The sequence below is a fragment of the Heterocephalus glaber genome, unplaced genomic scaffold (assembly GCF_053883595.1).
Source record: "Heterocephalus glaber isolate CG9 unplaced genomic scaffold, H.glaber_assembly_v1.0 deba00001577, whole genome shotgun sequence".
Classification (NCBI taxonomy): domain Eukaryota; kingdom Metazoa; phylum Chordata; class Mammalia; order Rodentia; family Bathyergidae; genus Heterocephalus; species Heterocephalus glaber.
The window spans coordinates 13,611,941-13,684,029 of NW_028258358.1; the positions used below are offsets into that span (position 1 = coordinate 13,611,941).

The 72,089-nt window shown below is 37.0% G+C and overlaps 1 protein-coding gene across 1 annotated transcript; it reads right to left on the minus strand.

Moving 5' to 3' along the window:
• Positions 1–16,021: 16,021 nt before the first annotated feature.
• On the minus strand, positions 16,022–48,015 carry Ednrb (endothelin receptor type B). The gene is made up of 8 exons (XM_004845222.4): positions 47,880–48,015; positions 46,588–47,122; positions 23,272–23,384; positions 22,937–23,141; positions 21,439–21,588; positions 20,921–21,054; positions 20,324–20,432; positions 16,022–18,671 (listed from the first exon to the last, which is right to left on the minus strand). The coding sequence occupies exons 2-8, from the start codon at positions 47,071–47,073 to the stop codon at positions 18,537–18,539; spliced, it is 1,332 nt and encodes a 443-aa protein (XP_004845279.1). The 5' UTR covers positions 47,074–47,122; positions 47,880–48,015; the 3' UTR covers positions 16,022–18,536.
• Positions 48,016–72,089: the final 24,074 nt, after the last annotated feature.

The window sequence follows — 72,089 nt, forward strand, 5'->3', positions numbered from 1 at the left end:
TAAGTGAAGCGAGCATGGTAGCACATGCCTATAATGCCGGCATTTTGGGAGGTGGAAGCAAGAGGATTGTCAGTTCAAGTCCAGCCTAGGCAATTTAGCAATGTAGCAAAACCCTGTCTTTAAATTTGAAGATCAGATTGGGGATGTAGCTCAGTGCAAAAGACTTGGGTTCAATCCATCCATAAATAAGTAAAGTAAGTAATAAAAACAAAAATAAATAATTTCCACCACAGTGAGATTTTGTATTGTGACTCATCAACTTTGTAGATGAAAATTTGTAAATTGTAAGTTATAACTCCTTTGTCCCTCATTTAGTTCATCTGCAAAAGGAGAGTAATTCTTGTACTAATTGACAATGTTGTTTTAAAAATTAAATGAAACCATGCTTGCGTAGGGCTTTGTACAACTCCTGGTGTATGCTAACCACTCAACAAACCCTAGCTATTTTTGTGGACAGCATTGTTGTTGCTTTCATCACCACCACCATCTCCATCATCATCATCATCATCATCCCTGCAGTGAAATACAAAGGTTTCTTAGGTTTGCAACACAAAAGATAAACAGGATACCTTCATCAGGAATACTATAATTTCTAAGGTATTAGAAGGCTATGGCAGGGAGAGAAACATTTATCATTAAAAAATAATTGTATTATGAAATAAATTTCAAAAATCACATAGATATTGAAGTTGCAATATGAGACATCAAAGAGGTTTGTGCTTGGAAAATTTCCTACATCTGTGCAACTTCTTGTTAAGTCTCAAAACCCTGAAGGTCACACATCCTCTCTTCTTAGCCATCAGTGGAATTTTTTGGGAAAATTTGGGAAGTGTCACAGTACAGCAAGACTCTGGGGTCAATTGTGCCTTAAATCCTTTCTCTGGAAGAGCTATACATCTCTGAAATTCCCACTGGGACAGCACTGGTCAGTGGTGGTAATGTTGACACAGTTCTTCAGGACTCAAGAAACAGCTGAAGAACGTGGTCATGGATGAAAAGTCATGTACATCATCAAGAACCATTGCATGGAAACAGCTGCAGATGCTGTCTTCCTAAGAACAGCTGAAAGATGTATCTTGGTTTTTATTTTTTCCCCATTCCCTGCCCTCCCTTCACTCCCTCTACCCTTCCCTATTTACAAAGACTGCTTCCATTTTTTCCTTTTCTCATAATTTTTCCTTTCCCTTCTTTCCTTTCCCCTTCCCCTCTGATTTCCCCATCCCTTTCAACTTTTTCTTCCTATTTCAAATTATCAATTATTCATTTAATCATTATTTACACTTTCAGTTTCTCACACTAGAGAAACTATTTGGTATTTACACATGTGTGTCCTATTTATTTCACTTAAGAGGATGGCCTCAATTTGCATCCATTTAGCTATAAATGTCTCTAGTTTCTCATTCTTTATGGCTGAGTAGTACTCCATTTTATAAACAAAGCCATATCTTCTTTATCCAGTTTCCAGTTGATGGGCACTTGGGCTGTTTCCAAGCTTTAGCTATTACAAACTGTGCTGTTATAAACATGGGTGCACATATATTGGTGTGGTATGATTCTTTTAATTCTTTTGGGAAGATACCCAGCAGGGGAATAGCTGGGTCAAATGGGAGCTCTAATCCTAGTTCTTTGAGGTATCTCCATACTGATTTCCACAGTGGTTGCACCAGTCTGCACTCCCACCAACAATGGAGAAGGGTTTTTTTTCTCCCCACATCCCTGCCAGCATTTGTTATTGGTTGATTTCTTGATAGCAGCCATTCTTTTTGGGGTGAGGTGGAATCTCGGTGTTGTTTTCATCTGCATCTCTCGAATGACCAGTGATGTTGAACATTTTTTCATATGCTTATTTGCTGCTTTTACTTCTTTGCCTGAGAAATTTCCGTTCATTTTGGATGCCCATTTTTGAAATGGGCACAGGGAATGGGGAAAGCATAAGAACCAAGATACACCATGTACAGGTACAAGCACCCAATGATAAATGTAAATGTATTGTATACTTAAAATGTACCAATAAATTAAGCAAAAAAAATAAAATAAAATGGGCATTTACTATTTACTGCCAGAACAACCCAGTTTCAAACTAAGATAAAAAAGAAAAACCAAGAGAATACTGTTTCACTTGATCCACTCCACTGATAAAGCTAACAGGCTAAACACATTTTACATGGCTAAAGGCTAGACATAATCTGGACATATGAGTAGTCATGCTGCCCTACACTCACAGTTCCTGTGTATTCCATACTAGTCTTTTGGTCCTTGAAAATGAAAAGAGATTATTTATATATGTAGTCTTGTTGTAATAATATTCAGGGCATTATTTGACTCTAACCTATATAATTTCAAACCATATCTAAACAACCAAATGTAGCAGGGTTCAGTTTTTTCTGTTGTAGGACCTGTGTGATTTATGTGACAGGGAGACTGATATTCTGCTTACTTTACTGACAGTGGATTCAAGAGCCTCTAAAAACTCCGATGAAATACAACTCTGAAAATGCAAAATACTCCAAAAACAACAACAACAAAAGACAGCTGAAAGAACCACCAAGCCCTGGTTCTGGCCTCAAATAACTTCAAACCTGTTGGCTAGAGCTGCCATGGGAAGCAGTAGATAGGGTTAATCCTAACAGATGGTCCTTCCTGGACTCTGCTCATCTCTCTGTTACTTCATATGAGTCACTGGAAGGTGGAAGTGTGTATGTGTTCATGTGCTGAGAAGGAGCTAAGGAAAAGTTAAAATTAGATTGGAATTTGTGGGAAGTGTTGCTTTCCCTTCATCATCAAGGAGAGGGACTAATGGTGTTGCTTGGGAATTTCAGATGAAAACAGGCAAAATGTTGGTGTTCAAGGCAAGAGGTCTCATGAGGAAGAACCTGGAGATGCTCATTGATGTTTGGATTAGTTATTTATATTTTCTCTCAACTCTGAGATACATGGCACCTCTATCAGATGATGGATGAGATTGAATTCTGAATTCAGTGGAGCAAGTATTCTATATTGATTTAAAGGGCAGCAATATTGGGTGGATGTTAAATGTAATGCTTTATTTGCAATCCATGGGAAGATTTATTTCTGCTGTGCTTGGGTAAAAGTAGAGCTTACAGGTGGAGCTAGGATTTTCATCAGGGTTTTATAATTTTCAAGCACTTGTACTCATGCATGATATAGTTTATAACACTGAAGTAGTAGGAACCTGTGCAAGGACTCATGTCTTTCCTTGGAGCTCTTTCATTCTAACTAGTTGACATTTTAGTTACTTAAGGTTGTCATCATATGAATTATAGGACTAGGTGTTATAGAAGAACATGTGAATATTCCATTTGAATTTTTCCACTTATTTTTCTGTTATGGTTTAGATCAAGAATGACCCCCCCGCCCCCAACTCTCATGTTCTCAGAGGTGGGGTTTTGGAATGTGATTGGATCATGAGTGTAGTAGGTCTAAATGTGATGTTAGGAGGAGAAGCCTGGTTGGAAGAGGCGGGTCTCTGGGGCATGACCTACAAAGTTGTATCTCTTTCCCTAGCTCTCTCCTCTCTCTGATTCCTGGCTGCTATGGTTTGAGTTGCTTTCTTCCTCTGCCACGTGGCTCTTCCTTGGAGTCAGCCGACAATGGACTGAAACCTCTAAAAACCATGAGTCCAAATAAAGTTCTCCTCCTTTACCTCATGGGTGTTGGGTATTTTGTCCCAGGAACAGGAAAGTGACTAAGACAATTTCCAATAAAGAGTCTAGTACTGAAGAGAGAAAAACATGTTTTTTAAAAAATAAAAAATAGTTATATGAACTGCATTAAAGTTTTATAATTTTTCTAAACCTGAACTGAAAGGAAATTAAAGTTCACAAAAATGCCATGGAGACAAATTCTGATTTTTATGGAGCTTTTCTGTTTTAGCGCCAAAGAATCTGAGTAATATTCTGAGAATTGTGATGAGTGTCTAAAATGAAACAGGTAAATGATTTTGGCTCAAGGATACTTACGATGACTAGACAAAATATAAACATCTATACCCTAAGGCTTAAAGTGTGGATCTCTTAATATGAAATACATAAGCCTAACGATTTTATCCAAAATCAGAATACACTTAAACTTGATAGGAAGAGGACAAAAATCACTTCACAGTGAAATGGATATAGCAAGGACACTTGTCTTTACCCATCTTCAGCAGCATGTCTTAGTGCTTCAGCCTGCCATCTCTTCAGCTATCATTCCTCTTTTGCCTTTATATTTAGTATAGTCTAGCAGCTTGCAACTTTCTTTGAATGAAGGCTGCTCTGACACCCTAATCATGCTGAGTAATAGAATATAGATTCTTAAATCAGTGATACTTATATTTATTTTTCAGATCATCCTAAAGGTTTTTTCTCTATTTTATAAAAAGCAAAATTTTATAACAAAATAATAAAACAATAACAATAGTTAATACATGTGTATTCTTATCCTCAAAATAGTCACTCAGATTGCAACACATAACCATAAAGATTCTTACAAAAAAGAAACAAACAGATAATAACAAAAAATTTCTTCTTTTCTTTCAAAATTTCTTTTTAATGAACTAAGATAAACTAGTAGTATAAATGAAACAAACTAGCATATATATTGAAGTATTTTTGAAACAACAGAATGTGTAATTCGGGGAAGTATTTGAACTTCTCCCTACGTTTTATTTATTTATTTACCTCTCTCTTCTCTCTCTTTCTCTCCATACATATATACATATATATATATATATATATTTTTTTTTTTTTTTTCTAACTGTTTTTGGTACCAGGGATTGAACTCAGGACCTTGCGCTTGCGAGGCAGGTGCCAGAATCACTGAGCTAAATCCCCAGCCCTCTCTCTCTCTCTCTTTCTCTCTCTCTCTCTCTATTTTTTTTCTAGTTTTCTGAGGAATCACCATGCTGATTTCCACAGTGATTGTACTAGTTTTTATTCCCACCAACAGTGTAGAGGAGTTCCTTTTTCTCCTATATCCTACCCAGCATTTGTTATTACTAGATTTTTTTTGAGAGTAGCCAATCTTTCTGGGGTAAGATGGTATCTCTGTGTAGTTTTAATTTGTATTTCTCTGATGGCCAGTGAGGATCAGCATTTTTTCATGTATTTACTGGCCGTTTGCACCTCTTCTTCTGAGAAGTGTCTGTATTCATTTTGCTGTCCATTTTTTTGATTGAGGGAAATCTAATTTTTTTAGTTCTTTATATATTCTAGATATTAGTCCTCTGTCTGTGGAATAGCTGGAAACATTTTTTTCCCATTCTGTAGATTGTCTCTTTACTCTTTTGGTTGCTTCTTTGTGCAAAAAAACCAAAAGAAGAGTGTGATATGATCCCACTTGTTGATTCTTGGTGTTATTTCTGGAGGCATTGGTGTTCTGTTTAGAAAGTCCTTATCTATGCCTGTATCTTCAAGAGTTTTTATCTATTTTATTTTTTATCAGATTGTTTGTGTTTTAACATTTATATCTTTGATCCATCTTGATTTTAGTTTAGTATATGATGAGCTATATAGGTCTAAACTCAATCTTCTGCATGTGGATAAACAGTTTTATCAGCGCCTCTTACTAAAGAGTCTGTCTTTCCTCCAGTGTATTTTTTTGGCTCCTTTGTGAAAGACTGGGCATTGAAATCTATCACTGCATGTGACAAGTTGACAAATTTCCATTAATAAATGTGTATGGGGTGGACTTAAAGTCATGATGTTGTAAATGCTGGCTCATATTTACATGCAGTTAAATATAATTTAAAATGAAGTTTAAGATGCTTTTCTTTTTCAAAATATGTGTTTACATTCATACCTTTTTTGTGGGGTGTATAGTTGCCTTGTTTATATTTTCATTCAGAATGTTGTAAAGCTTTGTAGGAATTGTTCTCTTACAAATATTGGAGATGCATAATCTCAAGGATACATATATGAGTTCCCATTTTGCAATTGATTTTAGATTATTTAGGATTTTTCCCCTACGTTACTTAGTGCCTTGTAAATATGTACTATATGTGTTTGTCAGCTCTTTGTTGCTGTGACCAAATACCTGTGAAAACAAATAAGAAAGGGTTTATTTTGGCTCATGGTTTCAGAGGTTTCAGTTAATGGTTAGCTGGTTCCATTGCTTTTAGACTCATAACAAGTCAAAAACATCATGGAGGAAGAGTATGAAGGAGGAAAGTAGCTCACCTCCTCGCAGCCAGGAAGTAGAAAGAGAAAGAGTCAGAGAGGAAAGCACCAGGGACTGGCAGAGTCCCAGTGGTTACACTCTCGTAATCCATTCCTTTCAACTAAGTCCTACTCCTGTTTCCATCACTTCCCAATATTGCCATCAAATTTTATGATCCAATTAAATCTATAGGCTCCACCTCTGAAAGTCATTGCATTGTATATCAAATCTTTAATACATGAGTCTTTTTTATTTTTTCTCTAATACTGGGGATTGAACCCAGAGGCACTCTACCACTGAGCTACATCCCCCAGGACTTTCTCTTTTTTGTTGTTTTTCATTCTTTTAAAATTTTAGGACAGGGTCTCAACAAGTTTCCCAGGTTGGCCTTGAATTTGTAATCTTCCTGCCTCAGCCTCTGAGCAGCTGGGATTACAGGCATGTGCCACTGTGCCCTACAAGATTTCTTATTTTCTGATACTGAAAAATTACATGCTGTATTAGCATGGTAGTTGGCTCATAACGAATTATTTACATTCATAGAGAAGATAAAGGTCTAGTTTTAGTTTTTAATTATTTAAAAGGGTTTTTGATACATTCATACTTCTAAATGATCAGTTTCTTCAGTTTACATACATTGTTGTGGACTGTCTCAAATTTTATATGGAAATAAAGTTTGTGTAGGAAAAATACCCATGTCTTTTTCAGGGTGCATGCCAAACATACTGGAATTATAGCAAGTTTTTGATAACAGTTGGCTCAGTCCTAGTAAAGCTGTGATGTTTGTGCAAATAAACTAAAAACATAAAAGAATAAATTTTTTTTTAAGGTTTGTAGTACTCAAAATAGCTTTTAGTTATCCAGGCTGTGTTGAAGTACCTTATTTTAGGATTTACTCTCTGTCAACTAGATAAACCTATCTGGGCTAATGAATTGTATTCTTCTTATTTAACAGTGGTACCCTTTACCAAGGAAATTCTGGAGGCAGTAACTATATTCAGGAGTGTTATCCATCTCCCTTTCCCTGCCTTCAATCTCTAGTACTTTGCAAAACTAGGGAAGAGGATATTTCAAGAGTAGGAGGCTGTGGAGATTTAAGTAATCTCCACAGACTGTTTTTCTCTCAGAAACTTTATTTGATGATTTAGTTGAATGGGTCTTCAGAGGTCCATAGCAATCCAAATGAATTTTATCTAGTGAATAAATTTTATCTAGTAAATCCAATACCTGTTTGAATGAGTTTTAGTATCTTTCATTTCTACTAGCTCTTTTTTGCTCTCTGAGAGGCTTTCCATCCAGTATCTCAACTTGAATCTTCTAGTCACTGGTAATGTTGGGAAGCTAATCTAAAAATACTTAAGAACAATTTAGTTGTGATTACAACAAATGAATCATTGAAGGCAGGACACACTTCTGATAGACATCTTACTGTCTATATGCTTTGTCTGTTGAATCTCCTGCAAAGTGAGCCATCTGAAAAGCTGACCTCTGAGAGAGGAAAATGATAACTATCTCCCAGACAAACATGAGAAGAGAATAAACAACACATTCCTCTTCACTAAAGTACGTCATACAGCTGATTTGTTGTATGTAAGAGTTTACCAAAGAAAATCTGGAACCACTAAATGCTACTTGCTCAACCAGCACCCTCTAACCATAACATCCAGCTCTTTGGAAATAGGAGGGAAGCAGGATGGGGAATATTTTTAATTATCCAAAGTCCCTCTAAATAGCTGGCACACCAGTCAATCATGAAGGATATCAGTGCTGTTTGTAATTTTGCAACTCAGTTTTACATTTTATAAGTGTGAAAAAGCTGTGCTTCCAATTGTATTAAAGAAAAGATACCTGGGCTACCACGATATCAGTGACTTTTCATTTGTCAAAAGTCTTCTAGGATATACCAAAAAATCCTGGGAGAATAATGACTATATTTTTTAAAAAGAAAAAAAGAAGAGTGCAGATTTTGGCTCTTTGTCAGAGTCAGTTTTGTGATTACTTGTCCCTTTGTCTGAGAATAAATGAACATGGACAAATGTTTTAGAGAGATCCGGTAGCTATATCAGACTTGAAATAAAATGAAAACCAGATACTTCCAAGCCAGTTAGACTGACTTCATACAGTATTTAGCACGTGAGAAGTTTTGCCAAGTATATTCCAATGTCCTGGAGATATAAGGACCTGTGTGAGTATCTCCTCCCTTAGCCATCAAACATCCACTTTTTGTTTTGTATGATTTAAAGATCCTTCTGATGGTGTATAACACCTTGACATTTGGATGGAAGAAAGGCTGAACTCTGTTCTAAACAGCTCTAAAGGAGAACAGGCCAATAGGGGAGGCCAAGCATGAGTTCCTCTAGGTGGCAGGGCTACAGTAAACTGGACTTCTAGGAGGCAATATGACAAAGGGATGAGGTTACCTAGGGCTCTGGGTGGCCTGTGGATTGGCTAATTTGAATATTTGAAGGATCCAGGGCAAAAGGATTGTTCCTAATTGTCTGTTACTTGGCCCTGAAACAATTAGGACTGTGCTGTGTAAACCGGATAAGGGGAGTGGTTGGAGTATGATCTTAATCCAGCCTTTAGTCAGGGCCTGGAAATAGGTCAAGACAGTATTAAAAACAAAGGGATGAGTGGAAAGACTTGCTACTATTAAAAAAGCTGTAGGATATGTCTAATTCCTGGCAGGACCAAATTCCCATCTACATGGAGCTATGCAACTGTTCTACAGGGTGCACAATAAAAGAATAAGGTATTAAAGTTACCTTGGACTGTGGTTGAAAAATTCTGCACATGGAATCTTTTTTTCCCTTTTTTTGGCAATGCTAGGGATCAAACCCAGAGTCTCATGTGTGTTAGGCAAGAGCTCTACCACTGAGTTTAGTGTCCAGCTCACAGGGAATCATGTAATAGGATAACATTTGCTTTTCCCAGAGTAAGTTTATTTAACCTGTTCTGGGTCACTGGTAGTATTCTGAAACTTTTGCATGCTATATCTATCCCTCTCTACAGGCTTTACAAATTCCTTGTGAATACTTACTTCTATTCTAAAAAAAACGAGCATTGAGACATAATTTATGCACCATAAAATTTATCTCATTTAAGTACAGTGCAATTTTTAGGAAATTGACAATTTTGCAACCATTGCTAGTCCATTTTTTTAAGCATTCACATCACCCCAGGAAAATACAAATGTCCATTTGCCATCAGTTCCCTTTCCCAGTCCCAGCTAAGTAGGCATTAATCTACTTTTTGTCTTCATAGATTTGTTTTTTCTGGACATTTAATGTAAATAGAACTATAGAGTAAGATCATGATTTTGTATCTGGTTTTGACTTAGTACAATGTTTTAGGATCATCCATGATGTAGCATTTATCAGTACTTATTCCCTTTCATTGATGAATAGAATTTCACTGTGTGGATATATTATATTCTGTTTATCTATTCACCAATTGATGGATATTTGAATTGTTTCTAGTTTCAGGATATGTGAGTAAAGCTACCATGAATATTTTTTACAAGTCCTTGTGTGAACATATGTTTTCATTTCTCTTAGGTAGATAAGGAATGTAATAACTTGGTCATATTATATATGTATGTGCAACTTTTTAAAAAATCACTAATCTGTTTTCCAAAGTGGTTATACCATTTTACATTTATGACCATTAATTGTGATATGTGAACTTGATAGGATTAAGAAATACCTTACATTTGAGTGTGAGGAGTGGGTCATGGAGGTGTAACTTTGTGTATATAAAGACTCTGTCACTCTTTCCCCACTCTGCTTCCTGGTTACCACGAAATAAGTAGCTTTGTTCTGCCATGCTCTTCCACTTTGAGATGGTTATGCTTTGAAGCCAGCCATGTATGGGCTGAATTCCTTGCAACCTTGAGCCAAATTAAACCTCTTCTCCTTTATGTTGTGGGTGTTGAGTATTGTGTGCCAGTGACAGGACAGTCGACTAATACAATATTCCTTCTAGCAATATATAAAAGTTCTAATTTCTCTACACCTTCAGCAACACTTATTATTGTCTGTCTTTTTGACTATAGCCATTCTAGAGGTATGTGTGAATGTTTACTTCTTAGTGTTGACTTGATAGTGTGTTTGCAATATATTGTGAAGCCACACTCCTTAAGCTTTGTTTTCTCTAAAGGCTATTTTCTCCTCCCAAGATGCCTTGGAGCATCTTTTGGAGACTCTAGAGCATCAGATCATTATTATTACTGGCAGGTAAAATAAGAATAAGAAGTGATCTGTAAATTGGTAAATAAGTAAATTGGTAAAAGCAAATAAAACTTGTTGAGATTAGAGAAAAAGAGAAACAGAAAATGTGATTAAACCAAGGATTTTTACATATGTTGGTAAATTGGTCCAGAAATTAGGAGCAGAGAATTCAAATCATTTTTAAAATGCACATTTGTCAATAAAATATATATTCAAATTGAGTGTATTTCAATTTTATAAATTTGTAATAAGAAATGTTCTTACCTTATAAATATACCTTATAAAGGTGTCATTAGTTCTTTAAATTACAGAAAAGACGGATTTAGGTAGAGATTAAGATCTTATTCCTAAATGTTGCTTTTCATTACAGAAATACTTTACTTTTTGGATATGAAGTAGCTTAGAATAGCAGTAAGAAAATAAATATTTTTTCAGTAGGAATTTTTAAAGTGGACATTTTGCAATCTTCATGAGATGAATATAGTCATGTGTTCTTGTTCATGTGAAAAGCATTGTCATGAAAGACAATAACTTGTTCCAGTTTCTGACTCTTTGTTATCTCAGATTATACAAAGATATATATATACCTAATGGTCATTTATCCATAAACCAATGTGTAAAATACAAAGAAACAGGAAGATTCTTTTTCGTCATTTTACATTTATTTGATTCACCTGAAAATGTAGATTTTTCTCCTTTAAGCAATTAAGTACCCAGGTTTGAAAGTAAAGCTAAAAAGACTTCATTTCTACAGACACTATGAGTCTTCGGTGATTTGGCGTGGGAGCACAACACTGTTTTGAGTGCCAAAAATGAGCCTCCTCTCGGTGTAGTCAATAAGAACAAGAATTTCTAGTGGTACAGTTAGTGTGAGATTATTAGTGTGATATTTTTCATGAGATTTGGATGCAGATATGTTCTTATGCAAGCATAAGTTTGAAACTTCACTGCTTACCTCAAAACGGAGGGTTCCAATCTGAATTAATGGAGAGAAGAGAACATTAGCTACTTAGTATACATTAGAGGCTTTACAGGATTTTCCAGGGGCCTGGTATATAGCTCAACAGTGAAGCACCTGTCTGGCAAGTGCGAGGCCCTGAGTTTGATTCTAGACACCCCCCCAAAAAACCCCCAATTTTCCAAAAAGAGACTTTAAAAAAAATTAATTATATCGGTACATTTAAGGTATGCAATATAATGACACTAATCATTGGAAATTTGCACCTTTACATAATCCATCTTGGTTCTTATTTTTTCTCCCTTCCCCTGCCCTCCCTTCAACCCCTCCACCTCTCCATATCTATAAAGACTTTGTTTCTATTTTTTCATTTTCTCATATTAATTCCATTCCCTTCTTTCTTTTCCCCTAGCCCTCCCACTTCCCCTTCCCCCTTGCACCTTTTCTTCCTTTTTCACATTATCTATGATACCTATTAGTCCTTATTTACACTTGCAGTTTCTCACACCAGAGAAACTATTCGGTATTTACACAAGTGTGTCCTGTTTATTTCACTTAAGAGGATGGCCTCAATGTGCATCCATTTAGCTATAAATGTCTCTAGTTTCTTGTTCTTTATTGGTGAGACTTTTTAATTTAGAAAAACAGATTGAGAAACATGATGCAATCTGTTAGATAAAAGAGGCTTCTACTAGGGGAAAGGAAGGGACTTCATTTTCTGATCCAGTGTTGGCCGTTAAAAATGTTTATGGGGTTGGAGGTGGGGAGTGTTTACGTGTGTGTGTGTGTGTGTGTGTGTGTGTGTGTGTATGTGTATTAGGTTAGAGGTGTGATGGGATGTGTGGTGAGAAAAAATTCACTCATTGTTCAACTTACAAGTAACACAGTTTAAAACATCTAACTATGTGTAGGCCTTGCCTGTAAATCAGTTCATAGCTTTATGAAATCAGCTTGTTCATATTTACAAATGGAAGAGAAGGGATTGATTTCATACCGGCTCTTCTGCTCATTTTCACACTATATATTTGTTAGCAATCTTTGTTTTTTGTTTTTTTTGTTTTTTGTTTTTGGTACCAGGGGTTGAGCTTGGGACCTTCTGATTGCCAGGCAGGCAGTGGCACTATTGAGCTAAATCCCCAGCCCTGAACACTTTTATCTTATCATTCTTGCGATTTTCCTAAGCAGTTCTGGTACTCCTCTTTTATGAGTATCTTTAGTTGCACTGTCCCGTCTGCCTTGATGCCCTGTATTTGTTCAAAATGTTTACCTGCTAGGGTCTTTTTGACTTTGGGGAAGAGCCAGAAGTTGCATAGTGCCAAATGTGGGTGAATAAGGTGATCGAGGACACAGCATAATGTTTCCATGAGCCTGCCTTTCCTGTGGATGGCATTCAGCAGTAGCATTCACTAGATTTTGGATCACACCTTGTAAAGAGGCTCATGAAAGTGGATTTCCAGAACTACTTCAGAAAGTAGCAAAAATGATGGGATAAGTGTCTTTTAAGCAAAAGTGAGTTTTTGAGTGAGATTAATGGCACTATGTCTTTTATTGAATCCAATTTTAAAATTTAAACATTCACTGTATATTTTAATCATATCGCATATGTCTCCTAAGTCACAACTGTCCCCTCTTTCCCAAGAATGACAACCATTTCTACAGTTTCCTTGCTTTTCTTCATTTTTATCAACTACATATCACTCCTTCAAAATATAGCTTGTTTTTGCCAGATTTTGCATTTCATATTAATGGACTCATACTACAGTGAAGTATGTGGGTGATTTCTCCCAGGAGATATTTGACACTATCTGGAAATATTTTGGTTTCCACAACTTGGCAGCATGCTACTAGTGTCTAATGGGTAGAGTCCAGGAATGCTGCTAAACGTCTCGCAGTGTACAGAACACTGTAGATGATAAACAGATTTCTGGACCAAAATTTCAATAATGCTGAGGTTGAGTAACCTGTTGTAAAGAATTCTATTTTATAGCTGTACCAAAAAATTTAGTTATTTAAATTTTTTCTATTAAAATTTGTGTTGATTCCATTTTTTAACTGATATAAACCATGCTTCTATGAACATCCTGGCATTTGTATCCTCGGCACAGCAGTGTCTCTACAAGTGGAATTTTTTGGTCCTAGGATAATCATGTTTTTATCTTTCCTAGATTAACCTCCAAGTGTTTTAAAGTGGGTATTAAACTTTTACTATAGAAACTTAAGGTTTAGATTTCTTACCTGGTAACCACCAAACACACTTTTCTTCCAATTTATTTGTATCACAGTTTTGGTTAAAATAACCTTTTTTACAGGGTAAATTTGGTTATATCCAAAACACATATGTATATGTTTCTACACAAGAAAGAATTTGGATTAACAATCATCTACTTACATTTTTTTTGCTTGCTTGTCTAAAGATATAAACTCCTAAAAATGTATCATACTCACCAAGCAATCTCTCTATTCTATTTTTTTTCTTGATCTTTTCCTAACTGAACTGATTGCTTTGAGACAGACTAAGAGTAACCCCCCCCCCCCCCCCCACTTGGGAATAGCATTTGACTTTTTCCTGTGTTGGATTCACCTGTTTCCTGTATTTTTAAATTTCCTTCCTTAGTTTGCTGAAGCACACTTTGGTAAAGTCCACATTCTACTTCTCCTCAATTTTGACCTTTGAAACTTCTATTGTGCTTTATTTCTTCTAACATATTTTCAGTTTCCAAATGCAGTTTCTTGATCCCTGAATGCTTCTTTTGTTCATTAATACCCTAGTTTTGCTTCTTATTTCTTACTTACTGCTCTGGGAAAAGTAATTATAGTCGTCCTTTATTTTCCTTTGTTCCATGTACTTTTTCTGCTTTCTCAGTCTAGTTTTTTCTTTCTTTTTCTTTTTTTATGTTTGTTTCAGGTTCTGTCTTTCCTAAAATGTCTACTAGCATTTTTCTACTCAGAAACGTGGTGCTCAGAGGCAACTTGGAAATTCTGTGTATGTGGGCAGAATGAAGCAGGCACACTATCCATTTTGGTGAGAAAACCTGCTTACCTTCACTGTTGTTTTTTTGGTGTATGTTTGGGGGTGAGGGTTGGTTATTTTCTTAGAACAGAACCTTCATTCTCTTGCCTGGACGTGTTGAGATGAGAGCTGGAAATCTCACTATGAGACAGGTCTTTGCTTAGTCTTTGATTCCAGGACATGGCCACATTTTCATCTTGTGCTTCCCTTGCTGTGGCCAAACCCAGGATCCAGAGATAATCTGATACAACCTCAATGAAAGAAAATAAGCCACCCCTCTTAGCTGACTAGCAGCAATCACCAGTTACACAGGGCTGCTCTGAAAGCTAAGGTCTGGTCTGTTACACTTTTAATCAAGTATTTTGATTTTGTCTTCACTTCTGTCTCTTGACTTCAAAGGTACCAGCTGTCTCTAATTCCTGAATGTATTCTAAACTGTGAAACATGGTGGACCTTAATAGAGAAAGCAGAAATCTGAGTAAGTTCTCTTTTATCTGTGTCTTTTTTATAGTCTCAATTTTGTTCATATTTCCAGTTGGCTGATATCTTTCATCCCTCTCCTTGTAGGTTTATATCTTTTAATATTTCTGCCATTTTAATGAAGTTTTATCAGGACAATAGAAATGTTTGATCTACTGTATTTATAGAGGCCTATTCTTTACTGCTAAGGTGATAATGATCTTATAAGACATATTTATATTATTGAATGACGAGTTAAAAAATGTTTTGTAATGAACACACACATACTATGCATGCATATACACAAACTGCTCTAGACAATGCCCTAGTGTTTTGCAAGTTGCTGTTTCCAAAGATCACTTTTAGATATCCATTGTACTCAAATTCTTATTCTACTCTTTTTTTGTTTTTCAGTACTAGGGATTGGATCTAGGGACATTACTGAGCTACATCCTCAGCCCTTTTTATTTTTTATTTTGAGATAGTGTCTTGCTAAATTGGCCTGGCTGGCCTTCAACTTGTGGTTCTTCTGCTTATTCTTTTGTGTACCATTACCCTTGACTTTCATGACATTGGTCTTCCTTGTTAGTTGCAGATTCTTCTGAATTCTCTTCTCTGTCTTATTCTTCTTGCATTTGTGATTCCCAATATTTTATTCCCTCTCTCTTCTTTTTCTTTTTTTCTATTCTTTCTGTCTTTGAGGATTTCTCTTGGATTTTTTTTGAATATTTATACATAGTGGGATGTCTTGGGTAGCTCCCAATTATAAATAAGAAATTCATTTGTTACCTATATCCCATATGTACACACCTGTAGGTTAATTTTGTGTAATATTTTTAGTGCTTTTGAGTTTTGACTGCAACCTGTCACATGAGGTCAAGTATGGAATTTTCCTCTTATGGAATTGTATCAGTGTTCAAGAAGTTGTGAATTTTAGAGCATTTCAGATTTCTTGATTAGAAATGCTCAACCTGTAATAATTTCGTGCCACTTAGTACATAGTAAACAATAAAAGGCTCATGAACTGAAATGAGAAATTCCCAAATCTCATTTCAACCTTTCACCTTTGACTGTGGTACAGTAATGATTAGTGAAATGCTCCAAAAACAGGCAACCAGAGAAACAAAGACTTAGAGCTCACTGGAAACTACCAAACATATGATCAGACTTAGGAGGCTGAATGTCTGTATAAGAACAACAGAGTCCAAAGACCAGAAATGTGGTATTTTAATTTAACAACTTTCATATCCCCTTGATCATTATAAATTTAACATAATGTCTACTTATAACATCTGAATTTCTTTTAAATACTTAATCAAGATTTGATAATGTGTTAGTGCCTTCATAGAGAAAGATAAGCTGGGTTTTAAAAAACTATTTATTTTTTGTTTACCTAATAAGGAAACAACAACTACAGTAGTTGCCACTTTACGTGACCACAGAAAAACAAAATATATGATTATTTTTACATGGTTATATTACATTTTATAAGGTTAGCTACAGCATACCCCATGTTTTGTTATAAACTATATTACTTTGGCCATATGTGAACTATCAAATACTAAGCAGTGCTTTTTATACCCATGTAAGTAGTGAGTAACAAAGGAGAAAACAGATCAACATCACTTATAAATCTTATGAGCCATAATATCCATGTTAATGCTGTTTTATTGATATATTAAACAATTCTTTATATTAGGGAATATGTTTTAAAGTTGAATGATAACACGTTTTTTATCTTGGCTTTAGGTATGTAAAAAAAATGTTTGTTTCTAACCACTCTTTATCAGCATGTTAACATTCTGAATCAACTTTTTAATATTTTTGAAGTAGCTTTTTAAAAACGCTACTAAATACATTTTCATTACAAATAGTACATGAATACTTTTTGCATGCAATCTTAAAATTCGGCAAGATATTACAGACCGTGATTCTGCCATGGAGAAGGAAAGAGATTAGGATGTAAATGAAGAGGGTTTAGAATATAAAAACTCAGTACATGATAATAATGTAAAACTTAAATAGGAACAAAGATATATTCACAAATTGTGAAAACATTAGTGATCCAAAGTTAATTTAAAATTAAATGTCTGAAATGACTTCTATGATGACAGGCATTTGAAAAAGAAATTGGGAAGAAATGAATAAATAAGAGTGTGGGTGATTTGTAAATAGAATCGTTGTGACATACGAATTAATTGTTGTTCTTTTTGGCCATATGGTTGGGTTTTGGTTTACTGTAGCATCACATTAGATTCTGGCAGAAAGCAACATTCCTGCTTATTTCCAACATGTGGCCTGGCTTACTAAAAGGAAAAAAACCCCCTGAAAATTCTGTTATATTTTAAGCCAGAGTTAAAGCTCTTGGGCCCAATTTGTTCCTAAAGTCAGTCTGAGAACACTGCACTGTATTTTGCTGGAACAGAATCAGGACTTTTGCATTGCTGTGACGGGGCAATGACGAACTCTGGGCTAAGAATGGCAATCTGTCCCCATGGGTTTCCCCCTACCCCACCTCATTTCCTCTCTCTTCTGGTTTCTCTTGTACATACTTTCACACACATTTCTTCCCAAGTCAACCTAAGGCACTTTGCTGAGGAGATTAAAGTTAGGTAAGCATGCACAAAGTAAAGAGATTTTTCATCGTCCTAAGAAGCAATTTTGCCTCTAGTTGATAGAAAAACATGTGTCCAGATACCTTTCTGTTGGTTATTTACAAAAATGATATAAAAATTAGTAATAAGCCTCATAGATTGCTATTAAATTGCCTAATTTGGGTAATTTGAAAAATAGTATTTTAACTATAATATTATACTAATGTTAGAGACCATGGGAGAGAGAGGATGCTCCTTGCTCTTTTGCCATGTGAAGACTGCACCAGGCAATTCACATTTTGTCCTTTATGGGGTCTCTTGGTTGTAAAGCTATGAACGTGGGGGCCTGCCCTTCGTTTAATCATCTATGTGTAGTATATGTAGCGAAGTATTTACAGGTAACAGAACTAAACAAATAGATTTTAAACTACAAAAGTGAAAGAAGAATAATATTTTAATAGTCCCCCAAAACTGTAGACAGTGTAGATACTTTCTTTGCAAAGTGTGTGAATGGGACAGTTCAAAGAAGTCTTGTGATAGCAATTCAAACCTTCTCTGTTTCTTTGATCTTATCTGAATGCAGAGTGTAATGATTTTCATAAACAGCCTTGATTTCTCTTTCTGACATTTTTTCTTGATCGTTTCAATGTTTTTAATGTGCAAAAATTAACTGGCTGAATTGCTCTTACACTTTGCACCTAATTACACTCTGACCATTGACATAGCTCTGTTTGTAAAAAATTGTTTCTTGGAGGATTTTTAAAATTTCATGTTTTCTTTATACAGATTCACATGATTTAAGAATAAACCTCTTCAACAGGAATTCTGAGTGAGCTCATTTTTAATGTAAGTGGTGTGTGAATAAACTGGAAGCTATTGAGACCTATGCTGAAGTGCTAACTGTAAAAAAATTAAGTGCTTTCACAAGAGGCTTTCTTAATTCTCATTTCTCACGCTGTACACAGACCATAAAACGTCAGGTGGAATTACGAGTGTTAAAATGATCCCTCTTACATTTTTATGTGGTTTTGTGCAAACATAGTTTTTTGTTTTGTTTTGGCAAATGTATCATTTTGTTGTAATGACTTCTCTCCAATTAAGAAAATGGAATTAAGTGAATATTCCTTCTTTCAAGATGAGCTGTATTTATTACTGGAACGGAAGTTGTCATATCCGTGATCATTAGCTTTGAACTTTAAGCACGACTGCTTTTCCTCCAAGGACTGTTTTTCTTCAAATGACTGGCACCAGCAACATAGGCATGACTGTACAGAACAAAGCAACTCGTTACACGTCTACATTAGTCACACAGTCACCACTCTTCCTGCTCTCTAGGGCTATTTCTTTGCAAGATTAGGAGCTCGTGGCCCTTTTCTTTCCTCATACTCTTATTTTTCCCTGCAAGAAGATTTAATTACATTAGTGGTATATGATAATTTGTTCACTAGAAATACAGAGAATAATTAATATTTCTTACCAAGAGAAATACACTCTTGATTCTTGATATTTACTCTTGATTACTTGATGAACACTCTTAATAGTTGGTAAATACAGATTTTAAAAACGTTTTGTCTGGCAAATGGAAATATTACTGCATACATGACTGTACATGTGCATGTGTTTACGAGTGTGTGGCTAGTTTGTTTCAATGAGGTTGTAGTCTATGTATTCATAACCTGCTTTCTCTCACTTGATTGTGCCATAAACATCCGTCCATGTCAATGAATTCACTATTACTTTGCTGTTTTCTTCAGCCACACATTTTTCTCACATGCCTTTTCAATATTGTTACACAATAAGGTTATGAAGTTTGCAAGTGTCCCAGTTGTATTCATTCAGTTTATTCCTTTGGATTTTTTTTTTTAATCCAAAACTTTGTTCATTTTGTTTGTTTTCTGAGAAATTACATGTACCAGAAAATAGGAGGTTCATGATTTTCTGTTCTATAAAATAAGGAAGTTGACCTTGATAGAAGTTCTCTTCTAGCCCTAAAATCTGAGTAATTAGTGGCCAATGAATTTTGTAGACTGTCTTAATGTACACAAAGAGTCCAAGTTTTTGGACTGTTTTTCCAATAATGAGACAGGAATAATGGCTTCTCCCACATACAGGGAAGACGTATTTTACTTATGTTGGATTGTTGAAGGAGCTAATGAGTGGATGGATGGATGAATGTTTCAATGTGAGCAGCTAAATAAAGAGTGATTAAACATATTCTGTATGCAACAGTATATTTGTTACATACTGAAGGTGGAAAAGAAGAGGTAGATCTTGATTCAAATTTCATTGTTTGATTTGCTGTTTTCATAAGCCATGTGAGAAAGGGACTGACTTATTATAATATAAATTATGGTCAAACAGTCTAAAATCTCCCAGAATAGAGAAACAGTGCATTAGAATAATCGTATATAATTTTTATTTTATTACACGACATCCTTCATACATCAATGCATATAATTTTTATTAATTTACTGAGCAATTCCATGAGTATAACTGATTGGCTGAAGCAGCGGGGCATGGCTGGCTAAGATGTATGGGCAAAATTCAGCTATTATGATTTATAAGCCAGTCATATTTTAAAAATCAACCATAATATAAAGCAAGGGAAATCTAAAAAGCAATTTACTAGATCTCTTCAGATAGAAATATTAATGGTTTTGAAGGGTTTTACTTGATGTCAAATTACTGAGTTTTTTTCCCTGTCTTTGCTGGAGATTGAATTCCAAACCTTCCCACTGACCTGTACACCTAGCCTTGTTTTTCTTTTATAGTTTGAGACAGGGTCTCCCTAAGTTGATAAGTTACCCAGGCTGGGCTCCAACTTGCCATCCTCCTGCCTTAGCTTCTCAGAGTGCTGGGATTATCACCACATCCATCTAGCTACCAAGAGTTTTTTTACATTAGAATATTCTCTTACCTTAAAGCAGTTTTTAAATCTTTTGCTCACCAAATACAGAGCAATTGGATTAATGCAGGAATTCAAGGAGGCCATGTTGATACCGATGTAGTCCATTACCAACAAAAAGCTGCAACCAAATAAAAAGCCCAAAATAAGTTTGTGAAAAATTTGATGCTCTCAGCATGTGTTCATTGCAGACTTCTGTGTTTTTGTGAAGAAAATAAAAAATAGCCTTGCCCAGTGTTCTGAAATCATCATTAGTTTGCTAGTGGTGATCTGTGTCTCTCATTCTCTGTCAACTTCCCCGTTCTCCCTCCCTGGCCCAACTCTTCCTTTTAAATTAAAATCTCTTTGGAAGTCCTGAGGCTGAGTGGAAAGAAAGCATTTACAATTACAAAGGAGAATCAGCCACGCTATTTTCAGTCTTGCCACTTGCTCATTGCTGAGGCAGAGATTTTTTCTCTAAAATCGAAGTGAAGGTAAAATCGGAAAGTCTTAGTTGGTCCTTAAGAGTTAGAAAAGTGACACTAGCTTTTCCTATGAAAGGGACCAATGGAAACATTCCTGAGTGATATTTATTTACCAAAGGATTGATTGCTATTCTACTTTTCTTACCTCAAAAGATCACATCTATTGGGATCATTCTGATCATAAAGAGTGAGCTTCAAAATCCTGCTGAGGTGAAGGGGAAGCCAACAGAGTGCAAAAACAAGGACCAGGCAAAATACTGTTTTGGCCACTTCTCGTCTCTGAAATAGAAACATAGGCAGACCCTTGAAAGCAACTTCTTTATATTAAGAGTATACACCTTCCTAAACAGAAAATTTAATATTATTTACACAAACTAGTGACATTTGTAAAAACACAGGACAAAGAGTTTTCAATTAAATACTTAACGTAAGTTAGAACTAAAAGGAGTATGGATTCATCTGTTAAAAGTTGTTTCTCTCTAGATCCTTTTAGATGATGTAGAATATTTCTAAGTAGACAATGTAAAAATATTCTTTAGGATTCAAAAATACAAAAAGAAAATAAATATTCCCTATGTATAGTTTTAGTTATTATCAATCATAATTTTCATCTTCATAATCATAATTGTAACCTTGAGCCATCTATTCTTTGGATCTTCTTACCTGCTTTAAGTGATCATTTAAAGCTATCTGCATGCCACTCTTCTTTCTCAACATCTCACAGGTCATCAGAGTATAAAAAAATGCAGTGATGGCCAAGGGCAAGCAGAAATAGAAGCTGAAGAGCCACCAGTCTTTAGCTGTCTTGTAAAACTGTGAAGGAGAAATGATTGTTATAGTTAATACTCCTTTGTAAAAAAAAAATCTTACATACAAAATGTTCAGTTTAAAAAAATATTCACACTGCCTGCCTTGGAAGTGCAAGGTCCTGAGTTTGATGCCTGGTACCAAAAAAGAAAAAAAAAATTCACCAAGGAACAGCTATCTTCTAAAGGAGAGCCTCTTTAAGAAATACTATGTACAATCTTTCAGGCCACATCTACTAAACAAATAATTAAATATAACAAACTTTCCTAAAAAGCATTTCCAATTCTTTGTGTTGGCATAATATACTTATTCATTGGGCAAAACTGTAAGTATTGGTGATTTAATACTTTTGTCTCCAGATAAAGAAGTTATCTTTAGTATCTTCTTTCTGTGAAACACCACATCTGAATATATAAAGATATCCTAGTGTTTAGGTGAGGCTTTCATTTTCAGTAACTCTGTTTAGTGGGAAAAACAGATATGAAAAAGTCTATACTCACTATTTAGGTCAGTAACATATAAATATAAGCCATCAATTAAAAAATCAAAGTCCTTACGACTTATGCCTTTTCTCTTACTCTGTTTCTGCTCTGTATATGTTACTATATGTTGGAGAATAATTTATATAAATTATGGAGTACTTCCCCTGTTTTTACTAATAATAACATTCTCAATTTTGTATTAATGTCTTTCTTTATTCTTTTACCTACACAGTTCATGAAATTTTATATAGTCTTCTTGTACATAAAAGAGAAAATAATCCTTGGTGATTGGCCAGCTCCCCTTGTATTGAGTTCTTTTAACCTATTCCGTCGAAAAGAGCCTTTTACATTTAGGTTCTGTCTTGTGTGGACCTAATGTCATAGTTCTTTTTCTGATTAAACATTCTTTAATAAATTACCAAGATGAAAAGTATTTTGCAAAAGCAGCCTTTCCTTTAGATCCAAGATAGGGGGTCAGGCTTGCCATACAGAATCCACACATATCAGGTGTCTTCTATACGAACATTTGCAGAACCATCTCTTCATCTGATGACTGCTGTATGGTCTGATACAGAGCATATGGGAGTGGTCAGTTCTTACGGCTTTGGGTAGAAAAGCCATAAATTCCCATTAATTCTCATGTGAACTTGGTTTATTTGTGTTCTTGAGATCCAAAGTGTTCTTGGAGAAGTAGTGACCTGATTCTTGCTACTTGGGTCTTTAGGCAAGGTTAGCCCTACAGTCCTGGGACCCACATTCTTAATTTATGCCAAGGATACAAATCAATAGCTTTCTAAGGATGGGGGTCAGAGAAAAGTAGCTAAATGTTTGTAAGGTAAGGGCAGAGAAGAGAAGATAAAAGTAAAATTTACCTGCATAAAGGCTGTTTTCTGAACAGGGTGAAGCATGCAGATTCGTAGGTGACTTCCTTTGTAGTTCATGGTAATCATATCAAAACCTATGGCTTCAGGGACAGCCAGAACCACAGAGATCACCCAAATTAAAACAATTTCTACCGCTGTCCATTTTGGAACTCCAATTCCTTTAATTCGACTCCAAGAAGCAACGGCTCGATATCTGAAGATGAAAATAGATTTTCAAGATGCTGGACCTTGGCTTTATTGAACTATGTAGTTTAGTTTCTATAGAACATAACAAACAGTAGTATAGTGTTTAAGATCTACCTGGCTTAAAAACGAATTCTTACCTGTCGATACTCAGAGCACACAGACTCAGCACAGTGATTCCCACGGAGGCCTTCTGTATGAAGGGCATCAGCTTACACATCTCAACTCCAAATGGCCAGTCTTCTGCCAGCAGCTGCAAGAGGGGACAGAGAGCTCTGTGAGGGAGGCATTCATAAGAAGCCCTCTGACATATGCAGTAAGAGTTGGTAAGTGCTATGGATAGAAAGGAAAGTGGAGTAGGGTAAGAGAGATGGGAGGGCCTCACTGGTTACAGAATTTAATAATATGATCCAAATAGGTCACATTGAAAAGAGAATATTTGAGCAGAGTCATTAACAAGAGGAGTAGGATAACAAGTTCCGGGTTCTTATTCTTTTTCTCATGGACTACTGCCCCTTTGAAAAGCGCTAGTGTTCAAATTATGCAACAGGAGAGTGCATGGGGAGTAATAAAAATGCAATTTATGAGAATTCATTGTTCATATACACTAGCCGAGTCAGGATCTCCTGTGTGGGTATAACTGTGGCCAGTTGCTTAAGGTCCTCTCTGAAAATTGATGCATATGTCATAGAGTCCCAAAGCTCAGGTCATGGCCAAATCAAAATGTAAGTTACTGAAAACCAGATAATAAATATACTCAGCTAAGGCGACTAAGGGCACCCACCCATAAAACAGTACTCTATTTAAGAAGAGTATGTGCATTCATACACTTGTTGTTAGACGTAGACAATTTACTTAACTGAACAGTGAATCAGCCAGAGTAGCCACACTGTTCCTTGAACACATTAGGCACATCCCTGCTTTAGTTATCTGTTCCAGCTTTTATTCTGGAAGGCTCTTTCACCACAGAGCTGCTTGGCTAACTCTCTCACCTTTTTAGGTCCTGGTCAAATCTTCTCTTTTCAATATGGTCTATTTGGGTCATATTATTAGATACCATAACCAGTCAGGCCTTCCCATTTCCCTAATCCTACTCCACTTTCATTTTTATCCATAGCACTTACCAACTCTTACTGCATATGTCATAACTTTTACTTACTTGTTTGTTTAGGCTTTGCTACCTTGAGCCCTACAGTATAAGACAGAATATGAGTTCCTAAGTTACCTAGAGTAGTGCCTGACACGTAGCAGATGCTTGATAAAAATTCATGCTTCTAAAATACATAGACACAAGCAATACAATGAACAAAAACACATACTTCTTGCTATTATATATATAAGTATCTCACTTTATCTGATGCAGACTATGCAACTATCCATTACTAAATGTGGTTGTTTTCTTTCTTAGGACCAGTGGGTGTACCCCATACTGGTAAATGAATCACTTTAGGTAAACATCTGGACCAAATGTTTATGAGGTTTTGAAAATGAAGACAAATATTTCAAATCTATGTTTTTTTTCAAAACATGTTTAAAAAATAACCTTCCAAAAGTGAAAACTATTTTGAAACACAATTGGGTGTTTCTGTCCTTTAGTAACAAAGACTCAATTTAGTTTGTCAAGCTGTGCTGATTGTTCTATAACTAGAATGGAACCAAGGGCTAAAATGTGTGTCTCATTGTGGATGTGACTTGAAAACAAACACAGTGTCAATTTCATTTTTAAATCAGACATGAACATTTACACCGAAATGCAGGACAAATGTGGGCTGACTTTCACATATGTGTTTCACGTAAGACCCTGGAAGCCTACAAGGCCAGGCAGACTGACACAGAACAGTAAAGGGAGGCAGGTGGAAGTGAGTCCTTGGTGTCAGGAAGATAATGGTGGGGCTGATAGTAATCTCTGTGTGAAAAGAACCGGTGCTAAGAAACATCACATAATTTTTGCTACTGGACGTCGAATATAAAAATACCTTGATTTTTCAAAAGAATCAAAATGTTGTAATTTTGATACAAAATCTCACCATTTAAAAAAAAACTGCCAACTAATTAATACTTTAAAAAATATTGTCATACAATGTTGTATTAACAAAATGGAGTTCTGGATTAATGAATTCATTCATAACTCTGCTTGATAATTCATTCAAAATACTTATTGAGTATTTACCACACTCCAAAGACCATGTGGAGTCCAGGGTACATTTCAGTGAACAATGCAAACCATCTACTTGTATGGAACTTATCGTAAGATCTCTCTAAGAAGATGAAATTTAAGTGGCAATGTGACTGAAATAAAAGAATAAGACATACAAAGGACATGTTAAGTGGAGAAAAGAGCAAGTTCAAAGGCCCTGAAGTTAAAAACAAAAAACGAGAACAACCTAGCCTGTTAGAGTGGAGGCAGAGATAACCAGAAGACAATCAAGGCCTGGAATGGAGTGAGCCAGGCTAAGTATATAGGAGATGAGGCTGAATAGAGGAGGAGTTTAAATGCTTTTTTAAAGGGAATCCATTGCAAGGTTCTAAGTAGGAAAACAGAATGATACATTTTACCCTATTAAAAGGTCACTCAGGCTGCTCAGTATAGAATAGTACATGTGGTCAAGAAAAAAAGGCATTTCTGAGAACTACATGACGCTCTTGTAAAAAAGCCACCCATCCCCGAAATGAAATTAATAAAATGTTTTGTCTTGTAAGAGGCTTGGATTATTCTCCCTCCCTAGTTAATTTTGCACACAAAGCATGTTCTTTCCTTTGGTCAAGCTAGGCAGATCTTGAACATGTGCTCCCTGTTGTTGTTCCTCTAAGTGTCACTTATCATTGTTAACCTCGGTATGCTTGTTGTGGAACAATTAGCTAAAGGTGTCACAAAGTGATCTTCAAGCTTGATTTGCAGAACTGTACATCGCTCAATGGTCTGGTAGCATCAGTAAGTCTGAAAAACTTGATTTTATCAAAACTTGTGAAACGATCAGTTTAGCCCCTGGACTTTCCTTCTGTACCCTTTTCCCTCATTTACAATTTTGCTTGCTGGGGGAAGCTGGCTTTGAGTTCTTGTTCTTTTTCCCTCTTAACTGATACTGTCTTAATTAAGCTTTCTCTACTCCAAGCACTGATGTTTGATGTTTGGTAAACACCAATGCTGCCCATTGGGCACATGATTTTGATTTGAGGGGTCTGTAACAAGGTTTGCTAAGTCAGCAAAGTGCTTGTGGTAGATACCTTGATATCAAGTTAGGCTTCTAGGGCACTGTTTGCTCTGGGGATGTCTCTGGATTATCTTCATAGATGGCATTGGCCACCCTTGGTACAAAACCACTTGGAGAAGAGAAACTTCTAAACTTTGGTTCATCCCTCCCTCCCTCCCTCCTTCCTGCCCTCTCTCCTTTTCTTCCTCTTTCCATTTCTTCCTTCCTCCCTTCCTTCTTTCCTTCCTCTTTCCCTCCCTTATTCTCTCCAGCCATCCCTCTCACCTCTTTTTGTGGTGCTGGGATTTCACTCAGACCCTTGTGCATGCTAGGCACGTGCTCTATTACATACATACATACATACATCTGGCCCTATGTTTCAATTTGAACCAATTGGGTGAACTCAGTTATGACATTCAATTGGAGAATTCTCTTTCTATTTGTATTCAGTGTTTTGGGTTCCATTGCAGGGATCCCTTGGATCAGTTTGACAGAGTGAGGAAAGGGGAAGAGTGAGGGGAAGTGTATGGATTTCTTGAACCTTATCTTTTTGTTGTTCTTCCTGTGGAATCAGTTAATTTAGTGTGCTATATTTTGTATGTCTCTGTGTCATGGGCAACTTCACTTTGCTTTCAGAGTACAGCTAATTGTGGTGTATCCTTCAAATTAGACTTTCAGTTATGAATCTATGAAAAGGTAGCAAATGATCTTTTGTCCTGTTGTTTGGCTTCGGTATGTTTTTGACGTGGGACAAAAATGGCCAAAGAATAGAAACCTAAGTTATCATATCATTTAGCAATTAAAATTATTTTAGTGAGAAGGCAAATGGAAAAACTGTATGTTACTTTACCAAAATGAACATGATCAGCACAAATGGATTATCATGGTCCAGCAGGCAAAAAACCTAAGCTTGTCCTCCATAATATATAATGGGAGAAAGATGGAGAAATAACGTTAAAAGCTCTAAATCCACAAACGGATCTGCCATCAGGAGCTCCTCAACCTGTGGTGGCAGCCACTCTACTCCTTAAGGAGAGGAAGAAAATCATTCAGAAGGGGGATGGAAAATCATTTGTTAAAGAAGAAATGCCTAGAATAGTCTCCCCCTCCCCTACTGATCAGAGTACCCAGTTTGGCAAGCATGCCTCTAATGCCTAGGTAGGGCAACGTCTGTTTTGCTGTGTTTCCATTGGAGGACTGAAGGTGAATGACAACCAGCTGGAGTAATTTGGATACATTCTCATTTCTTTACTTCTGACTAATTTAATTGGAAAAAATAATACTCCTTCATATCAAGAAAATTCTTCCCACATGGAAAATTTATTTGCCTCCATTTTTCTTCCTATCACTCTTTTCGGCTGGTATTTGGGCTCCCATGAACATTATGCTGATGGCTGGAGAACCTTGAATAGTTCTTGAGAAAGCAAGAGAAGAAGTCCAAAGATTCCATCTAGCACATCCAATGAATGCTGCTGGATCAGAGGCAATCATACCAGTCTCCATAATGCAACCTATTTCAGATGTAAATAATGGTAGATTACCCTGTGTCAAAAATTATAGGAGATGCTTATTGGTAGGACACCTAAAAGGGGGTCCCTAAATTAAAGAGAATTAACAAACTACAGGAGGTTCAATGAAAACCTCTATGGACTATCTGAGACTTTTAGAATGTAGGTTTTAGGCATATCAATATCCCAAGGCTCTAGAAAAACAAAAACAACATAATGATAAATATTTTTTTTATTGGCCAAAATGCTCCTAACATGAGAAAGAGACTTAAAATGGGAATAATGGTTTAGGAGTGTCTACTTTACAACTACTAGAAATGGGTTTTAAACTTTTTAATAACAGAGATCTAGCACAGAATTTGAAGGGACAAGAGAAAATTAAGCAACAGGATTTCCTGCTCATAGCAGCTCTCACTCAGAATCCCAGAGGGAAAAATAGAAAGGGTTATAAGAAAAATCCAAAGAAGGTAAGCAAGTCATCCCCCTTCAGGAAAAAAATCAATATAGTTACTGCAAGGAAGAAAGATGTTGGATTAGATTACCCAAAACAGAAGAAGCTAAAAGAGTTGAAAAAATAAAGAATGTTGCCACTGAAATGGTGGAATTAAAAGGGTAAATTTCTATGAAGAATGAAGAAGGCCAGAGGCTCCCTTTGATTCAATAAAACCTCTTACTATATCATCATAGGAGCCTCAGGTACAAATCAATGACTTTCTTATAGATATGAGAGCCACTTATTCTGTCATTAATATATATATGGCTATCTCCTCATTCAAAATACCATATAACTGTAACAGGATATCAGGTGAAGCTTTAGCCTAACCTTTCCTGTATCCTTTGGAATCCCACTTGGTGACTATATATATATATATATATATATATATATATATATATATATGCCTGATTGTCCAGTTCTTCTACTGGCTATGACTTATTTGCTCACTAAAGTAACTCAAGTAACTTTTTCCCCACACTGGTTAGAAATAGGAGTTTCATGTGAGTATACCTGCACCATCAGATGCTATTGATATAGAATAATCCACAGAGCCCTTGGAGGAACCAGAAGGCATTTTAAATTGAAAAAGTAAGAATGTGCTGAATCACCATGCCTGTCTGGGTGCTCCAAAAGGAAGGCCTTGAAATACTACATGTGACCTCATACAACATCCCTTAAAGAAGAAAGGATAAAAAGGAACACAACCACTTTGGATGGTCTTCTAATAGGACCATGCTCTTGCCCATACAATATGGCCATCCTCTTGGTGCACAAGCCTAATTCCAAAGAATACTGGTTTTTGCCAAACCCCAGAGCCTTCAATCAAAGTAGTGCAAAATGTACACCCAGTTTTTTTCCCAACTATTGTACTCTCCTGACTACCCTATCAGACGACCTATATTGGTTCAGTGTACTAGACTGAAAGGATGCCTTTTTTTTTAATCCCACTAGAAGAATGGCAGGACCCAAAGCCCATGCTAAACAACAATTTTACAGGACTGTGGTTCTGTGAGGGTTTAAAAACTTGTCTACAGTCTTTGGAAGAATACTAGCCAAAGATGTAAGGTATCTTCAACTGGAAGAAGGACCCCTCCTATAATATGTAGATAACATTTTTGTTCCAAGTAAGAACAAAGAAGCTGCAACTGAAAATGCTGTTGAGAACTTAAATTTCTTGGCTAGTAGGGAATATATAGTCTCTAAGGAAAAGCACAAATCTGCTAAGAGACTGTTGAATAGACAGTTGAATTTTCCAAGGGTATGGGAGATTTCTCCCCTAACTGGGGAGAAACTATTGACCATGCACCACCCTTACTAACTGCTGACAATTGTATGGCTTTCTGGGGATGGCCAGATTTTGCTATCTGAATTCCTAAGTTTGAGCTAAAGTCCTTTATGAAGCTCTAACAGGAGGAGACCTAGAACTCTTGCAACATACTAAAGAAAGAAAATGGGTTAATGGACAAAGGAAAACCTGCTTACCACTTCAGCTTTGGGCCTTTGCAATTTAAGAAAGTCTTTTCACATTTTGTATAAAAAGCAGGGACTGACTCTGAGGGCATTAACACAGATGGTTCTTTTCATCACCTGTGGCTTACCTTTCAAAGTAAATTAATCAAACAGCAAAGGGATGGTCTCCTTGCTTCTAGGCAGTGGTACCAACCTGTGATGTTCACCAGGAAGCTGAAACATTCACTCTGAAGCAATGCCAACCCCTCACTATGTCCTTTCACAACAGAACAAGGAGTCTATTGGCTGACTTCAGGATGGTTGGAAAGATATCAATTTTGTTAGACAACCCTAATATAAAATTACAGGCAATTTCCACTTTGAATCTTGTCACTTTGATGACACTTGACTTCAATGAGTGCCATTTACATGACTGTTTCCAGATAATTGAACAAATGTTCTGTTCAAAATTGATGGGACCTGATAAACCAACCACTGGGAAAATCAGATATGTTCATGGATGTGGTAGAAGTTTCATGGTCCAAGGACAACTGTAGGTCAGATATATCACTGTCACCTTGCAAGAAGCTGCTGAAGCAAAAGCCTACTCCCTGGCCCTCAGTATAGAATCTTAAAGTCATTGCTTCATGAGAGTGCTACAATTGGGTAAAATTATAGTGGTCAATATTTACACTGACTCCAGATGTGCATTCTCAGTGGTTCATGATCATGGGGCTATCTAGAAAGAGTTTTACTAACCTCAAGCAACATCAAATATGCTTCTGAAATTTTAGGTCTATTGCAAGCTATTAATAAGCCAAAGTAAGTAACTTCAATTTGTTGTTAGGACACAAAAGAAAAAATTGATATTGGGCAAAGGAAACTGGTTGGCTGACCAGGCCGCCAGAAAGGCCACATGAACTTTGAGGCTCATGAATGTATCCCACAAGACTTAGAAAAAGCAAGAGTAGAGGTTTGAGTCTTCTTCCACAGAGCCTCTCGTTTGGAAACTCAGTGCTAACAGCATTGACCTTGTGCCAGAATCTAAACTATTCTAAAGAACCTCTTAAAACAAGCCCACCTAAGTGCCTATTATGGTAGGACACCACCCTTTAGTGGGTCCAGAGGTATCAGGTAGGCTACAAACTACATAGATAGGCCCAACAATATGTAATCTCTGCCAAGAAACCCCTAAAGACTAAACTCTCCAACTGGGGAAGCCAGTTATGAGACTGAGGATGAAGCATTGTGAGACTGGCAAATAGTCTTTACCATGATGCCAAGGTTCCTGGAAATTTTAAATACCTGGTAGTTCAGGTAGACACTTATATTGGTGAGTTGAAGCCCATCCCTCTCATATAGGAAGAGCTTCTGAAATAATTAAAGCATTACTGAAATAAAAATTAAGTGCTGGGATAACAGGCGTGGCCACATTCAGCTTTGGAAGTGTGTTATGGCTAAAATAATTCAAGAAGTATCCAGGGTCTTATATTACATGTTTCATGAAGACTGCAATGTACAAGAAAGACAGAGAAGATGAATTCCACTTTAAAAAGAACCATCAAAATATCTTCCCTGAGGCCAGGTTGACATGGGATAAGGTATTGCCTGTTGCTTTGCTTCCAGTAAGGGTAGCGTCTAGGCAGGCTCCAATGGAGCCCATATGAATTAATGTATGGGAGTCCATTCCAGGCACTCCCACCAGAGGGAGACCTGACTCTAGGAAGAAAAATCACAATCATAGGTTATTGTAAAACCTTAAATGGGGTCCTAACTTCTGTTCATGAATTTTCTCCCAAGAGGATTCTGCCCTCCACGAATGTTTCTATCTACCTTTTTTTTTCTTTTTTGTTTTGATACTGGGGATTGAACTCGGGACCTTGCACTTTTGAGGCAGGCAGGGGAACCACTGAGCTAAATCCCCAGCCCTTCTATGTATGATTTTAAGGCTGGAAATCAATCCATTTTAAATCCTAGAAAAAGCAAAGACTTGAGAACCAATTTTCTGTCAGTGGAGCAGATCCTATGATATTCTGCCATCTCCCACTTGTCTGTTAAGCTTGTGGAATTCAGCCTTGTATACATCATACCAAGTCAAGCTCACCCCATATCCTAACTCCAAAGCCACCAAAGACTGGAGGACAAAGAATCTGATCACAGGCTATGAATTTCTCTTCAAAAAGACTGCTTCCAAGGACCAGTAGCTAAGACTATATGTGATTTCATTTGCATTATTACTGACATAATTGTGCGCCCTTAGCTACATTTTTGTCTTTACCCTAGGAACTAGTCAACGTGATTTCTATTTACATTATTGCTTTTTTGATCCTTGTAAGCCTTCTGAGACTACACTGATGGAGTTATCAAGGAAATAACCACACTCTTCCGCTTTAATCTATAGAAAACTGAATGTTTTGGATGCTCAAAGTCCATAGACCTCCTGTTCACTAGCTGCAGGCTCTTATCTTGGCTCCTAACAAATCTGACAAATGAAACACCAACCAAAAATTCAAATCCTACTGGTCACAGACACCTGGTTTGATAATATCAAGAAGGCTTGCCCTGAGATTAAAAGCTCAATTTAAAAATTTATTTGAGTTTCTATATGGTCTGAAAAGACACTTGTATGTGGGACTTTGAAGGAGACCTGTGGGCAAAGCCATGTCTGAATAGTTGGGGATTAGGATGAACCTGTCTACTTAGATATCTGTCCATGCCTCTTTCCATCTACTGGTCTCAAGAAACTAAGCACTGACTAACTCTCTAAAACTGTTTCAAGAACTAAGAGAGGGTCTTATAATTATTTATTGGCTATCAGGAAGATGGACTTTGGTACATATTTAGCAGAGTCTTCTTGCCCTGGTAAGGGTTAGGAGTCCATGAACACATGACTAGCAACTTGCCTATTATCCTGGAAATTGCAGCTAATGAAACTGTCTGAGTTATCTCTCATCAGCAAATAGAAATAGAATCCTTGGCTAGAGTAGTACTCATTAACCATAGAGCAAGGAGGGGATTGTGCTAGTAGGAAAACTTGCCGTTGTCCTTGTATTAAAGTGACTGCTGAAGTGGAGGTCACCATGAGAAGATTTGGATATGGACTTCTTGGGTTCTATAACTACCCTTAGGAGCACCAAGAAGAAATGACTTCTTTCCAGCTCCCCTCCCCAGGATATTACCTCTATATTTTCTAGGATACTCAAACTAGGAATGTCTATTTTACTGATCATATTTGTAATTTATGCTATAATTAATGTGATTCAAAATATTGCAATAAAACAGCTGCTAAAGGGGCTCAAGATGTGGTTTTATACAGCCTTTAATTTATCCCGGGAATTCATAAATATTTCAGACTTTAGGTGAGACAAGTTCTTTTCTTAACCTCCTGTATCCTACCCTTTCTAAAAAAGAAGTAGCAGGTGGGTCATCATCTCTATTCCTACAAGGCTGAGGAATGACAAAATAGATAGTGGGGATTTGTAACTAAGCCCTCATAACAAAATTGACAGTTTTCTTCTCTTGTAATTGGCTTGGACTATTCTCCCTCCCTAAAGTTAAAAAACAAAAACAAGAACAAAAACTAGAGCAGCTTCTTTCTCTCCATTAGTGACATTGACTGGTACATGAGCACATACTCCCTGTTTCCATTCCTGTATCAATTATCGCTGATAACCTTGTTATCTTTGTTACAGAAGAATGAACTAATACTTCACAGAGTGATTTATGAGTTTAATTTAAGCAATTGCTATTGCTGAATGGTCCACCAAATGTATCCTAGTATCAAGAAGTCTGGAAACTTTGATTTTATTGAAATTTATGAAACTACCAGTTTTTCCTCCTGAGGGCTCCTTCATCACTCTTTTTCCTTATAAAGCCCACTGATGTACTTGGTGGGAGAAGGCAGATTTGAGGCCTTCTCCCCTGACTTCTCTGTTGATACCTGCTTAATTAAACTTCCTATATTCCAAGTATCAGTGGTCGGTGTTTGGCATTTGCTGTATACTGGGCAAACAAATTGGGCCTTGTTGTTCACACACTTGCTGGGGTGGGGAGAAGAGGTGATGGATCACATATACTTTGAAGGTAGGGCCAGCTAGTAGAACTTACTGTTGGCTGGATATAAGATATGAATAGTTAGGACGCTCACAGAGCTTTATCATGTGAATAGTGAAGCCTTTTGCTGAGACAGGAGAAACGTGGCACCACAAGGATGAAGCAGGTTTGTACTCTAGCTGCTTTAACAGAATTATCAATTGCCCTTGGAAACATATGAATAAAGGAAAGGGAGGGGAATGGGAAAAAAAGAAGAATCAAGATATATCATGTGCAAGTACAAATTCCCTGTGATGAATATTATGTATATCTAAAATGTACCAATAAAATTAATAATAAAATAAAATAAAATGTTGCAACTGGTTAAGAGGATTCTGGTTGACCCAACGTTATTCCAACAATATTCTGTCTAATCATTCAAAAACAAAACTCACACTTATTTGCCACCTACAGTGGCAACTAAGCCTTTACACACATCATCAATTCTCAAAGCAATCCTATTAAGTAGTGCTATTGGTATCCCTGTTTTACAAATAAGAAATCAGAAGGGCTTAGAAGTTCAACTTGCTATGTTGGTTTTAAATATACCCACAAATGTTTTTAATCCTTCTATCTTCAAAAGAAAAAGCCAGTTTCTCCATCCTTGACAATGGATTGAACTTTATGATTTGATTTTAACAAACAGAAAGCGGCAAACACGATGATGTGTGATATCTGCGACAAGTTCATAAAAGGCATCGTGGCTTCCTCCATGCTCTTCTGCCATTAGTCACTGGGGGAGGCCAGATGGCCTGCAATGAGGATATTCAGGCACTTTTATGCAGAGGCCAAAGGCAAAGAATGGAGCCCTTGAGAAAACAATGAGCAAGAATTTGCCATGTTATGAGTGAGTGGATCCTCCTGCCTTCAGTGACCTGACTGCAGCCCCAGCCAGTAGCATCCTTCTGGAGCCAGAAACATTCAGCTAAGCCACTCCCAAGTTCCTGATCCATAGACAAGAGTGGGAGAGAATAAATATTTTTACTGCTTTAAGCTGCTAAATTGTAAGGTAATTTGTTCCTTCTCATTAGATAACTAGTCCATCTCTCTCTTCTCACTTCAGTAATAGATTCACATTTGAATCCAGCTGGTCTGACTCCAGAATCTATGCTTATTTTAGAAACATATAATGCCTGGCAGCTGGCCTTACAAAAAAGAATGCTTAGGATGAAATACTTCTAAACTATAGCTATGTGTCAAATAATGGTAAAATATCTAGACTCAGTGTAAAACTTTCTTCTAATCACTTGATATAATGGTTGACTTTATGTGTTTCCTTGACTGGTCTCAGGGTGCGCAGATTAAAAATTATTTGGGGAGATTTCTGTGAGATTAACATTTGAATCTGTGGACTCAGTAAATCATATTGTGTTCCTCAGTGTGGCTGGGCATCATCCATTCTGTTGAAGGTATGAATAGAACAAGGGTAGAGGCAGGAGAAATTCACTCTTTTTGCTTCTTGCCTGACTGCCTGAGCAGACATCTCATCTTATCTCATCTTCTGTGGATTTACATCCCCTCTCCTGGTTCTCAAGCCTTTGAATTTGGACTGAATTAGATTTCCTGGGTTTCTGGTTGCATTTGACAGATAGTGGGACTCCTCAGCCTCTGTAATTTTGCCTATCTATCTATCTATTTATCTAGTATCCGTCTATCATGTATCTATTTCTTCTTTAATCTATCCTTCTACTGGTTCTCTTTCTTGGAAAGCCTTGATTAATACACCTAGCTATTTCACTGTTACAATGCCCAAATGGTTGGCTATTCTTAAAATTTTTACTCTGTCTCAAACTTATTTCCAAATATGTTAATATTGGTATCATGTAACATGGCCATTATAAGACTCAAGATGAATGAGTGTCCAGGCCATTGAAGGAGAAGCAGGCTGGCCAATGAAAATGGGCTCTGCATTGAATCCAGGATATGTTTTGAGGTTGCTATTGTGTTTGGCTCAGCCTAGAAATTGGATTATTGCTCTTCATACCACTGGGAGGCCTGCAGCTTAACCTCTGACACAGGCTATCACAGGAGGCAGAGAAACATAAACTGAAAATTATAACAATGCTCTTCAAGTTCAACATAGAGATAGTGAGAAACCTAATCATAACCAAGAGATTAGAAGTTTCTAGTGTACAATTTTGAAGGGAAGGGGGTTGCAAAAGAGGAAACATTGACCTTCATCAGCTTTTCGTATTTCATGCTTTTGATTCCAAACTGGATGCTACTGGTTCTGAGAGGCTGGAGGAGTATGCACTGTCACTTTCATTAATTTACAGCAAGAAGAATAATGGTGGCAGGCCTCCATGTGCATTTCCTCTAAAAAGCTCAACCTCTGCCTTGTTCTGATCAAGAGGCTCTGTAGAGACACAGAAAAGCCTGACACTTATGCAACAGGAACCATGCCCGCTGGTGATGCTCATCTCTGTCATCTGTATGGTCTCTAGCATGACAGTTTTGGGGCAAGTTAGTGCTTGAAACTTACTGAAAATGCAAAGACATCAACTTCCTGTATACTTCAAATTAAAGTCCTGGGTACAGAAAAGCTGTGACGTGTCCCAAGAAAATCACTTCCGACCAAGATGTCATCTTCAAAATTTGGTGAGAAAATATTTATATAAACTTTTATAATCTTTGGAAATTCATTCTTTCACCATTCATTAGCAAAAGAACAATCTCCAACATCTGTAATTTCAAATCTGACAAGATATTTTTCCTTTCTGCAGAGGAAATTGATTCATTTTATTACAAGAGGAAGCAACTTTAACATTTAATCCAGGAATGACATGTTCTTTATTCCTTATTTTTAGTTTTTCATTTGGACTTTACCCTGTCAGTTAGATAAGTTAAGGTCAACATTTAAATACTGAAGACAAATCAAACATGTAATAAAAAAGTCATTCTTGGGCTGGAGTTGTAGCTCAGTGGTAGAGCACATGCTTAGAAACTCTAGATTCAATTCCCATCATGGGGTGTGGGGGCAGTATTCAGTCTCTCCAACCACAAAAAAGATGTTAGAGTTCAGTATTGATACTGGGTCATTCCACATGAATTAAACCTTTAGAGCCTGTTTAAAGTTACATTTGAATATATATTTCCTAATATTTCCCAAATATGAGCTAGTTAGCAAACACTCCTATAACTAACACTGTTTTTCACCTCACACTGTCTCATCTAACTGAATAGCTTTTGTTAGCATTGGGTCCTAGGACAATGTGGTGCTCATTTGACAAAGTGATAGCTTAGTGTTTTTCTGTACCCTTTTTTCCCTGGGGCTTACAACTGCTTCCCTAACACACTTCCTTTGGATGATAAAGGTACTAGGTTGAAAAAAAGATGTGACCATAGTGGTTACAAGGGGTATACTCAAAGATGGTCACATTTCATAACATTAGTTGGGGTGAAAGAAGAAAAGACAAGAGGATCCAAATGCACTTTTTTATGAAATTGTAAAATTATTTTTCTCTTAAATAGGTTTTAAAAAATCCTGAGAAAAGAAGTAGCATGAATGGATGGTAAATACTCTTTCCATTGTGAAAATACAAAATCTCTCCAACTGATTTACATTTTTCATTTTTTAAATTAAAAATCACTTTCTTGAGACATTAAAAGGAGGAAGGGTTGGTAGAACTTTTGGTAATACCGTGTTAATACCAAAAGGAATCAAGTCCTATAAAGTCAGGAAATGACAAAGTTAATCATCTTGCACTAGTACTGTTCACTTGTCTCATTAACCATACATGCCATTTTTTCCTGTTCCTTAAATTAAGAGTATTCAATGAACAACTGCTTATTAGCTTTAGATTATTCTCTAACATTTGGAAAGCCTACCACAGTGCCTGGCATACTGTGGTTACTCATTAAATGCTTGTTGAATTAAAATAATGAATGAACGAATGAATAAATGTATACATTTGGTCATAAGGCAAAAATTTTCTATGATAAAACATTTGTCATGAGCTTTTCAGTCTCATGCTACAAATGTGTTCTTAAAAAAATTGAGATGATTACATTTACCTTTTATATTTCCCAATTCAGATGATCAGATATCTTCTTGACACTTCGAGCCAGTATCTCAGGAATAGAGGTTGGGGATCTGCTGTATTCGTGTTGGACATCTGTCCTTCTCGGTAGGCCAGAAGACGTGAAAGACAAAAATTCATCCCCCACTCTCTTTCTCCTAGTCCAGCTTGTCAAGGAAATGACTGATGTAAAACAGATTCTCCTGTTTCTCACTATCATGAGATCCTATGAAGAGTTGTTGTTGCTGTAAGGACTGTAAATTTTGGGGAGGCAGATGCAGCAAACATGGGCATCATAAGAAACATCATTTCAGAGGGTCGTTCACCAAAGCTTGAAGAACACCCAGTCTGTTCCATCTCCTGGTGAATTGTGAACATTTCTTTCAAATGACTGGCATTACAGAAATGTTTTTCCAGTAAGAGCCAAAGAGAGAAATGATGGAGTGTATTTCACCGCTTTGGGAAAGGGTGTTTTCTGTTTTTATCTGAATTTCCTGTAGCAGATAGCTTTTTTCTGTGTGAACTAGCGTTTTAATAAGATAGGACACTCTCATTCAAGGGTTTTCACATCAGAACTCTCTTTTTCTTATTTATACTTAGGAAAAATTTATAGTAAGCTGCCGGTCAAGTGCATATAATTTTTTTTTAACATACATTGTACCCATGCCCTCAGGGACAAATGTAAATTACAAGTTCTACTCTGCACCTATCAAAATGCACTTAATCACTTAAAAGATTAGACTATATGGCTTAGAAAGATGTGAATCAAAAATAATGTCTACTTAGCCCCCAGGGGCACCATTGAAATAGATCATAATGAGAAGACTGTCTTCAGGAGGTGGGCTATGTAGCCGCCCCAGGGACACATCTTATGCACATCCACAAAACAGAGGGTGTCACAGCTCAGGAAAGAGTCCTGTAACTTACTGAAATAGAATAATGGGTTTATGATAATGGAATAAAGTTCTTATAACAAAATCTCTAAGAGAAGCAGAGATAGAAAATATTTTAAAGAATATTTCTTAGGGGAAATTGAAGTTTATCTCAAATCTATTTTCCTACCAGTATCACAGTAAAATTTATTTCTAAGTCTGTAACAGGCCAGTTACTAAATGGATTGCTACTGCCCTATTACCTGAACTTAAAAATATACACAGTTTGTTCTTGAAAACTTCATTAAGCTGGGTGTGGCAGCGCAGGCACATAATCCCCGCATCTTTGGAGGCTAGAGCAGGAGGATTTCAAGTTTGAGCCTTGCCTGGGCAACGTAGCTGGACCCTGTCTAAATACACAAATATTTAAAAAGGGGCTGGAGACGTCATCTAGCAGTAAGGCCTGCCTTCAATCTCCAGTATGGCAAAACCAAAAAAATAACTTTCACTGACACATTACATATTTGAAAAGCTCCAAGGGCTAGGGATTTAGGTCAGTCGTGCCACCACCTTCCTTGAAGCACAAGGTCCTGAGTTCCATCCCCAGTAACAAAAAAAAAAAAAAAGAAAAAGAAAGAAAGAAAAGCTCCAAGTAAGAGAAATAATCCATTAGGTTCATTTATGGAAGCTGGGTCCTCTGAGAAGGTCACAGTGACATCTGACGGAACTGGAGGATGGGAACATGGATGGTCTCAGGGTTCAGAATAAGACTCTCAGACTGAATTAAATCAACAAACCTTATTAAGTGCTTTCATGCATATTTAATCCTAATTCTATCTGTGGGCTATCTTATGTAATACTCATAAGCTACCATCAGAAGATGTCTGATTTCTGTGGAACCTGAAAGTCCTTTGAAATAGTTTGAAGACATTTAGTGAGAGAGAAGATGACAGTGGACATTATAAACTTCACGAGGGTAGTTTTCCTCCTTTCTGGAAACTACAATGAAACTGAAGAAGAGAGAAGCAGAGAAAGGACATAGGTCAGGAGAGTGAGTGGGGTTTTGAGGCTTGAAGAGGGAGAACTGATTGAGAAATGCTTCAGTCAATTTTACTAATACATTTCTAAAAGTCCTTATCTCTTCTTTCTCCATTCCCTTTCCACTACCCCACCTTCTACCACATTTTGTCCTTTTTCTCCTTCTTATATATTTCACCAGAGGATCTGCAGGGAACACAAAATAATTTTGTAATAGGAAAGCTCTGAGAATAAAATTAGTCTAAAATTAGACAAGTTGTTGGCCAACACACACTCATCACCCACACTGAGCTATCTCCCAAACATAACCAACTTCTTCTTAACTTTGCAAAGTTTTAAAAGAGACTATTTCACATCATAAATTACATCCAATGTAATTTCAATTTCAGGCTTTATCTGTCAACACCCTTTAAAGCACTCAATAATTTATTAGCATTTGACATGTTTCTCTAAAAATAATCAACTATAGCGTATTAACCACACACAGATAACCGTATATGGTTTCTTTGTGAAATGAAGAACATAGCTCCTTGGCCTAGAGACAAGGGGGTCTTGACCACGTTATCCTTTTGTACAACTCTGGAAATAACCTTCAATCTTGTACAGCTCACATTAGGTGAGCAATGCAACCATCTAAAGCCTTTGATAGATAAGGCTTTACAATATTGCAAGAAACATTACTTTGACATTTTTAGAGGCTTGGATTTATGGAGTAACCAGGTGTCAGATCAAAGGCAAACAGAAGAAGTACCACAAAGTCAAGCTGGGGAAGCTTTCATTGCCCAGAGCCTCATGTTTGCTAACCATTCTGTCACAGGAATCTATGGCCAGCAGGTGACAGAAACAGTGTACAGGGCACACAAAGTCCTGAGTTTCTGGGTTGTTTGAATCCTGCCCCTGATCTGCTATTTGTTCAGGGCCAACACCCAACAGCACAAGGGATCAAGCTACCCCTCTTGCATTTGCCCATTTGTAAAAATACAAGTAGAAAGGGCCCACTGACCTTCTCTCTTCTGCATATTATCATTTGTCTACAATCATCAATGTGCCATTTACCTTGTAAGCACTATGCCCAGAGGGTGTTGGGATATTTGTTTTATCTGTTAATTTCAGCTCAATCAGAGCTAACAGTCTCACTCTTTACTAACACTTTTATTTTTTAATTTTTAATTTTTGGTACTGGGGATCGAACTCGGGACCTTGCGCTTACGTGGCAGGCGCCGGAACCACTGAGCTAAATCCCCAGCCCACTAACATTTTTAAAAAAGGCAATATTTAAATGTTCTTATTAGTGCCTCTTAAATTTACTTTGTTTTAAATACATAAATCTCAAAAGTCTATAAGTTCTATTTTTGATACAAACTGCTCCTGCCGTTAAATACCTTTATCTGTCACTAAAATAGCACCATCATATCTAAGTTATTTGACTAGTAATGAGAAAAGTGTTATTAAATTTGGTAATGAAAACAGTATCAGTAAATTGGGAGAAAGCAGACTTCTCTCCTTATGATACTTTTATTTCTTGTACTGCTATATATGCACGTTTCTATTTGCTGATTTGGAGAATTACAACTTTAAAAGTTAAATTTGATGGTGTTCCATCAACTCTTAATTTTAACTATGAAACTAGTGAATTATATACAAACTTGTTAATACCAGAAGTAGTGTAAAGAAAGACAATGAGGAAAGTGTTTGTTCAGAAAGATAATTCTGATTCTGTCACAAGAACAAAATGTGGGATTACCTGCCAAGGTCATTTCACTCAAAACTCACTCACAGGTGCAGTGTTGCAGCTCCACGTTTTAACATGCCAGCATCTTAACATCACACACATCTCCGTCTTTATTAGTTAAATGATAAAGATCAGTGGTTTTGCCTTTTAGAACTGTAAAAGTAGTTTCCTTGCCTGTTATCGTGGCCTATAAAGTCTTAACAGCAGAACAATCTGAAAGCACTCTAATGGGGGTCATCAGGCTAATTTTTAGCGCTCCACCACCACTAGACACCTGATTACTTTTGGATCTTAATCAAGCCAATTAATTATCAACATTTGACTTAGCAATTTACAAGATTTTTTAAAAGTTCAATTTGCTTACATATAAAGGAAGTTTATATTTGAGCACTATTTTGACCCAGTTATTCATATAAGTGTAGCACAGAGTCCAGAAATATTTGCTCAAGAAATTTTAATTTCTTCACAACTTGTCACTAAATGTCCTCAAATATCACCACTCAACCAAACCAAGCGAAATCAACTAACCAGCTATCAACAATGTAAACAATCATCACATTAGCCAAAATACACTTGGTTCTTTAGCTTTCTTCACAGCTTTGACTTCTATGCTCCCACGGGTTAGTATCTACATAACAGACTTCATGTGCAACATGTATCTAGATGATGCACACATTTTAACAGATACAAGGACACAGTAAATAGCTTACAAATAAGAAGAGATTCATCCCCACAGATATTTCAACCTAGGCTTTTGGTTCAGTTATATATATAGACCATGTAAATATTGGGCATAGTGTCTCATAGACACATTAGAGGTATATATTAATATATATTATTTGGAAATATTATGTAAAATAATAATTAGAACTAAGAATACAATAATAAGTGCAAAGTGTAATGTAGCAATATATATCAAACTTACAGATGCATACAACCTTTGATTTAGTAATTCTAGTTTTGGAAGTTTAGCTTTTAGATATACCCCACATGTGTCCAATGGTGTATCTACAAACATGTTGTTTGAGGTCATGTTTGTATGACAATAGCCAAAAAAGAACATTCAAAACATAAATTTGTACTTATACACGTGCCTTCTACCAGCATTGTTTGCTAACTATGTGTAAGCCCCTGTGCCAGGTGATATTCATCTGTTTACTTATGCATCTATACCCTCATATAACATTTAATATTTTATATATATATATATATATATATGCATATACCTATGTCCATATATATTTTAAAATATCCACTTTGAATGGTTGAATTATCCACTGCTCATCTGTTTTCTGTTGTGTAGTATAGGCACAACCTTATGTGTGCTCATGTGGAGGGTAAATAAAGTTTATTATGCTCAGCAAGTTTACTTGAGTATCTGAAGTGCTTCAATAGCCTCAGTTTGCTCAGTGTCCTGAGACCCCTCCCTGGCCTTCAACACAGGCTCCCCTGACGTAGGAGACTGGAAAGTGACTGACTCTACCTGAGAGTTTCAAGACCCAGTTCCTGGGGGAGGGTGGCAGAGCTGATCTGTTTCCCAAGGTTATCAGTGCCTCCTTCCTATCAGCACCCTGTGTAAAGTTCTGCCCCATTTTACAGCCACATCAAGGACTGAGGCCACCAGGGAGAGCTATGGCATTCTATGGCTTGTCAATTTTATTGAAATTTGTATTTATTAAGCTCAATATTAATGTTATAGATTGAAATGGATATTTCTTGACCCCCTGAGTATATTAACCAAAGATTGAAGGATTTTATGAACTTACAGAAATTATGTTTATTGGATTCTCAAAGAAAATTTTAACACCCCACCAAAAAAAGCAGAAATCATTTATTTAGGGTTTCAAATATCTCACTTTAGGCATTACAATTCATTTAATGGCATTCATAATTCACCTAAATTACTCTGTAGTAACCATGACATCTGACTATTTAGGAATTTTTTTCTGTGGTACTGGGAATTTAACCCAAGGCCTACTCACTAAGCTAAATCCCCCACCCCTTTCAAAATTTTGAGACAGGGCATCACTAAACTGCTAAAGCTGTCCAGGCAGAGCCTGAACTTGAGACCCTCCTGTCTCAGCCTCCATAATGCTGGGATTATAGGTTTGAGCCACTATGCCCAGTGGCTAAATGCATTTTATAAACTTACAGTTCCAGTTTTTGAGGGAAATAAATGAATTTTAACTAGTCCTGGATTAGAGACTTTGGTGAGTAGTCTTTAGAGTAACATCCATCGATATTATTTATATTATACACTTCACATTATCTTTCTTTCTTTTGGTACCAGGGATCAAACTCAGGACCTTGTGCTTGCAAGGCAGGTGGCAGCACCAGTGAGCTAAATCCCCGGTCCACTACATACTATCTGAAGATCATTTCAAGAGCTAGAAATCCTCAGAGGATTCAAATTAATCATGAACATTTTTAACCAAGCATCCTACATATGGTAATGTTTCACATAATTCTGCCAATGCATTCAGCTGAGGTTGTTACAATGGCCAAGGCTTGAGGCCGTGCTGTGCTTGAGTGCAGTTGGTGCAGTGGGATTCGGGGAACACAGGTTCTGGGGCCAGATGACGTAGGTTCAAGCCCAGTTTAATAATTTTGTAGTGTTATGACATTGAGCAAGCTACTTCTTTATTCAGCATGTAATTTTCCCAGATCTAAAACAAGGATGATAGCAATTCCTCCTTCCTAAGATTGGTGCAGTGATTTAATGAATGAAGCAAGTACCTAGTACATGGTAGCCAGTATTAGTATATTAAACCCAAGGAAATGATGTAGGATCCCATCTTAGTAAACCTAGCAATGGGACATAATTTTATATGATGGGTTTGTCTCTGACCAGTGCAAGTGTCTAGATAATTGGATTTGTGATGACTCATTATTTTATTTCAGAAGTAAAAACACAGCTTTAACAGACTGGATGGCTTCAGGGAAAAGGATGTAACTTCCTAGGGAAATAATAAAGGACTTTGAAACGAAAGGAAACCTGTGTGTTCAGTCAGATATTCTCTCGTTTATGGAAAATATTCATCTGATAAGACAGAAAGTCTCTTCCATGGTCCCGGAAGAACTGATTTACATTTTGTCTGGAGGCAACAAAGCAAAAGAAAATGTTCTCAACCCTACCTTCCACACAGCACTTCAGTTCCTGGTTGATTCAGGGAGGTTTCAGGGTAAGGTGAGTGGGTGCTCCAGTTTTGATGAACTGAAAATGTCTTTGCCAAATTACCAGGGAAGGGCTTAGTCTGTAGGATTCCTTAGGAAGCAGAAGGGTTTCTTTCTTGCCCTATTGGAGTTGTGACTACATTAAAGAGACTCATTTAGTCCATACTCCTTTTTTAAGCAAACCATCAGGGTCCATCAGAATCGTCTGCTCTCCAGGATTGTACAATTTCTTCAATTTATTCCTCAGTTCTAGAAGTGTTTCCCTCCAGACCTAGATCCTAATCTGAATCTCATCCCTAAACCTCAGAAATGTCTAGAATTCCTTTAAAATGTGGCATTTGTCTTAGAATTTCCACAGATTTAACAAGGAAAATGTGTAAGTGTGCCTTAAGGTAAGCAGACCTGGCACAGAGCTCAGAGCACCCCTTATGACCTTTCCCTACCTTACATCCCAAGTTTACCTTTGCACTTGTGCACAAATCCACAAAGTGCTTTCCCCTTCCTTTATGCTTGGTTATGCTTTTATGTGTGATTTTCTATTGCTGCTGATCACTGGGAAGCAGTCTTAAGTATCTGGATAGCGCTTTAAAATTTTCTGGCACTTGGCCTGGGATTTTGCTCAGTGGCACTGTGCCTGCCTTGTAAGCTGAAGGTCCTGAGTTCAATCCCTGGTACCACAAAAGAAAACAAAGAGCACAAGGACCCGAGTTTGATCTCAGGTACCGAAAAAAAAAAAAAAAAAAAAGTAGTTTCTTGCATTACAAAAATTTTCTGGCTCTTTCACTTAAGCTGCTTTTCTTAACATGAGAAATCCCCAGTATGTGAGCACCACAAGTCTTATTGTAGAGTTGAGGAAACCAAGACTCAGAGGAGTTGGGATGTGTCGAGTTCCAAAACAACCTGGAGTCCAACAGTAGGTGCTTTATGTCCTGCCTAGCTTCTTGTTTCCTCTGACACCTGTGGTGATGATAATGTTAACAATAATGCCACACAGTAATGCTAACTACTAAAATTATCACATACTTTGAGTGTTCCTTGGTCTTGGCCATAGACTCATCGATGGGGTGCAGTCATATGGTGTAGACTTTGGAACCTGGCAGATTTGGGCCTGATCTCCAGCTCTAGCTCTTACTAATCAGAAGCCCTTGAGCATCCTAGACACCTTAAAAGGCTGGAGATAACTATTTCTGGGTTACTAGAAAGAGTAAAAGAAATAACACATGTATCCCAGTGCTTGAACCACTGAAGAGTAGCTAAACTCATTTATAGCAGCTGGACTGTTTTTCCTACTCCCAGCCTGGGGCCTCTTTGTTCAAGGTCATTTGTTTCCCCCAAACCTACTCCACCTCCTCACTTTCAGAGTCTCTGAGACAATGCATCGAAAAATTAGCATGCATATGAATCGCCTCTGCATCAGAGATGCAGATTCTGTTGTAGTAAGTCTGGGGTAGACTGGCATTTCTATCAAGCCCTGGGCATGGCAATGCTGCTAGTCTGTGAACTATACTTTGAGTAGAGAATATGCTCGGAGAGCTGAATGTTAGGGTCAATGATTCTCAAACAGTTCACCATAACCACATAGAGGGCTTTAAAAAAATATAAACTGTTGTATTCCACTCTAGAGTTTCACTGGGTCTGGAGTGGGGCAGGAAAACCTTCATTTCTAGCAAATTCCCTGTGAAAGGCACACTGCTGGTCAGAAGACTACACTTGTCCTAGGCTTAACAGAGAGCTACTGAAGACCAGAAGGGAATTTGGTTCCGATGACTTTTAGGAGGGGAAGACATTCTTGAGGAAGCTCCCTCTGAGGGCAGTCTCATCTTCCCCTTTCCAGCCAGGCCCCTCCCATAAACCCACCGGGATATATGCAGCGCCCACCCTGTACCTTGTAGACATTGATGGGGATGTCAATGACGATGTGCAGAAGGTCTCCCAGAGCCAGGCTGGCAATCAAGATGTTGGGGCCGTTCCGCATGCACTTGTTCTTATAGATGATTCTCAGCAGTGTGGAGTTCCCGATGATGCCTAGCACGAACACTAAGCAGGACACAACCGTGTTGATGTATTTGAAAGTCTCTTTGATCTCTATATTTCTGTGGCATGATGGAGCGGAGTGGGGACGAGGCGGCCCCCCGGGCGTATTCCTTCCTTTAGGTACCTGCGCAGGTGCCGGGGACTCTGGCAGGCTGGAGTTGAAACTTCTCGGCAAGGAGGTCTTAGTGGGTGGCGTTATTGTCTCCCCAGTCCCTAGAAGCGTTGGAGTGGCCCAGGCAGGCGGGAGCCCTCTTTCCTCTCCCCAGACCCTTCCCGACCTGCAGGCAAGAACCAGCGCCACCAGGGCGAGTCCGCGCAGACTTGGCGGCGGCTGCATGTTGCTGCTTGCTCCAGGGGTGTCCGGTGGCTGCTCCGCTGTTTTCTGCCTGGAGACCGGCAGGGAAATCAAGATGGGACACTAGGATCAGCTACAGAGCCATGCCTCTGCCAACACTAGCGCAAAGCTCCTAGAGTAGCCACTACCCGCGCGCAGAAGTAACTTAAGTTTGCGCGCCAGTGGGAGCTTCGGTGTGCGTCACCCGCCAGCGCGTAGAATCTCCTTCCCGACCCTTCTCCCGGGGTTTTTCTTCCCCTACTTTCCGCCAGGGGGTAGGTCGCCCTCAGCGGGGCGGGGCGTTCTGGAAGGGGTGTGCCTAGGAGGGAAGGGCCGTCGAGCTTTGAACTGAACTTTTTCGAGGGTGCGGGTGGGAGGCTCGAGCTGTAGCTAAGCGGAGCGACTATGGACTCAGTTCCTCTAGCGGGCGAGCGCAGGTACCGATTTCTGCATTTTGCTAGGCGCGGAAACTCTGCCCACCGGGGATCCCTGCCCACCCAGGGCCAGAATCCCAGAACTCCTCGCAGCGGTGCAAGTCGCTGCTCCCGGCCTTGCACGGGGGACTGGAGAACCTCAAGTCTGATTTGGGGAAAATATCAGCATTAACTTGGAAGCTTCTGCCTCTCTACGTGACTTCCAACACTTAGGCTTCTCCTTTACGCATTCACTTAAATTTGCTGCATCTGTATTTCTTATTGATTTACTTCTTTAAAAAGAAAGTTTTCCCAGAGAAGTAAGTCAGTCAAGCTGAAGGCCCAGAACAAGATCCAATCACTGATTTTAATTCTCCACCAAGCTAGAACGTTTACCTTGCGGATGAGACGCACCTAGCGCAGGTGACCAGCAGGGACCTCAGTGGGGACGCAGAGCTGCAGTCGGCGAGCTGGGCTGGCAGCAGGACTGCAGACTGCTCAGGCGCCGAGAGCACCCAGTCCCGTCCGTCCACCCCCCACCCCTACCCCCGCCCAGCAGGCGGGCCTGGTTCTGACGAAAGCCTGAGGGAATGGGTCTCCGCTGTCCCCAGACAAGTACTTGTATTCATTCTTCCATTCCCCATCAATCACCGCCAGACTCCTCCCGTGCCTTCCGACCGCTCCGCAACCTTTCCCCTTGGGCAAAGCCTGGACAGCATCAGCGGGGAGCTGCCCGCTGGAGAGCCAGGCCTGACCAGAGTCGCGTCCTACACGCGCTGTGTATTTGTCATAGTTCTAAGTTCTACAAAGGAAGAGCCCGAATCAAGGGCAAGTTGGTCATGCACCGCACCATGCTGGGGGCTCCAGACTAGAACAAACCTCTGTGTTAAACGTTTTAATGTCCACTGTGTCTTTTCATTCGGATAAATGTCCTGCCGTGATAGATAAGGCCTTGTTGGTTTGGGGACGCTGATCTTTGCTCTCATTTTGCCCTAAAGTTTCAAGTCCACAAGGCCCCCAGCAAGGAAGAGGATGATCCTTTTTTTATGCCTTCTTGCTGCTCCTGGAGTGGATGGCCAGTCTGCCCTCAGCTTCTATAGCATAACTCACTTGCTGCTGCTGCCCAATGTCAATGTTCCCAGTGAGGGGTTTTTATTCTGTAATTATGAGGAACTTGACACAGGAGACTTGAAAATGATCATAAAGCTGCTATACAATTTTAATATGATATTTATTTACCAGGCAGAGCAATGAAACAAATTCTCCCTATCCATCCTTCAGCTCTATTTTTATGGCATAGAGAGAAATAATAAAGACTGGCAGTTTTGACCCAAGATGGTATAAATGTCAGCAAGTTAGGCAGTGTGGTGCACTGGATATTACTCTGCTGTCTGCCAGCCGGCAAAATCCCTGCAAGACTGTGAAATTACAGGTCCAAAAGGCACCATTCCATTCATGTAGCAGTTTTCCTGGAGAATAGGTGGCATTTTCTTGGCTCCACCACTAGCTAATGAATTAGATGAGACATGAATGTTGGACTCTCTCTCTCTCTCTCTCTCTCTGTGTCTCTCTCTTCTCTTTTACTCCTCAGAAATACTTTCTGGGAAATTGAAAGTAGAAAATCAATTTCTATTTTAGAATGGAAGATATAGTTAAGAACACTATTAAAAAGTAAGGTTAAATGAATGCGAAGCATGATCTGGGGTTGTGCTGCTAATTACAAAACAGGCTGTTTTGAACATAGTTCTTATCTACCCCGTCTCAGTGAAAAAGGTCAACTTTCAATTGCTTCATAGCGGAGTGAAGAAACAATGCATATTGTTATCTGAAAAGGGAATTACATGGATGCACTGGGAGTATGAATAGTTTGCTCATTTGGCTCCCCCAGGGCAGATTTGAACCTAGTCCTCTTACACAATCTTCCCTTCTTGCCCAGGGCACCCATGTGGGGACTTTCTGTCCCCTGTGATCTTCATCACTATCTTCATTCATATGTCCTCCACTGAGTCGTGGGAGTTCCTTATGATTCCCACCAAGGTTCTCCTCTTCTCTTTTCTTGTAATGCTTTTAGTCCTTAATCACATAGACTTTTGTGGGCCACTATTAATTTCTTTTTTACAGGACAGGGACTGAATTCAATGTTCTTTCTGTGCTATCTCAACTCCCAACATAGGTTGAGCTCAAGAAATATTTTTCTGGATTGATAATTTCATTTTAAATCATTTAATTATATTTTATCAACTCTAGTCATAGGGCTCAAAAATGAAGCAAAATAACTTTGAGGTAAACATATACCATTTCTCATTTGGAATTTAAAACAGTATATGCTACCTATTATAGGAACCATTTTCTATAACAGGCACATTATTTATAGGAGTTCATTTACTACCCTACAGTAATCTTTGAGCCCAAAATTATTTTTCATGATTTTTATAGGTAGTGAAATTGAGTCTCAAAAATTTACTCAGGGTCACGTGACTGCTTGGTTGTAAGACCAGGATTTGGGGTTACGATTTGAATCCATGTCTCTCTGGTTACTCAGACTGTACTTCAGGCTAACTTAATTACACAGAGTAAGTAGCTCTTCTCTTATATTTTGGAAAACAGTGTTTTAGGTACTAATAATATTTAATAGAAGTTTAACCTTAAATATTTCACCAAAATATGTAAAGGTAACCATGTGAAATGTAAAGATTAAATCTTTGAACCTCATGAATAACCATTATCAACTTTCAAGAAATTGAGTCTCAGTTTCCCCATTTGTAAAACAGAGGGACAGAGTTAGAGTTAAAGTTACTTTCTACTCTGAGAAATAAGTCAGGCTGATAAACTGACCCTGTGAGAGTGAACTGAACTGCCAAACAGTTGAAACAGACAGATATTTGGCTATATATTTTTCTCTTTTTACCTTATTTACTCATGCTTGGAGCAGTACTGCTCTAGACACAAATTTTTTTTTCACCTTATAAAGTAAAATCTCATACTCATCAACTTTATTTATAAATTCACCAGTAGTTAAGTACTGTCTATATTTCATTGGAATATATGAGCAAAATGCTGTGTCTAAGTTTATGAATCATTTCCTGAATACTTTTGGATTTGGACTAACTTTGCATGTACGAAAATTTTACTGGGAGGTGTGGGGCTCCGTAATTGATATCTTTCACAAAGTTGCTTTTAGGAAGACACTTTTACAAGGTATTCTAGGAAATCTCTCAAAATTTCAAATTGGCTAAAATAACTGGGTAAAATCAGAAAAGTGATGGGAAATGTCCCAATATCTCCTTTAAATGCTTTAGCTAGAAAGTTCCTGACTGAAGACAGGGTTGAATGTGCTTCAGAATTTATTCCTTCAAAGAAGTTTGCCATGGGGAGCTTGCTGAAAGCAAATCTTTTCCCTTGGTAAGAGAAAAAAGAAAAGCCCTTTAGCACAAAAAAGCTAATACTTTCATGTAATCCTCTTGATATGAACTTACCTTAGAAGCCTACCTTGAACTGTCTAAATCATGAATGCTAAGGGACAAGGTGGGTGAAAAACACAGGCAGAGATGGTTCAATTTCTTCTCCACACATTCCCGGAGGAACAGATCCAATGATCAAATAGTGGTTGAAGCAAGAGCATAAAAAAGATTTAAAGTGACTGCACAAATCAATAGCAAACAGCATGAACATTTCTATTTCTTGGATTTTTTTCTTTATATTAAGTCACTATAGGTAAGTGGGTTGTATTGTTTAGAATATATTTAAAATTAAAGTATAATTATATACAGGTAACTGGGCAAGTTTGAAGTACACAGTTTGAAGAGTTTTGACCAATGTGTATGGCTGTGTGATTCATTCATATCTAAGAAGCTTTTTGAAAATGCTTTTCTTTTTTTGCAAATTAGCAAAACCTGAATATTTTAAATTTAGATACAATTTTTATTTAACCTTCCATCAAGACATTACATCTGCTTTATCAGTTTATTATATATACATACATATATATGTTATCAGCTTCTGTAATTGAAATGAAAGGTTTGCTTGCAGATCACATAATCTAAGATTTCAAATTTTGGCAATGATTGTTTTCCCTATATAGTCCATGTCTTGAAATTTGATAGGCTCCATAGTAAACTAGAAAAAACACATAATAGACTTCTGCTTATAGAAAATATAGAGATCAGGAAGGCCGCACTTCCTTTTTTGTAGTTGTTGTTTGTAGAAAGTGATATAGTTTAGCTACTTTATACTTTAGTCTATGGTTTACATTAATTAAAGTGTAATTATTTGCTTTATTAATACTTACATAATTTTTGTATTCCTTTCTTTGATGTGTTGTTTACACCAATCTCAGAAAAAAAATTCTTCAGTGTAACTTATTCTACAAACTTAAAACTGCTTATAAAATTTTGGTGCAAATTAAAAAACATATTAGAGATTCCAGTCTAAGCAGGGAGTTTGATCTGTATTTTCTTAGTTTATCAATGCACATGATGTTTATGTAAATTATTTTTAGGTCATTCAGTCCTGAAGAAAACACTATTTCAACTTGATGTTAGAATAGTCTTATCATGTGTGAGGCGATATTTTGTGGGCTATTTCATATGGAGTATAACTTATGATACATTTATGTATTTTATCTGCATTTATTTTCAATAATTTTCACCTTTCCTTGTTTCCATTGTTTTGATATACAAACACAGAGTCTAAAGAGATGTGAAATAGTCAAAGGAGGTTAGAAAGAAGATAAAGAGAAACGAGGAGTTTTAACAATCCAGTGGTGAATAAAGGAGAGTTGCTGTTTTATAATGAAAGGAAAAGTTCTTTGCAGCACAGAATGGAGTATCCTGCCAGACACCAAAAAGAATTCCCACAATAGCCTTTTTTTCCTCTTTAATAATTATATTTAATTAACAAGATTTTAAAAATATCATTTCTGCTAATTATTAAGCTCTGGCAGTGGGAATCTTTTCAATCAAAATGTGTCCATATACATAAAGTTTCCAATCATACTTTGAGATTTAGCTGTAGAGGAGTAGAACTACATGAATCAGAAACAAAGATTTTCCTGGGGATTTATTCTCTGTATATCAGATGAATCTCCAGCCCAATGTAACTCAATAGCTCACAGTTAGGGTACTTTTGTCAAGGGAAAGGATCATAAGGGTTTTCAAAGCCAAAGTCATGAGATAGTTTTGGTCCACTTCTTAGAGACAGACACATGCACAGGAAATTGCCTCGACTCTTTTGGGCCTTACAGGGAAAAACAGCTATCACTACCTTTGGAGAAAGCGATTCTGAAATGGCCTTATCAGTATAGGGTTATCCAAATGAAGCAACTCACATAATCTCACAGGAAATGCACAAAAGACTTCCTACAAGGGCAGCTGGACAATGCAAGACTGGCATTTGAGAAACTGGCAAGGCAATAGGTACCAAGTAGCCTGCGGAGAGGTAGACCAGGTATGACAATAAGGAGTCAGAGTGGTTAATCCTTTGAATATCTGTAAGGTGATGTACTTTCATTGTGGTAAAACCCACATGAAATGGACCAGATTAAGCATTTAAATTGTACCATTCAACAGTGTCAAGTACTCTAGTACTGTATAACAGATCTTCATAAGTTTTTTTCACCTTGTTAATCTGAAACTCTGTTCATCAAAGAACAATTTCTAATTTATCAGGCACTCAACTCCTGTCAATCACCATTTTCCTTTTTGTTTCTGAGAATTTGGCCATTTTAGGTAACTCGTGTAAGTAGAATTTACAAATCTCTGGTAATAATTCCCTCTAGAGCTCATATAAAGAAAAAAAAGAAAATCTTCTGGTTATTGTGATTGGATGGGGTTACTGCTGTGCAGTATGTGCTGTACTTGGTTTACAATACTACATGGCCTTGGGACCTCTGAGAAGACTTACACTTCTCACACCACCCATATATACACTTTTCCCTTTGGCTTCCTCATACCTGAAACTCCACAATTTGGAACAAATATGCTCTTCTTAAGAACGGGCTTTTCCTACTGGGAAAGTGAAGAGAATCGCCAGGGCAGGACAGCTCTCCCCTCTCAAAATCAGACAGATCCTGAAATGGGTGGTCAGGTGAGGTGACAGTGATGTTGGATAGGAAGACTCCAGAGGTGATGATACCAGATATTGGGCAGGCAGGAAGGAAATAGAGATGAGAATCTGATGATGGGTCAGTACTAGGCTGAAAAAATGTAGCAATTTTGAATAATAAACCTTTATTATGTGACCATTTCCATGTATCAGAGCTGCTTTGCTGCATGATGCTGACTTAGGGTCCCTCACATCTTCTCAAGGCTTGAATGGAGGAGGATCCATTTCACCTGCCTCAGGCAGCTTCAGTAAATCCTCTTCCCAGCCAATGCACATCGTCACTCACTGGAGAGCAGTTTCTGGCCATGTGAACTTCTCCAAAAGATAGCTGCCTTCCCTCAGAGCAGGCAAGAAAATGAAGGCAGCATCCTATCAAGTGAGTCACTAGGCAGCATCCTAAAAGCAAGTCACTAGGTCTGGCCACATGAAAAGAGAGGGGATTACAGAAGGCTATGGTTACCTGGAAGTGGGGATAACTTGGGCCCATCTCAGAAGTCATCTACTAGACATAATGAGAGGAGATAAGAGAAAACTTTAAAGGCTACTACTGTAGGGTTGAGGGGCATTACCTGAAGAAGGGAAGGGTATAGTTGCAGCCTATTGAGTGGTGATGAAATTTCATCGGGTGTCCCTGGCCCAGAGTTGGTCCCTAATTAGCAGGGCAAGGGTCCTGCTGAGGGGATGGTGGACTAAGGTTGAGGCTGGAAAGCAGGAAACCATGGTTGGGTCGGAAGATCAGAAGACCTATAGATACCCATTGCTGGAATGTTAAAAAAAAAGTCTCTTGTGGATGGGAACCTCTGAAGTCCTGCATGCATGCTGCTGCTTGCAGATGACTTGAAGCGGACTTGTAATACATGTGATAGCTCATTGTCTTTTGGTTAACATGGCAAATTTCATGTTATGTCTCAATAGGACACACTTTTGAGTCTCAGCCCCCAAATCGAAAATTTATAGAGCCCTCACCAATGGTGTGTTGGCTTCTGAGTTTCTAGATCGCTGCTCTGCAAAATAGATTACCTCTTCTTAGAACTAGACTGAAATATTTGTGGGGCATCTGAAGAACTTCAAAATAACAGACTCATTTCATTGGACTTCTATTTCTTTCAGAGCTTGGGCCAGTATCTTGCTGTTGTTGTTGTTGTTGTTGTTGTTGTTGTTGCTGTTGTTGTTGACAGATGAGATTGAATGTATTTGCCACATACAACCTGATGTTTTGGAACATACATGTATTATAGAATGATTGAAATCAGTTGATTAACACATGTACCACTTCACATGGCTTCATATAGATTAAAATAGGTACTTCCATATGTATATATGTGCATGTGTATATAGTTGTCTATCTAAATGTATGTATGTGCCTATAAATTGTCAGTAGAAAGGTTGTTCATAATGACTTAACCCTCCTTTCCTCATATAGAAGTCTGAGCTTCAGTAATTTGTGAAAGCATTGAGCCATCAGGCACTAGATGTGACAGTTGGAGTAGAAGTTCAGAAGTATCCAAGGTGAAGCATGTTGAGAGCTGGGCTGTTGAACTATGTGCTGCCTTGACCTACACTGGTGAAAGGCCTGCGCAGGCTGGGAGGTTCCCAAGAGGAGTGTAACCAGTGCCCTCTGGGGATGTCAAGATGGAGGAAGTTTGTGTCTAAGAACCAGGGCAGAGGCAAACAGGGAGGGAGTTCTCAAGACAAATCTGGGGCAAATTCCCTCTTTTTGACAACTGGACAAGACAGTAGACCTGATTTGTAGGTGAATTTGGCAACCAGGAAATTGATATGCATATTTTTATGAGATTTTTCCAATTCTAAGTTAGTGAAGAAAGTTGGTGAATGATTATCATGATGAGGATGCTTTGGATAAAATTTATTCACATTATAAGCTGTAAAATATTTAGACAGCTACAGGCTTTTTTCTTCTAGCACCTCGATCCTTTTTTATGGACTAGGCCTTAAGTAAATTTGATAACCATAAAAGTTAATTTACAGTTGGGCTTTGTAAGATGGTTTTTATTATTGTCAAGTCAAACAGAAATATCTTAGGAAGCCAGGCATGTTGGCACATACCTATAAACCCAGTGTTCTGGGAGGCTGAGCCGGGAAGATCACAAGTTAGCGTCTGACCTGGGCAACTAAGCAAGACTTTGTCTCTAAATAAATAAATAAATAAATAAATAATGGGCTGGGGATGTAGCTCATGCAAAGGCCCAAGGATCAATTCCTAGTACTGAGGGGAAAAAGTAACAGTGGGAATTTCTTAAATAATTAGTGAAAATGTTACTAAGATATAGCTTCACAGTGAACGTCCCTATGTTTTAGTTAAATATTTGTTGCAAAAGCATTATTGTTACTCATGTATATTGAATCATTTATATATAAGCGAATAGATAAGTAATCTTTTATAAAAATTTAGATGGCTAAATAATACTTTTAACATATATATGTGTATATAGTTAATATTGTTGTTTACTCTAGTGGTCTCATCATAATTTTTTTCTCTTTTTTTGGTTTTGGCTTATTGAATGAAACAGGGTCTCTGTGTAGTTCAGTCTTGCCTTGAACACACTAAATTCATGGTGATCCTCTTCCCTCGGCCTCCCAAGTGCTCAGTTATAGTACCATCATACTTTTGAAGCTGTAATGTCAATTATCTTGTGTCAAGAACCATATGCTCATCACCTGTGAGTACCAATAAAAGAATTTAAGAAAAAAAAACAAAACCATATGCTCACTCAAGACCTTTGGTAGTCTTGATTTACACCCAAAATATTCTGAGGAAACATTTCATTCTTTTTGTTCACCACAAGGTAGTTTCAGTATTGTTAGCAAGTATTTTATATATTTTTTTCATGCTAGTGTTTTTGGTGTAAAATTAACTACAGCACATAGTATTTTTAAGGAACTTTGTTTTTGAGAGGAATGTCTTTCCTGAAAATGTTTACCACTAGAGGCATCAACAATGTGTTTGGTTTAAAATTAGCTCTAAAACAACATAGTTTAAGTTATTTAATCTGAAATATATAACTGTAAATAGATTTGCCTGAAAAACAAAACTGGCCTTTTCCTTTGGAATTCCAGACATAACACAGCTTCTGGAAGTCAAGAGAAGATCAAGTCTGAGCACAATTCTGTTCTTACCTTTACCCTTGGGAAAAGATGAGCTTGCACCAGGGGTAAAAAGCAAAGGCAAAATATTATTGTCTTAGTAGCATTTTCACAAAATTATTTAAGAACTTCATAAATATTTTAAAAAATATTTGTAGTTTAATTTTATAATAACAAAAATCATCTTCCAGCTCTCAACTTGTAAATTAATTTTTATCCTGTCAAAGCCCAAGCCACTAACAAAAGATGAAGTAGGGTCCAAAGCACTAACGATGGTTCACGAGCAGGCATTTTCATTTGAAAACTGTTGCATTCTAACATGTGTGATTTTAAATGTTAGATGAAGACACTGATGAAGGTCAAAAGGTTAGTGATTCATTTCCTGGACTTGTCACTGTGCTGCTTGTTACGACAAATTTCTGGAAGTGAGTGACAAGAGAAATAATCATGAAAATGTTTTTTTTTTGTGTGTGGCACAAGAAAATACATTTCAGACTCAAAACTAAGAATTGTTTTGATTAAAAGTCTTCATAACTAATGAGTAACAGAATCAAAATCCACAGGACCCTGTCTTACCGAAACAGTCACAGATATGATGTAAGAGGAAGAGGGTAAGATAAATCCTAGTCAGAAGAGATGTACTTTTTTGGTCCACATATATGAGAATATTCTTTGATATTTAGAATTTTTGTTTTTTTGGTACTGGGGATTGAACTCGGGTCCTTGCGCTTGCGCAGCAGGCGGCAAAACCACTGAGCTAAATCCCCAGCCTCGATAATATATTAGCTTCAGGTAATACGTTTTCTGTGGCTAATGGTTACTATTAAAATTTCAGACCAAGATCTCTCTCTTAGAGTGATGAAACATTAACTTTTTAAAGTTTTACAAGATAGCTAGTCAAGACCCTAAGCAGTAATTTATACATGGCATCCAAATATTCCAACACTTTCCTGATAAAAAACTTCCATGTAAACCTTTGGTTAGAAATGAGAGGGAATCAAATCTTCTTGCAAAGGGAGGATTTGGAAATGGGAGAGGAGCATCCACTTCAGGAACTCCGATTCCTGACCATTTACCTGGTTGAGAAGGCTCAGGCAAATCATTTTACCTCTGTATATCTCTGGGGTAAAGGGAGAGGCTGAGAATGATGTCTGCATTGTAAGATTGAAATTCTGTGTTTGCAAAGTATTCGGTATAGTGCCAGGGAGAGAGTGATTGTCTAGGAAGCATCAGTGATTGTTTTAATTCATAACTTTTCTAGTTCCTGAAAGGCAAATATTAACATGGGGACCCTGTTAAATTGCATAATGGAACCTCACTGACAAGAAAGTGCTTCTGATAGGCTTGATGTATTCATGGTTCCACTGATAGCTCCGTCTGTGCAATCACTGTTGAGGCTGGTTGAGTTGATTGCTTTCTTTTGATAATCAGTTGTATTGATGACCAGGAGATAGGTGGGACTTCTGTGATTGGTTCATTAGTCAAAAAGACATGGTCAAGTCTTTATGAAAATTCAGCAATAGTCACCTGAAAAGAAGCCAAGAAAACTTCAAGCAGTAAAGAACGATTTAGTAAACAGCAAATTTTGCATCAGATGTAAAGTTATATCAACTCAGATGAACTGTTTATTACATGTGTGAAATTTGTTTGCGATAAGCCACTTTAAGAGAGAAGTCCACAATTGTATCAGCCTCAATTTTTAACTTTAGAACATCTCTTTTTAGTTGTGCTTTTAATAATATTATACACCCATAACAGAGTACCACAAATTAGCAAGATTATTTTTTGGATGTTTGTTTTCAGGAAGACAATAGCAATGGGAGAGAGAGAAATGGTTTCAGGTAGAAATTTCCATAATGGTAGACATAAACCATCCACAATGCATCCATAATGCAGATCTGAGACCAACATCATGTCAGAAATTTTGATAGCTTGGAACTTACTAACTTTCCAAAAGTACATACAAAAACCTATTTTTCAAAATTCAGAATTTATTGATACATTTGTTACATGCCAAAATAGAACTGTTAGCAACTCTGAGATGTTCTCAGAAATAATGAGACTTGGCTAAATACATGCAGAGCCTAAAATTTGGTCTTTGAGGCACTTAGCATTCACAGCTGGGTCTTGTTATTGGTGCCAGTGGAATTTATAGCACTATCTATTTTATGACAGTCCAACACCTACTTTTACCTTATACGGTAAAGATCCAAACTCTAAATGTCTCTTATACATAGGCCTATATTTAGCAGCAAAATATGATTTTTGCAAGCCAAAGAGAAACAGGAATTCAGTCTCCAGATGCTGTTTTTGAAAAGCAGCATCTAAATAGTTGCTGCCCAATGTCATGATAATGTTGGCTGAGATAATTTCAGCCTATTTTTCGAAAGCTATCACATAAAGCCAGATTTCTATTTTTAATATGAATTCTAAAATACCTAAATGCATGTTTTACACTAAAATAAAATGAAACTTCAAATATTCTAAAGACACTGATGAAATGGATAAGTTTTACTAGAATCTACATTTAAAATCATGCCTTTAAATCTTCCTTTTCTTGTATTGTGGAGGAATTTCTTAAGTTTTACATAAGTCATATTAAAAAATAAAAGCCAAATTCTGATCAGTCTGCTTGTATTTCATACTGTGGAAAAACCTCTTCACCCTGGCATAGTTCTTTGGGAATTCTCTTGATCACACAAGCTTGGACCCTCCACCCTACATTGAGAAACCATTTTGGATCATATGATACAGCCTTATTGACCAAGCTGTACCATCAAAGCCTTTCTTTGGCTGTTGTTTGTATCTTTTTTGTCATTGTTATTATTTTAAAGTAGACCAGAGAAACAACTTTCCATAAGCAATATTGGTGGCCTCCATTAAATGTCAGGGCTCAGTGTACAATTAGAATAAGGTAGCCAACCAGCTAAGCAGGATAGAGCAAAGCTCTATCTTATAACCTTTTTGAGGCCCAGCTATAACAGAGTTGAAAGAGTGCAATCATAATTTTCCTTTCTCTTAGAGTTAAAATAGTGGAGTATCTAAAATACTTCCCTTTTTGCCCAATTACTTTCAGAAGGGCATCTTTGAATAGACATTGCAACCAAAAACCATGAATAGAACTATACTATATTAGCTGCCTATCTAAAATAAACCCTATTCTACCACTTTCTCCCTCTTACTCTGACAAAGTGTATACTTTTCTGTTTAATTGTTGGGTTGTCTCACTTCAGTAATATAAAAGTCTACAAGAAACATGTAGAGTTATGATATATGATTTATGAGTTTGGGTCACATCTTCTCTGCCTCCTCCTTGTTCTTCTTGTTCCCGTTCTTGCTATTCTTGTTCTTGTTTTCCTCTCTTCCTCCCCTCTTGCTGTCTCTCTCTCTTCTCTTCCACCCTCTCTGTGCCATACCAGACTCTCTTTTTTAATAATATGAGGGAAGTCAGCTGCCACACCATAAGCATGTTTACAGAGATGCTATTCCTCTGGAATAACTGAGGGCTCTGGCCAATAGCTAATAACAAACACGACCTGTTAACATTCATGAATGTGACTTTGGAAGTGAATCCTCAAAATTGAGTCGAGGTTTAGATCACTAAATCCCCAGTCAACAGCTTGACTGCAGCCTAATGTGAACCTATGACCCAGAATTACCCAGGTACACCACTCCTGGTCCTGATCTCAGACACTAGGTGACATAATAAATGTTCGATGTTTAAGCTGCTAAATTTTGTGGTAATTTCGTGCATGATTAGATAACTACCACAGTTACTTCATAAATATTTATTAAATGAATATTTGAGTTAAATTTATTTAAAAAATATATAAATATCCACAAAGAGTGAGAAAGCCACTTTAAGAATTACTGAATTCATGGAAGTTTCATGTAGTCCTGTGTGGTCTTCTTAATCTATGCATATGAAAAGAAAACTGCGGTCACATAAAGGGTTTAAGATGTAATAATAACATAAGCATTAATATCACACTTGAAAGGGTAGAAATATCATCGTACACTATCATTTATAAAATTGAAGTGACTCTAACTTAGATTAAAAGCTTTCTTTTTGTAAAGTGTTTCTTTACATAGTCATATATAAATATTTGTAACATATCCACTCACATATATATGCATATATATACAGACTCTCAAATGTTTGACATGATAGTAGAAATTACATTGTTTAAAATAAAATGTAAACTAAAGTCTGAGTTACAGTAAACAATGAAGAAACATTACATATTCATGTTTGTTTTCTCATTAGGAAGTTATGTGGTTATATTCAGGAAAATCCACCTATTTACAGCTAAGTACTTATTAAATACATTACAAGCCAAGGCACTTTGTACAAACTTCAACTGAATCACATGGTAAAGTTAACTAGCCAATGATCCTACCAAATCCTTTCTTTGAGATTGTCTTTTACTGTTGTTTGCTAAGAGGGGAAGAAATATTTAGTAAACAATAGCAATATATCAATTTCCAGGAAAAAAAGAGTTTTGTTTGTTTTTCTGAGACAAAATGTCCTTATGTAGTCCAACCAGTCTTGAGCTTTTTATGTAGCCTTTGCTGGCCTTGAACTTGGGATTCTCCTTTCCTTCCCAAGGTTTTGAATGCTGGGATTACAGGTATGGTGTCCACCACCATGTCTGGAGGGCTTTCATGATTAACTCTATTTTTTGCTCAGATGTTGAGTTACCCTTCTTAGGAGTGGAGAGGATCAAATAGTGCAGCAGTGAAGGATGCTTGGTTACTAGTTTTTAAAACATGATTCCGTATAAGAGGAAAAAATGGTTAACTACATTTTTTTATTTGTAATATTTTCTCCATCAAATAATTCCTTTCTTTTGTGCTTAGATCCTCAATAGAATTGTTGCATCCCATATAATTCATGCATTAATTTTATTCACTTATTCAAGAAACTTTTGAGTGGTTATCCAGTCTGTATTTATAAAGCTGTGCCTAACTAGAAAATTCTTCCTAACCAGTTTCCTTTCTTATAGTTCTACCTACTATTCCTTAGAGTATATGTAGTGCCTATTGAAACAATCTTTTTCTTAATCTTAGAAAACTCTGCTTTCCAGAAGATTCTATCTGATTCTACGTATTTTACACAATCATTTAAAAAAGGAAAACTTAAAACTAAAGGCCCGATGATTCTACATTGTGGAATAGGTAACTAAAAAGTTGTCAAATCAAATATACAACTAGGTATGAAGACCTTAAATTATTACAGCTGCCAATAAAAATGCACAGATATGTCAGGGGCTGGATGCAGTCAACTCACACTATTTCTCTCCATCTTCTTGTTTTATTTCTGGATTCAGTAAACATATATTAGCCAGCCATGAACACAAGTCATACGCTACACCATTTTAGAATGTAAATTTTACATATAATATATAATATAAATCATATATAAATATATCTTTATTATCCATCTCTATTTTATCAATCTATATCACTCATCATCTGTATCTTCATCTATATCTTTTATCTATCATCTCTATCACTTCTCTACCATCTCTATCTTCTATCTAACATCTAGCATCTCTATCTACCTCTATTTTCCATTGTCTGTATCTCTCTATCCTATCTATCTCTCTATTCTACCTATTCTATCTCTCTCCCTCTCTATCTATCTATCTATCTATCTATCTATCTATCTATCTATCTACCCCCACCCCTGAAAGCATGAATGTTGAAAATTTCACTGTTGGGAGCTCTTATGACAACTTTTAGCAAGACTTTAAATACTTTGAGGATTTTTTTTAGATCTTACTTTTCATCTTAGAATTCTTTTACCATCTTATAAGGAGAGGGAAATTTTCCTTAGCATCTTAGAATTCAATTTTTCATTCCCAACACCTATCACATAGGTTCTGTGATGCACAATACAAGGAGTGTAACTCTTTCCACATAAAGAACAATAGTAAATTGTTCTCTGCTTATGAAAACTGAAAAATACATATCAGAATGAATAAAGTACAAAATGACATAGAATATTGTCTTATAGGAGCAAGTTCTTAAATAAATATCAGAGCAGGATGTAGAATGTGGTCACTAATTTCTAGCTTTGTAATAATGGCTCAATTATGATCTTATCTTTGACTATTAGAATATTTTTTATTAACTGATACTGAAACATGCTTCGAGACATATCTTTGCCATGATTAAGAGTTAGCTTCCAAGTCTTTAGAGCAATTTAGAATTAAGCTCCCTTCAAACTGCTTCCTTGATGTAATCAGTTTGTTTTTTTTCTTGGACAGCCTGAGTTATTTAAAGGGTTGACTTTTTTCACTTCTAAGTATCTGATTTTAGGAAATCTGTACTGCTTTCTTATTATAGGCTGTATCTTTTCTTCTCCTAAGAGCTGAAGAAAAGAAAATGACAAGAAGGAATTATATAGGACTCCTGCATCCTAAAAATATGGGATGATTAGTTAAGACCACTTAAAGTGAATTAATTTTCATAGTATTATTAAATATACTTCTGTTTATTAATGGTTATCTCTAGTTAAATGTTTGGTTAGTGTAGTTGAAATCACACAGTAATAGTTCCCTTCAGCAAGAGGTATTTGTTTACAAATTTTTATGAACATCTCCTGAAAGTTCAATTCTGTATTTTTATATTCTAAGATGAGACAACATAATGTCAGAATGCAGTTTTAGTACAGACATAGCTATTGTGACGGAGTATATTCTCACAAAAAAGTGAAGACAGAGCCCACTGAGGGTAAGAAAGAGACTTAAGAGAGTAATCCTGCACTTGAGACACTGCTTGAAGCTGAAAACTATACAACATCAGTGATTAAATCAGAGCCAGGGCCAAAGATGCTCAAAGTCTCTGGAATAATGTGAAAATCAAAGGTAGCATCATCTCTTCTCCAATCTTTTCAGTGTTTCACCCTGGATCGAATTTATCGGAAGGTATCCACAGAATAACAGGAAAAGACAGGAGAAACACTATTCTTTGAGGCTTACTTAAAATGTTTCATTATTAAAGTAATAAGGGCAGAAATAGTGACCATCTACTGAGGGAAATGATGTCAGTCATTTAATTTATTCACAAATCAACTTTATTAAAGTCTTATAAAACATCTGTAAAATAGTGGCCAGAGCACAAGGAAGTGACAGACTTCACTTGGACCTACATCCAAGACCATCTGACTCTAATCCTATGTTCTTAAGCAAATATTTTGGTCAGCCTTGTCTTGACACAGTACATGTAGGACCACTGGTGGTTGCTTTGCCTGCCTTTTATTGACATTCTGTTGGAAAGGACAATAAATACAAGCAAAACCAGCAAGTAAATCTTTCCAGTAATTAGTGTTTGCCAAAGCAGATATTATTTCAATCCCTTTTTGACAGAACTTAACTTTAATGTTGTAATTGCCTAAATTTCAAGTTCAGCTCCTCTCTCTCTAAGATTAAAACAAATGAATAAATAAGGAAGCACAGTGACATTTGGAGATCATCCAATAATAATAACTCTGTCATGACCAAGTAAAGGATATATCACATTAAAGAAGCAAACTTTGATGTTTTGCCAAATATTAAAACATGCAAATTTTCCCTGTGCTGCACTGTGTATGTTTAAGAAATGGCGATGACATGGGCTATTTTGAAGACTCTGCAATTATCCTTTTTTGGAATTTGCTTCTGTAGCAATCTTAAAATATTGGCAAATATGCCCATTTCAAAATACCTATGGATGTCACAGAGGTTGCACTTCAAAATTTAGCTGGAGAATTTATTCCAGAGAGCAAAGAACTAAGTTGGTATTATTTATCACTTTTAACTCATTTGATATTAAGCACATGATCTAATTTCTCGGAGCTTTGGTGTTGTCATTTGTATATTTGCTAAAATAATAACTTCTCCATAAATATGTCAGAAGGATTTAATGAAGTCTTGAATGAAAACTGCTTTTGCTTATTGTAGGCATTCTATGATGCCCATTGTAAAGAATTGTTGTACAAATTAAATGAAATAATGATTCTAGAAGAGTTGCATATAGTCAGCACTCAACATAGGAATACAACTCTCTCCTCTAGACATATTTTGATATTATGGTAGCATATTAGATTTACTATTCTTAAGTATAGATTCATGTTTTTAGAAATTCATTCCATGTTGATATTTACTTTATTATAAATATTCATTTATTAATTTATTCATACATTCACACAAACACTACTGAAGAACCACTGACAGCCGGGGATTTAGCTCAGTGATTTCACTGCCTGCTGCGCAAGTGCAAGGACCCAAGTTCGATCCCCAGTACCAAAAAAAAAAAGAACCACTGACAATATACTAGGCTCTGGAAAATAGATGAACAGAGGGAAATAAAATATGATTTTCATCATAAAAGAGAGTCAAGAGATTCATCTAGTCATAAAGAAGTTCAGAAGGAACCCAGAAATTTTGGGAAACTGTGATGACTTCAGTTTTGGGTCAATTTATGATGCCTGGGAGATATCCACTTGTGATATCTGGTTGAAATTTGGAAGTGTGATTCTGGAACTCAGAATAAAGATTTCAAATGCAAGTACTCATTTGGGAGATACCAGCAGTTAAGTTGATTCTATGATAAACAATTAATATGGGGAGTGACTATCAAATCTACTCCACATGAAGACTGACAAGGCACATTCAAAGAGGAAGAAGGCTAAGAAAGGGAAGAGATTCAAGAAGTAGTCCAGAGATTCAGAGTGGTAAGAATTGAAAAGTCCATTGGATATATTTTGTTTTTAACCCCTAATAGACACTCATCGTAATTCTTCCAATAATTGAAAATGTCTAGAAGAAATTACTACTTTCTAAATCATACAGTTTTTCTAACCAGATTCAATCATTTTAAAATTATTTTACATCCCATATATTAATAGATAACAGTTCAGGAAGTATTAATGCTCATGCAAAGATCTGCCTAATATATTACAAATTGTTATTGCTACTATAAAGGTTCTTTCTTTGATGGAATTGGTGAGCATGCCATTTAAAGCAATATCAGTTTAATGTAGAAATCAATTTGTGACTTAAGCAAATGCCCCCACATAGTAGTACTTACATTCTAGTACTTACATTACCTCTTTATACAAAAGCCATTTTTTAAAACTTTAACTTGCCCGAAAATATATGAACTCTGACTTGTAGAGCAATATGAGGCTGTGTGGGCACAGTAATTGAGAAAGTGACTTATCTAAATTAACTTTGTTATAGAGACAGACTGGAGCCCATTAGATTTGACATACCTCACCAGATTAATTGTCCATGTGGTATATTAGCTATTGTTAAAACTTACAGTTAAAAAAGTCTAAATGTTAGTGATAATTCCATTGCAACAGAGATTTCTTACATACTAATGGATTTCATCTCTGTCTTTACAATCTATGGAACTTGCCTACTGCTTTACTGAAATTCTTCTTTACCTTATTTAATTTTTATTGTAGTAATTTTACTAGTTTAAGCACTTCATAAATAGTATTGCTTTTGATTTCCATCAAACTTTAAAGCACGTTTACAAATTTTACTGTTTTAAAGTCCCTTTGTCATATTTGTTATATTAAAAAATTTAAAGGTTTTACACATTTTTATCTCAACCTTAATTGAACTTGATTTATGAGATCTAATTGTTTCTGGTTTTCCTCATGGAAGCCTCACTTTCCCTTTCATTATGTCAGCTCCTTTCTCATGGACATTTTCAGTTTCATTATTTGTTTCTTGACTTCAGAGATCAAAAATACATCCACTAGTCTAAGTTCAGATGGCATATCCTTTGTTTTTTAAATAAGTAAACATTTTTCTACAAAGTTCCATCCTATAAAGACAGCTACCAGAACTTTGCTAAATATCTATAGTACAGTCCATTTCTTTTACATTGAAATATATTTGAGGAAGACAAGAAATTTCAAAAATCCCAAGAAACTGAAACCCTCACCCTGAAGGTGGTCAAATTCACACCAAATGATCACTTACTAGAGTTTAAACGGAAGTGTATGGGAAGATCTGTTATTACACACTTAATCATACAGTCCAGAAGACGGATTACCAGGTGAAATCTTCAACCTTTCAAACTCAATATATTTATGATGCTAAAATGCCAATTTTATGGGAGATTTACCAGGTTGCATGACTGGACAAAAGGCAGTCAGTGAGCCTCAGGATGAGCAATTGTATTTTAAGGGGAATATTGCTCAGAGTGGTAGAGGAGTCTGGTCCCTGAATTGTTGAACCAATCTAACATGGATCTGATTGTTAGTAGAATTCATCTAATATGTTGCCTTGAATGTGTGCAATTGTTGTGAGCTCTGTGATTATATAATTCAATGAACTTAGAAAAATCATGATTCCCAGCACAAAATTATTCCCCTCTCTTCATGCATTATACTGACAAAATTTTACCATGTTTAAGGTGCTGTATATAAGCTACATCTTGCAGGAAATTAGAGCTCACTTACAAGAGAAGATATAGTCGGTGCACCTAATTTTAAAAGTAGAGGAGAGTAAGTGCATAGAGGAACATTAAAAAGGCTATGTGGAGTTCAAAGGCAGAAACTCTCACACAGAGTTGAGTAGATTGATGGTGTTGTTATTAATGCAAAGATGAAGAGGATTTCAAAGGCAGGGTGAAGGCAGGAGTATATTCAGGCTGTGAAAGCAGCATGAGTAAAGGAGCCAAGACATATTTCAGTGAATAGGAAGTCATTGGCTTTACCTAATGTTAAGAGATTAATACTTGCAAGTTTAGTAGGAGCCAGCCCCAGAAGTAAGGATGAATCACCTAACTACAGTGGATCCTTGAGTTATGACCAGGCTGACATACAAAAAACTTGGGTTACAAACAGAATTTTAGCTTTAACTTACAAACAAATCTTGAGTTATGACCTGAATGCTGGCCGCTTGAGCTTCCAGGTGATCTCAGATACAGATTTAACCCTTAAAAAGTTCTGGAAGGAACATTACAACATCCTTTCCCGTGTGGAGTTGACTGAGAAATCCTGGGCCAATGTCTCTCTAAGGACACTGAAATCTGCCTGTATACAGGAGAGATAATTTGAAGGGAATTGAACAACTTGAGTTACAACCAGGATTTGTGAACAAATTGAGTTTGTAAGTTGAGGGTCCACTGTACTAAACTGTGAAACTGAATAAAAAACCTGCAGTAAAATACTGGAGTTCTTTGGGGTAAAGAAAAGGAAGAGTTGATAGATAATTATATTTTGGTGGAGAAATTTTCAAGTGTGAAATGCTGGAGTATGTAGCTGTTGAATGACTTACATGAGTATCTTGGGGGGTTCCTGTGAACATAGTGCCCTTTGTCTTTGAAAGGGGTTGGTATACAACCAGGAGATAGGGTACTCTTGTCCTCTGTTGATAGTTTCCATCTTAGTGACACGCAGTTTCATCAATTTTGTGCACGTGCATCTTATGTTTTTGTAGAGCTGATTTTTATTTTTTGAAAATATATGAGCATTTTTGCTATTGTTAAAAAAAACTGCACCCACACAAAACAAAAAATGAAGATGCTAGGGAGGTGCCGTACTGGGAAATCACTTCTGTTTTTTGTTTGTTTTTTTTGACTGAACAAACTGATAAAACTACTGATCTTCAAAGCAGTAATGTGGGCCTCTGGCTCCAGGTGCAAGATTTTGTAAAGAGCTTAGAAATCATCACTCTTATCCTTAGGGCAAGAAAAAACTGAACTCGAACAATTGTTATGGACTCATCAGAGAACCAAGGTCACAGGGCAAACAGTCACAACAAAACTCAGAGAGAAAAGTAAACCTGGCCATAAATTACATCTCCTCACCTGGAGAAGCAACATAAACTGGGCTCTGACAGAGAAAAGGATTGTAGCTGACAGAGCTCAAAAGCTTAGATTCACTCTGAGAAGTAGAATTTAGAGAAGCCTCAACACAAGAGGCAAAATCAAGGACACTCACGAAACCCGAAGGTTCTTGCACCTGCAGAAACAGCAGACATTAAACATAGCCCATCTCCTAAGCAGATTAATATACTATTTCACACTAGCAACCTATTTCCCTCATTTCTTATTATCTGATGGATTATGTTCATTTTTCAACAAAATACTGCAAGATATGTTAAAGGCCAAGAGAGAGCATAGTCCAAAGAGACAAAGCAACCATCAGAATCAGACTTAGATATGACACAGATGTTGGAACTAGCAGACTAGAACAGCGATGCTTCACTGCCATTTGGCGTCATTTATCATTCCTTCAGAGACTCACTGTGATACAAATCTTGACTCATTTTTGAAGTACTAATAAGTATAAAATAAGCCTCCCTTGGAAGCCAATATCGGAACTCACATATATATATATATATATATATATATGGAAACATCACAGAGACCAAATTTAAAGTTACTGCGGAGAAATTGTATCTGCTTCTTTGTAGAACCATTGTTATCTAAAGAAAAAGCCAGAAATTTCTCAGGATATGCCAGAGTAAGTTCTACAGCATAATTTTGTAGTTTGCTGTCCTCAGTCTTTTTCTTAGGGGCAGTTAGAGGAGACAGGGAAGGAAGTGATGCATTTGTCGTGTTGTAAAGCTAGATATGTTGTCACTTTCAATGGTTTAGAAACTTGAGAAACTATAGTTACCAACACATAGGAAAGAGTTTATATTTAATATTGTTTCCTTTGGAAATCTCTGGTTTTCCAGCTAAGATTTGTCCTACTGCTCAGCTGTTTTTGGTTTATTCTGATTTACTGCTGAGCTCATGAATTGTTTGAGTCTCCTGTTCTAAGATAAAAACAAGTTTTCCATTGCTTTCAGCTCTCTATTAGTGGTTGCATGTGACACAGTAGATGATAACCTCAGCCATAGGCTGTAAGCCTAAGACTGCAGAGACTGATGTACAGAGCACAATGACAGGAATTCAAGCAAGCATGTAGGCGAGGTTTTATTTCCCCAGAGATAGTTGTGTGGAAGACAAGGGAAATACACTGACGTTATTAGTGATGTATTTATAACAGTTTGTGCTCCCACCCCCCAGTTCTATTGTTGAACTGCCATTGTTGTTTCCATAAAAATCACACCAGACAGTTTCAAGTTTATACAAATGATTTTTATTTCCACACTTCCAAGGGTGAGAAATGGTTTTTAAAGCAAGCATTTACTCATGAAAAATCTCAAACAACCTCAAGTCCTGTGAAGATAACAGGATGCAGAATGCACTCTAAGTTCATTCTTAAGAAGCCTTCATACAATTAAGCAAGCTTTTCTAAATAATAAGATAGAAATTGTATTAACATTAACATGGTTCATAACTCTAAGTGTAACAAATTTAAGATGTATATTTATGCTAGGGATTTGAGTCCCTTAAAGTGATGGCATGTAAAGTAATAATTAAACCAGTGATCATTTCACTGACTTTATACCACCTACACTTATCTAAGAATGGAGGCTGGTTACTATGCATTTCCTACTAGATAACTACCTCAAAAAATTTAAGAATAGGTTATATTTATTTTTAATTCTATGAAACTTTCTAAACTTAGTATCTCAGTCAAAGACATAGCAATTAGAAAACTGTAGTACTGATTGTGAGAAAATACTTACTTGCTTTTATCTTAAAAATTTCTAACCTTTAACTAACCTACTTAATGATGTCTTACAAGCTGCACTCAAACAGTTTTGCCTTGAAGAATCAACCAGTATGATTTTCCCAAGTGTCAAAGGTGTTAAACAAAAATCTTTTAGAAAGGTGGAACAGAGATTTGCTTTTGATTGAAGTGGATCTCTTCAGGCTTCAAATAGGAGCTTTAAAGCTAGACTCAATGCCGTTATGGGGATAACATGCTTGGGTTTTGGAGTCAAAGAAATCTGGCTTCAAATCTGTGGTCTAAAAATAGGGCCTGACTATGGACACCCATGTAACTTCCTTGAGATCCATATTTCTCTTTGAGCTGGAGATAATTACATAGAATAGTGCTTGGTACATGGTAAGGTTCTACTATGTCTTCACATACTAATAGATTTCAAATGCATAATAGACAATGAGATGATGTAAAGATCACACCTGATGGGGTGGCTTCTACTTTGTCTGCATAGCGGGAGCTTACCCATGATGGTCAAATGCATTGAAGAATGAGATAAAAACTTAGAGTAGCCCTTGTGCCTTTGTCCACATGAGCTTGATTTCTTTCTTATGACAATATTGACATGCAGTTCCTTTGTTCAAGTTCTGAACTTGTAGCAGTTACTTCTGTACTTTAATTACTAAAAAAGCCACAGCCAAATAGTTGGTAGATGAAATTAATAAAAGGAGAAATCAGAATAAAAAATATACATTACTATAGGCTATGTTCTTATAACGCTAAAGAAAATACTTTTGGAAGAAAGGCGTAAAAAATTACTGTTTCTTATTGTGTTCATTCATTTATTTAGCAAATGCTTGTTGAACATTTTTGGGGGGATACGAAGATAAATATATCTTACATGTCAAAATTGACAATACTTTTAACTTTATAACTCAGTTTTAAAATTATTTTTATTTTTGAGGCACTTACGTAGTAGGGAAAACAAGTAAACAATAAGTGCCAATGTTGGGCAATGCATAATACTTTAGGGTATGTAGCCCTATTGATGTGTCACTTAGATTTCAAGAGAAAAATCTATGACAAGGAGGGAATGTAGATGAGAACTTCCAGTCACAGAAAACTCAGGATCTGTTTGAGCATCTGAACTGATGCTGTACTCTTTCTGGACAGCCCTTATCAATGACTGAAGGTAATGGGGCAGTGAGACTTGGCCACATCTAGTGCTAAGCTCTTCTGAGGTGGTCTGAGATAGAGTCCCCATTGCCTGGATGAGACTACACTGCACACTGAGACTCTTTCTAGCTAGTCTTCCCTCTTTCCCTCTCCTCTTACAGTTTTAACACCTGCATTACAGCCTCTCTCTGCTCTTCTCAATCATTTTGACCTTTATCTTCCAGAGATTTGTTCTTCAATAAATATTATCCACTTCAACTCAGTCTTGGACTAATTCACTGGGTTCTACAGGAACATGAGCATCAGTTCATCTCACTCTGCTTGGGAAAGTCAGGAAAAAGCTACTGAAATAATGCTTGAAGTCCTGAAGGTCAAGTATGAACCTAGCTGGCCAGGAAGGAGGAAATGGAAGTCTGGGCAATTGATTCTGTAAATTAAAGGACTGGATGCAAAGCACAGCATCTGTGCATAACTGCAGGTAAGTCAAGGTGTCAGAAAATAAGAGTACTTTTGGAAAAGAAAAGAAGGAGAAAGCTAAAAAATTGTCAGATATTTTTGATTGAGATATGTTTAGAAAGTGGTACTGCTGAGGTCAATGGAAGGAGAAACTGGAGATGAACTTTGTTAGCCATGCTGAGAGGTTAGAACCTAAT

Bases quoted from the DNA above. Each gene is read 5' to 3' on its own strand.
- Ednrb (XM_004845222.4), bottom strand. From the start codon at position 47,073: ATGCAGCCGCCGCCAAGTCTGCGCGGACTCGCCCTGGTGGCGCTGGTT. The intron at 23,385-46,587 runs GTACAGGGTGGG...CCCCTCTTGCAG, and splicing joins TCCCCATCAATGTCTACAAG to CTGCTGGCAGAAGACTGGCC. The intron at 20,433-20,920 runs GTAAGAAAAGTA...ATTTGGTTGCAG, and splicing joins AATAGATGTGATCTTTTGAG to CTTTTTGTTGGTAATGGACT.